At 37.6% G+C, this 72,089-nt stretch overlaps 3 protein-coding genes and 1 long non-coding RNA gene across 8 annotated transcripts; 1 reads left to right on the top strand and 3 right to left on the bottom strand.

Moving 5' to 3' along the window:
- The first annotated feature begins 12,569 nt into the window (after positions 1 to 12,569).
- On the top strand, positions 12,570 to 17,847 carry LOC140770232 (3-phosphoshikimate 1-carboxyvinyltransferase 2). The gene is made up of 8 exons (XM_073111306.1): positions 12,570 to 12,967; positions 13,249 to 13,493; positions 13,584 to 13,737; positions 16,198 to 16,412; positions 16,498 to 16,615; positions 16,711 to 16,921; positions 17,010 to 17,071; positions 17,159 to 17,847. Exons 1-8 carry the CDS (start codon positions 12,647 to 12,649, stop codon positions 17,375 to 17,377), a joined length of 1,545 nt encoding a protein of 514 aa, XP_072967407.1. The 5' UTR covers positions 12,570 to 12,646; the 3' UTR covers positions 17,378 to 17,847.
- Positions 17,848 to 19,327: 1,480 nt separating this feature from the next.
- On the bottom strand, positions 19,328 to 22,544 carry LOC140769593 (small ribosomal subunit protein uS15-like). Its single transcript, XM_073110346.1, has 5 exons — positions 22,455 to 22,544; positions 22,303 to 22,375; positions 22,052 to 22,190; positions 21,775 to 21,961; positions 19,328 to 19,602 (listed from the first exon to the last, which is right to left on the bottom strand). The coding sequence occupies exons 1-5, from the start codon at positions 22,475 to 22,477 to the stop codon at positions 19,569 to 19,571; spliced, it is 456 nt and encodes a 151-aa protein (XP_072966447.1). The 5' UTR covers positions 22,478 to 22,544; the 3' UTR covers positions 19,328 to 19,568.
- A 12,270-nt stretch (positions 22,545 to 34,814) lies between these two features.
- On the bottom strand, positions 34,815 to 40,196 carry LOC140769594 (probable calcium-binding protein CML7). 4 transcript variants are annotated; one of them, XM_073110349.1, is made up of 2 exons: positions 39,672 to 40,196; positions 34,815 to 34,967 (listed from the first exon to the last, which is right to left on the bottom strand). In XM_073110349.1, the coding sequence occupies exon 1, from the start codon at positions 40,115 to 40,117 to the stop codon at positions 39,674 to 39,676; it is 444 nt and encodes a 147-aa protein (XP_072966450.1). In that variant the 5' UTR covers positions 40,118 to 40,196; the 3' UTR covers positions 34,815 to 34,967; positions 39,672 to 39,673. The 4 variants fall into 4 exon arrangements, with proteins under 4 accessions (XP_072966450.1, XP_072966448.1, XP_072966449.1 ...); XM_073110347.1 differs by lacking the exon at positions 34,815 to 34,967 and adding an exon at positions 35,000 to 35,213 and having other exon boundaries at positions 39,672 to 40,195; XM_073110348.1 differs by lacking the exon at positions 34,815 to 34,967 and adding an exon at positions 35,220 to 36,284.
- A 16,272-nt stretch (positions 40,197 to 56,468) lies between these two features.
- Positions 56,469 to 63,375, bottom strand: LOC140771071 (uncharacterized). 2 transcript variants are annotated; one of them, XR_012106099.1, is made up of 5 exons: positions 63,059 to 63,375; positions 61,772 to 61,863; positions 56,822 to 56,917; positions 56,674 to 56,745; positions 56,469 to 56,581 (listed from the first exon to the last, which is right to left on the bottom strand). It is a non-coding gene; the product is annotated as an uncharacterized lncRNA (long non-coding RNA). The 2 variants fall into 2 exon arrangements; XR_012106098.1 differs by lacking the exon at positions 61,772 to 61,863.
- Between the last annotated feature and the right edge of the window lie 8,714 nt (positions 63,376 to 72,089).

Raw genomic sequence — 72,089 nt, 5'->3', positions numbered from 1 at the left:
CAGCACAACCAACCTGCACCACTAACACTGTCGGCCATGATGAATTCGCCATCCATGAGTTCACCACCTTCAATTCGGGAGGGAGGTAGAGAGGAGATCCAACCTACGACCAAAACTCCTCTAGCCGTGGTGGAGACTCCCCACTACTACAAACACAGACCGCCACCACTGCGATGCTGGGGCCAATGTCGTCTTCCCCAGCCTTAGTGGAAGCTAGGGCCCAAAACCTTAGTTTTCCACCAATGTCGATCCAAGCCACCTAGGCCCTAACCACCACCACATTTGGAGGGGCCCCAACCACCAAGGCTCGCGAGGATCGTTGGAGGGGCGCCGTGGTGGCCTATGCAGTCAGCCTAGCCCATGGAGAGTAATCTCCATCCATCGCTGCATGCCGATATTCCACCTTCACGAGGACTAGCTGAAGGTCGACTATCGATGACCCATGATTGAACCCAGCTGTTGTGGCCCCTGATGCAAATTATGGTGGTGCCCTTAGGCCGAAGTACAAATTTAGCCCTAAGGTTAGGATTAGGTTATTTGCATAGAGAGGATGAAGTGCATGAATCCCAAGGTAGGCCAAATTTTTGTGAATCGGTTCAACCAACTCATGCGAACCAACTTAAGGCTTTTGGGCATGACCTTGAGCTCAAGTACGAGCCTGAGGATGAATAGCGGAATGACCTGGTGAGCCTGCTTTAGTTGATTGAGTTGAAACTACATACAACCGAGGCACAACATGAGCCAAACTCGTGGGCCTATGACCTATATGACCAATTCTTTTATATACCACAAGGTCAGTTGGCACGCAATGATAGGCTACATTTTAGAATCCAAGCTCGGACTATCAAACTTGATATTTGGGAATTTTTAAGAGCCTTATTGGACTGATTTTACCTAGGGAAGCAATTTTTCAAGTATCGTGGCACCCTAGACCATTAGAAGGTCAGCTTGCATTAATTTATTTAGAGGGTGTGGCCATCAAGTGCTACCAATCGACAGAGTGGATTCGACCATTTGAGTATTGTCAAGACTTCGATAATGTGATTTGTGGTCGGTTCGGTCTGACCTAGTATGAGGACTTTGAGGCCATGTTGACTAAGCTAATCCAGTCAACAGTAGTTTGAGCTTATGAGGAGGAGTTTGAACGGATTTGTAATCGAGTCACTAACTAGTCGAATTTGACCCTAAAGAGTACATTTATTAGTGGGCTTAGGCCTAACATTTAAGCAGAGGTCAAGGCTCTAAAGGCCACTACCTTTGAGGAGGCTTTGTCATTGGCAATTTGATGGAGTCTAAATTGGATCAGCTAAACCAGATCCGCAAGGAGAGAAGAAAGATGACCCAAGCTCATGGTAAAATAGAGACTGCACTGTTATGAACCAGATCTGGATCAATTCGGATGTAAAAAAATTATAAAAATTTAGGTAGTGGTATTCTTGAAAGTTAGGGTTCTAGTGGTTTTTATTTTACGTAAATTAGAAGTCAGGATGAAAAATAGTAGAGGAAGGTTAAAACGGGACAGATTGATAAATATCCAATGTTTCGGTGGTCATCGGAGGGTGGTGGATGGCTAAGGGTGGTGATGGACGATAATGTAGTAGGATGGCTATTAGAGAAAGGTGGTAGAGAGGGTTTGGAACCTTTAAAGATTCTACGGCTATAATATACTCATAGAAAGATAAAGACGATCTAACAGCTATGATAAAATAAAAAATATAATAATAAAAAAATAATTAAACTCAATTAATTCTCAATGCTTAGATGCTTAGATGAATAAACAAAGAAGCCTAGCCCCTCTATATATAGAGGTCAGGTATAATGAGTTATACTCAGACCTAGTCCTAAATGCTTATATGAATCGAACTAGGACTTGCCTTAGCGGCTTACATGACTTAATTGAACTTGTCTTAGAGGCTTACATGACTTATACCTTAATGACTTACATGATATAACTAGACTTGTCTTAAGAGCTTACATAAGAGATAAATATAAATCAATTAAAAGTAAATAAACTCAATCTATCGAGTCCAATATCCTCATGATGTGATCCGATCTGACCTAGTTAGCATCATGCACCTACATTGGCCTAACCCACACTAATGGTCCAATAGAACAAATAGCAGATCATATGTCTATTTGTGCCAAATGACATAGAAGACTGTAGAAAGAAGGGCTTGTGCTTCTACTATGATGACCATTTAAGCCCTAGATACAAATACAAACGTCAATCGACTCGTGTCATATTTTTAAGTTGTCTTGAAGAAGAAGAACCTAACTCTTCTGAATGACGCGACAAACTCTATGAGTACAAGGACGTCAGACTAGTCACCTTGAGTATAAGGTATCGAAAGTATAGTGGAGTGTTATGATTCGACTACAAGGGTTGAGTCGAGTCTAGTTTAGTTAGCTTGTTTTTGCTTACTATCTTTAATTTTGAGTTAAAACGGATAATCCACATGTGGATCTAATTTGCTAGGACTCTACTCCTATAGATATGAGTTATCATTAGTCTTTTCCCATTTTTTTTGTCATAAATTGATAAGGATAAAAATAAACATGAACATGCAATAGTAATGAATATATAGAATTTCAAGATAAGCAAAATAAACAAGCATGGCAAAATAAACAAGCATGAATATAGTGGATTGTTATGATTCGACTACAAGGGTTGAGTCAAGTCTAGTTTAGTTAGCTTATTTTGCTTACTATCTTTAATTTTGAGTTAAAACGGATAATCTACATATAGATCTAATCTGCTAGGACTCTACTCCTATAAATATGAGTTATCATTGGTCTTTTCCCATTTCTTTGTCATAAATTGATAAGGATAAAAATAAACATGAACATGCAATAGTCATGAATATATAGAAGTTCAAGATAAGCAAAATAAACAAGCATGACAAAAAACTGCCCCCAAACCTAAATTATAAATGTCATGAATGGAAGTCCTAATTTAGGATAGAGGTGGAAAGTGCTGCTAATGTAAGTAAAACATCTTTGAGATTGTCCTATCTATCTAGTCATGCCTCTAAGCTAAATCGAAGCTCGGATCCCAGCAAAATGTTGAGTACGATCGATCACATGAACTAGACGTAGAAACTTCAGCAATAGGCCCATCATCATCTTCTTCTTCATTTTTGACTCTCTGTCTTGTCCTCCTTTGAAGCTAAGTTGAATCTTTCCTTATAGAAGTGGAGTCTATCAGTCTCAAACATACAGTCCAAACCGATCAACCGCAACTCTAAGCATGATGCAAACTCTAGAGATGAAGGCTCTAATGGCGACTCTATGGAAGATATGATCAAGACTACAGAAGCCAAATGGAAGTACATTTGTAGTGCCATGTCAATCATCAATCCGGCCTCAATGGCGTGCTAGAAATACGTCTTCTCGTGGTCTAGTGTACTCGTCTTTGTCCTTGGCCAAACATTGTAGAATATGCTCATGCTCAGCATCCGGTAGTAAGCTTTTAGATCTCCGTGAAGGATCATAGCTTGATGCACCATCAATATCACTGTATCCTCTAGTGAACTGTCTCAAATATTGGAATACATTTAGGTACATATAGGTACTGTGGCTTTGATATCCATAGTAGATACGAGATGCAAGAGAAAGTTGGTGGTGAGATCGACAATTCCATCCCGTGAACATTAGAGACAATCTTGTCCTCTTTAATAGTGGAGTTTGCATAAAATTCTCCAAGAATTTCTTCAAATGTATCACATTGGGGCTTCTAAATCCATTTCCATCCTGTATCATTGAATAATTTAGGCAAAAGAGACACCCCAAGGCTATGAATATCAAAGTTAACAATAATATACTCTAGACCATTATATAAATTGATTGGATTCACACAGGTCACAACAAATTATTAAGATACAACTAATATAACTAATACAAAATTATCTAGTCTGTATAATATTTCTAATTATACAACTCATAATGTAATATAGTGGGATACAAATATATACAATATTGATACAATTCAATTTCTATACAAGTTGTCTTCTATATCATCTCATGCCTATAGCTTACCTCATATTTGCTCTCAAATATCTTTTAAGATATCATAAGTCGTTATCTGAGGGAGTTTTGAAAAGAAAAATAAAGATAGTCATGAGCTAAAAGCTTAGTGAATAGATATTACTCTGAATTAGTGATGTTAAACAGATAGTAAATCATGTACTGGATAATATGAATTCAAAAGGAACATCATATCATAAATAAATATATAAATGTATTATCAATATTATATAAATATATGATAGATATCATATCATGACTGATCAAAATGTAATTTTCAACATATATAAATAAATCTCTAATCATATTATCATCATAACTCTCTCAAACATAACATATATGATGCATGCTCACCATGACCATGCTATAATGTTAAATACAACCACATATGATGCATGATACTCAATAATCATATATATATATATATATTATATTTATGCATATTAGATAATAATGGAGTCATATATATTTTTTGATATCTCAAACATCAATGTCATCTCGAAATAACATCATTGTACTAAACAACTATGCATAGTCAACATCTAGTACCTGGTCTCATAATCCAACTTGAAGACTTAGAGCATGCATATCCGCCAACCATTAAGAGTATCTTAATTATATAATCATACCCTGTCAACCGTTAAGAATATCTCAATCATATGATTATACCCTACCAATTGTGAAAGGTATCATCATCATCATCCATATTTGGGTACCCAACTAGTTAATAGAAATTCACATCAGGATAACTCGACACATATGATATGACAAATGATATTTGTTCGAATTTCTACTGTGCGTACAAACTACTGAACTCGGATGTAAGGTAAACGAATCGCAAATATATCGATCAATCAACTTTAGGCTACATGCATACTCATGCTGGAGATCATCTCGATATAAAAATCATACTAATATAGTCATCTCTAAATATCAATAATATATTAATAGCCAAGATCAGTCAAATCAAATGATTGGTAAGACATGCTTGACTTTAATCATCTCTATATAATATATATAATCATTTTGGAAGCCAAAGCAAAATATGTATACAGAATATATATAATATATGTGAAAGTTCTCTAGAAGGTAAAACTACTCACAATCTGATTAGAAAATACAAATGACGTATCGATCATGTCCATCAAACAAGTGTCAACTTATTGCTAGCAGCGTCCATAGGATCTCACAAAAAGGGTTTAGAATCTAAAAATATTTTAGTACGAAGTTAGTTGTTTATCCTATCATAATTCGTTTGTGTAAAATATAATAGTTTATTAGGTTTAAAATTAATTAGATTCATAGGATAAATTTAATTGTGATAATATTATAATGCTATTACCATAATTTATATTTATTTAATAAGAATCCTAGTTTACTAATTAAGAGTAAGCATATAATAATTTATCTCTATTTGTATGCAACCAAGGCCATATATATGATTTATAAAAATATAATTATAAATATAATATTATTAATAATTATTTTGTGATACTTACTCTTGTTTAATTAATCATTAATTATATGTAAAATAGTAAACTATCCTATTATACAAAAATAATATGCAGGCTTAGTATTTCATTTTATATAAAATAATAGGCAGTAATAAGATGCAAAAAATAATTATATAAATAATAAATGTAAATATAAGATTATTATCAATTAAACTATATGTATTAATCTAATAAATAATGGCTAAACCATAGATACATTTATATGCAAATATCTATCATTATAAATAATAAATTATTATACTAAAAATACTTAGCTAATAATTATACTAGTGAGTGTAAATTATCAAAATTATTAACTATCTAAAATAACTAATTTACTTTAACTTTAGAAAATAAATTATATAATTAACAAAAATTAAAAAGAGGGAGCAACCCTTTGTTATAGTTTTCGGCTCGACACAACACTATCTACTACGGTGCTAGGTTGATCCAAGCACTATTGTAGAAAGAGGAGGAGGAGGAACCGAAGAAGAAGAAGAAGAAGAAGAAGAAGAAGAAGAAGAAGAAGAAGAAGAAGAAGAAGAAGAAGAAAAAGGAAGGAGAATAAAAGAGCAGAGAAGAAAGAAAGAAAGAAGAAGAAGATAAGAGAAGAAGATGGATAAGGGAATGGAGTTGGGTAACCTGGTCGGTAGGGAGGGAGGGGACTTGGACGCTGCTGGCCAGCCGGGGGCTCAATTTCGATGAACTTGAGAGAAAGAGAGAGAAGAGAGAAGAGAGAAGAGAGAAAAAAGAAGAGAGAGACGGAGGCTCACCTCAGCAGCGATGACGGTGATGACGACGGTAGGTCGGCACCAACAAGAGGGGGAGAGAGTTTGAGAGAGAATATTTATGAGAGAGAAAGTAGAGAGAGAGAGACGTCGGTTGGGGGTCTATGGCGACTGTAGGGCCTACCACGCCCAGCACGTAGACATGATCAAATAGCCCAGCCTGCCCGTGCCCGGCCCGAGCCCGAACTACCCATGGGCGGCACGGGCCAGCTCTTTGCCTGCCCGACCCGGCCCGAAAGCTCGCCCGTTTGGCCCACAACTAGGCCCGCCCGTTATGCTACAGTGGCCCGCCCATTTGCTACAGTACTTTGCATTCTGCTATAGTAATTTACCACTACTACAGTAAACTTTTTTTGGTATTATACCGTTTTGCATTATTTTAAGCACACCTTTAAAAAAAATTTAATTTATTTTAATATTTTTTAGATGGAGGAATATAAATATTTTTTTAAAATGTGCTAATAATTAAAAAAATTTTAAAAATAGCTAAAATATGGGTTGGGCCGAGTGATTGGTGGGTCGGGCCAACCCGGCCCGATCGGCTAGCCCGATCTCTCACGGGCTGAGGGGCAATAACGGGCTAGACTATTCTAGTCCGGCCCGAACCCGACCCGGCCCGAACCCGGCCCGGCCCGAGTGATTGGTGGGTCGAGCCGTGAACAAATGCTTAAGCCCGGTTGGCCCGAAAAGCTCGACCCGAATTTGGCCCGGCCCGCCCGATGATCATGTCTACCAGCACGATTGGCCTAGCCTACCATTGGGGGTGTGTGGCATCCCCAGCGCCACTGCCTAGCTTGGCATGAGGCCGGCCAAACACCCCTTTCTTGGCTACCCTTCTCGTTTTCCTTACCTCTTGGTTGGCCAATGCCAAGTGATCACTAGAGTTCATCCCCTCTATTGGTTGTTGTGGCATGCTTGAGAGGGGATGAAGGGGGTGATTTCCCTTTTGGGTTGAGTTGACTCAAGCCAAAGTTTGGCTTGCTAGCGCTGGGCCCGAGTCAGGCAGGTTGGCTTGGTCGTAGTGCCTTGCAAGGCTTGGTCGTAGTGCCTTGCAAGCTGAACTAGCCCTTTGTAGGTTGGTCTAGCTGCCTTGTAGGTTGGTTTCTTGTCCTGGGCTTGGGCCTAAATGGTTTTGGCTTTGGGCTAGCCTTTTTTTCTTCCTACTCTTCATCTGGTAGAAAAGATTTCTAGTTGGATTGTTTACTTTCATTATAAGTTATGTATTTATTGATATCATAGCTAGTACAAATATCTCTCTAAAATTAGTGTAAACCCTAAATTTGATTGGGTTTAGAATGGAGCCTCTTCAACATTAGGAAATCTATTAGCAATTTCAAACAAGTGGATGTTCCCATGCTAATAAATAATGATATTAAATGGTGATATATTTATGTAAAAAATGACCTTATGTATAGTGTGGTTGAATTATTATATGATAGTACATGGTTGACATAACATAACATGACACTTATTTTTACATTTGATTGTCTAAATGACTTCATAGCTTTGGTAGCATGATTACTATACCTAATAGTTATTCTATAATGATGATGTCCCCCCTCCCCCCCACCCACTCCTTGCGTGGGTGGGTGTTAATTGCTTATATAGTTAATTGGTGGTTAAACTCTACTGCGGTGATGATAGGGAGGTTCTGCGAAAAAATAGATTGTTGCTAGAATAATAAAAAGTTTAACACCTCTTATTTGACTTTTCAAATATTTAAAAATATGAAAAAGATAAAAATTCAAAATGCAAAGGTCTACCTTATATGATAATGATGTCCTCTAATGTGGGTGTTCATTGTCATATCAATACTTTGCTTATATAGTATATTACAATACAATACTTAACACTACCTTTGAGGAGTGTGACTCATTCGTCTTAACAGTATCTGACACCTCCTCAACTAGAATAAAAGTCAACAGAATTATACTATAGTATTATATAGTAGGGCTTACGCTTAAGATTTTAGTCTATAGATCTCAAACAATCAATCTATCATTCGTCGGATGAGAGTAAAATCCCTTGGGATATTAAGGTGGTGATATGAGGGTGAGGTGTTGATGACCTAATAATACTTTATAGTGCAAGGTTAGAGCACCCTTGAGTGACGACTCATAATTCTCATAGAGGTGATGTAATGATGTTGAGCTGAGAGCTCATGTGAGTAGCATTGAGGTGCAATGCGATGCTAACTCATGGTGATGAGCTTATGACTGTTTACCAAGTGATGAGTAGGCAATTCTACCATGGGGTCTATCCTTTCTCTTGGGTTATTTAGGGCAAGTACAAATGTTGGCCAAGTGGGCCTAATGTTAGGTGTTGTGCAGATGCTGATCAATGGACCTAATGACAGATGAGTCATGTAGGCTGGTGAGCATACTAAAAGTTAGTATTGGCGGGAGTCAGACTATGCTAACTAATACAATTTAATGCTCGTCTTATATCATACTTAGAGATGATTAAGAAAAAATACATCATTCATACATTATGTGTTGCATGACCTCTAGTATGAGATTGCTTTACCATATATTATCCTCTAATTAATTATGTACTTGTCATATTGAGTGTAAATGCATAAACTTTGCTATGCTGTGAACTTTTTTATACATGATTATGTTAGATATAGTATTACTTGCTAAGATTCATATTTTACTTTTGATGTAGATTGACAATAGTCGCGCAGTGGAACCTTTTGTAGCAATTTGCTAAGCAAGAACTAGCTCTCTTTTATTATAGTTTTTATTTTGGAGCATGCTTTTCTCTTGTTATAGCTAATTCCACTATGTACTTTTGTATTCGACGCTACATGTACTTTTGTGCTATTGATGGACTTGTTGCGTCCTACACTTTATTTTGTTGTTTTCATTTGGTCTTATTTGCTAGTTCTTCTGCCCTCCATGAAAACTTCGTGTGAGGGCAACCTTATGTGGGAGGCACATGGTAAATTGAAAATGTTTCAAGTCTCCATGAGTCCTCATCAAAGAATAAATATATTAGCACTAACTCACTTAATCTTGGCGTGAGTAGATGAGTCAATTATAATCATTCTCGTCAAACTCAATAATAATTTATAGCCAATCTAAACAAAGTCAGAATATATGATTATATTAGAAAGGGTAAATAATTTTTCACCGATATTTTAGTTTGGTTCAATTTTAACTTACAATATGTGCTTTAAATTTAAGCACTTAATTTCTCCGTGATCCATTCTAGTTATAATTATTAATGGAATGTGATAACACTTAAATTACCGTGTAGAAATATAGTTTGATTTGAGGATAATGTGAATAATTTAGTTATTTAACAGCAGTTACTTATAGCAGAGAATATTGATGCCAATGAACCACGTCGATTCTAATACTTGACTAATTATTTTTGAACGAAATATTAAACGGCTACAATTTAGTGTGGACTACGGGAGTTAAATAGTTTAGTTTAAAATATTTTGGATTGGGAAGAGAGATTTTTGTCTTTAAAACTCAAGATTTGTTTCACCTTATACTTTCTCCCCATTTTATGTTTTCATTGCAAATTCTTCCCATTTCATTGTTCTTGACCGATTTGCCTTCTGTCTTATCTTTTAAAAGCTTTTAATAACTCTACTTTTTATTAAAGAAATGATAAAACATGTTTCCCATCCTCCCTTTCATTTTAAATTTATTTTATAGTGCAATTTTTGAAGCCTTCATTTATCTCTTTATTATGATAGTGTCTAGGATCTTTTCAATATAAACTCTTATCAACGTTACTTTACATTTGTCGAAAATATTTTTTAATTCTCTACAACTTCATCTTTAATCAGTATCTTCAAATTCAATTATTTATGAGGTTTCAAATTTAAATGTATCAATTAGATAATAAAATCATCTTTCATTAACTCCTTTTTTTATATCTTTTTCATAAAAGCTCTAAACGATATTATTTATATGCGTTAGAAAGTTTATTCAGTTCTCTATAATTTTATCCGTAATGAATTTCTTTAAATTTGATCATTTTAAAAGCTTAAAATTTATTTAAATATTAGAACTTTTAGAAAATAAAATAAAATTACATTGCTACCAACAAATTATTTGGTAGAAATATAAGAATAAATTTATTCTAGAATAAACCTCGTTCTCATGTTGTAACAAAACAACTTCTTACCTTATTCTTATCTTATTCCATACAACTTTTAAAAAATAATTTAATAAAATTTATAATTATTATTTTGCTCCTAGATTAGACAATATTTAATTACACATCATCTCAACTACAGTTGAGTTCTCTCTCTCCACTATCTCTTCTATTAAATATTGATTACAGTTTAGATTTTTCTCTCTCATCTCTCTTCTTTTGAATATTAGCTATCTCACCTATAGTTGAGAGTTTTTTTTGAACTAGTAAATTCTACAAAAATAAAACGAGAAAATATTAATCCCGCACATTTTCTTACAATGCGGGCTTATAACTTGCAATATACCGCAGTGTGAGTTTATAACCACTCATTACACCGTAGTGTGGGTTTCTAACCTTGCATTAACCCGTAGTGTCTATTTATTTCTTATAGTGTATAGTTATTTTACATTGAGTTTTGACTTATAACCTCGCATTATACAATAGTGTGGGCTTATAACCTTGTGTTACACCATAGTGCGAGTTTATAGCATTGTATTAACTCGTAATATCTCTAATGGTTATTTTATATAAAGAGTGAGAAGTTATTTTTTCGCAGTGCGAATTTATAACCCTAAATTACCCTGCAGTGTATAATTATTAGGTATATAGAATATTTTAAGTTCATAGTTTTAATAAAAAAATAATATTATTTTGAAAAAAAACTATTTACTATTACTATTTTAATATATACTTAATAGTATTTTCATCAATTAGTATAAAACATCACCACTTCTTAATACAAATTCATTATTCTTTAATGCTTTAATATTAATTTTATGTCATATGAAATGTAATTATTACTTCTTATACTAATATTGAACTAAACATTACAATAGCTTATACTAGTATTGGCCCTCTTCTTTTAGTATTAAAAATTAGAATACTGATGTTTATTCCACCCTTATTTTACAAGTGAATGGGGCTAAGTGAATAATCTTCACTATTTTCCTCATATTTTTTTTTTAGATAAACTTCGATTAATATTATTTTATATGTGTTGGAAAGTTTATTCATTCTTCTACTTTATATCTCATAAGTATCTTTAAATTCGATCATTTCAAAATTCTAAATTTATCAATTTGAATAATAATATTATCTTTTGTTCACTTCTTTCCATTGTAAAGACTTTACTTTACATAGAAATTTTATTTAATTATCTAAAACTTCATCTCTAATTAATATCTTTAATTTTGACTATTTAAATAATAAAATTAATTTTATTTCATGCTTTTATTTATATTTTTCTCGTAAGAACTCTAATCAATATTATTTTATATTCGTTGGAAAAATTATTCAATCATTTACAAGTTCATCCATAATGAGTATTTTTAAATTTAATTAGTTGAGAGACTTAAAATTTATTGAAACATAACAATTTAGAAAAAAAAATTAAAATTACGTTGTTTCTTTCTCATATCTTTTCTATATGAATTTTGGTCAACATTATTTTATGTCCGTTGGAAAACTTGTTCAATCCTTTATATTTTTATATCTTACGAGAATCTTCAAGTTCAATTATTTTGGATGTTTAAAATTTAAATTTATTAACTTGAATAATAAAACTATCTTTTGTTAACTACTTTTGTCATATCTTTCTAATAATATCTCTGATCTATGTTATTTTATATGCCTTGAAAAGCCCTAATAGATTCTTCAAATTCAATAATTTCAGAAACTTAAATTTTATTTAAATATTATAATATGACTATATTAAGTTGGTAGCAACCTATGTGAATTGCCTTCACTCTCGTTAATAAATTAATCCACCAGCAACGGCCCAATTGTTAGGCGTTGAAAGGAGACCGTGGACTCGCTTACCCGAGAGTTTAGTTAGTTGGACTCGGTAGGAAAAACTCGTGTTCAACGAACCACCTACCAAGAACTCCAAAGTCCAAACCCGATCACTGGAGCCCACCATCTCACCTACTCCCACTACCCCCAGCAACTACTTCATAAACCTTCCCCTATAACCAATTGCCACGTTATCTACTATCTGTCTCTTCGACAGATCCGAAGGGACAACGTACCCCGCTAACCGAAGGCCCCGTTGGTGGGGGGGAGGAACTGGGTGGGGGTTGGTGGGAGAACTCGACTATTTCTTTCGACCAAACTCCAAACATTCCAGCGAGAGAGGAGAGAGATACTCAGACCGAGAGAGAGAGAGAGAGAGAGACGAGACGAGAGATGGCGCAAGCAACCATGGCAAAGAGCTTGGAGGTGAAATCTACCCTCTTGGCGTCCCATTTCTCCGGAAATCGTGGGGCCCTTCCTCTCCCTTCTAATCTCCGCCTTCGATCCGGAGCCAAGCTCGGGAATTTTGGAACCCTAAGGATCTCGCGGAGGAAAACGATTAGGATTTCGGCCTCTTTGGCGGCGCCCCCCGAGAAGCCGTCGACCGTACCAGAGATCGTGCTGCAGCCGATCAAGGAGATCTCCGGGACCGTTGTGCTCCCTGGGTCCAAGTCCCTCTCTAATCGGATCCTTCTTCTCGCCGCCCTCTCGGAGGTGAGCTGGTTGATCTCTTCCTTGTGTGCGAATTTGGGTTTTTTGCTGTGGAAAATTGAATCTTTTTGGATTTTCCTGAGATTGGTCTCTGTTTTTTTTTTCCCGTAAATATTACGAATGATATGTAAATAATGTATCTTGTGTTTATAGTTAGAGGATTTCAAGATTTATATATGTTTTTTGGATATTAATTGGTTGGTATTATCTACACTATGATATTGTATATTTGGCCTGCTTTTCTATTTTAACTGATGGAATTGTCTTTTCTATATTTTGACCAGGGAACAACTGTAGTAGATAATTTGTTGAACAGTGATGATGTGCGTTACATGCTTGCTGCTTTGAAAACCCTTGGCCTCTCGGTAGTAGATGATAGTGCTGCAAAAAGAGCTACTGTAGTAGGTTGTGGTGGGCAGTTTCCTGTGGGGAAAGAGTCACAAGAAGAAGTGCAGCTCTTCTTAGGAAATGCAGGCACTGCAATGCGTCCACTGGCAGCGGCTGTAACTGCTGCTGGTGGAAATGCGAGGTCTTTCTATGTTTTCTTTTGGATTTGAGCATGTTCCTTTGTACAAATTCTGGTGCTTCTTAACTAAAAATGATTGCAATTGTATTTCAGTTATGTACTTGATGGGGTGCCCCGGATGAGGGAAAGGCCTATTGGGGACTTGGTTGCAGGATTAAAGCAGCTTGGTGCAGATGTAGATTGTTTTCTAGGCACTAACTGTCCCCCTGTTCGTGTCAAAGGATTCGGAGGACTTCCAGGTGGAAAGGTTTGTCTACGCTGACCTTGCATTGAGTCATGGCTTCTTTCTGGAAATGATTGCTAAGTTTTTTCTCCATTACGTCCTCACTCTCAAGAAAGCAATTTAATACTTGTACAAAATTTACTATGAACTGAATTTATTTTCCCTGTAATATATAACCATAAAGCATAACTCAATGTTTGTTAATACAATTATTTTATGATTTGTTCTTTAATGAAAGACTTCTTTGGAACTAATGATAAGTACTAATCCATCAAGTATTTTGCCACTGTTACAAATTTTAATTTGGATGTGCTTGCTTTCTATACCATTACATTTTTGGGTTCTTTCATACACTGGATTTATCCTGTTAAGTGCTGTTGTTTATTTTCACCCTTAAGTAGGTAGTGCATTATATGCTGGAATATCTATATGTTATCATGCTTATATCATCACTATCTTATTTGGTAAATCTTTCATGTTCATACCCTTTACATATTTTGTAACTTGTGATAGTGAATATATGGCAATTATATAAAGAAATACCATATGCAGCAGCCAAGGTTGAAGGATTGAATCCCTCTTACAATGATGTTAACTATAGTGAATCATTCAAGAATGGATTTATTTTGTATGTGTTGCTTGATGAAGAACTGTCGGATAAGTGGATAACTACACAAACTTACCATAAGACTGGGCATCGTTAAATTATACTTTTAATAGCTTATTTGAAGATACGTAATAATTGGACCATCTGAAAAATATTCATCATTGTGGATATTGGGTGTTCGTTGTCTTTTAAAGCTCATTTTTGTTTCCTACAAAGCTCGATATAGTGAATCATTCAAGAATGGATTTATTTTGCATGTGTTGCTTGATGAAGAACTGTCGGATAAGTGGATAACTAAACAAACTTACCGTAAGACTGGGCATTGTTAAATTATACTTTTAATAGCTTATTTGAAGATACATAATAATTGGACCATCTGAAAAATATTCATCACTGTGGATATTGGGTGTTGGTTGTCTTTTAAAGCTCAATTTTGTTTCGTACAAAGCTCGATAAAGAATTCCTAACACAGACCTGTGATCTTGATGTGAATTTATTGCTATCATTTTTTTCCTTGGTTTGATTGCTATTTCTTTTCTTTCTTTAGAAATACACCTTGGTTTCAACTTAGATACATTCCGCTCACTTCTCCTGGTTAAAATGCAGTCTCTTGGAAAATGCTGCCTTCCAAAAGGCATCATAATTTGAAGCAAAATGGGGTATACTTGTAGCATAATCATGTTGAGGATTTCTGCTTTGTAGTCCTGAATGTATAGATGATTCTGGTATTAGAAGACAAATTTAGATGTATAAAACTTTTATGATGAAAATCAAGTCGAAGAGAACTAGATAAGAGCTAAATCTGAGGAATTAGAATGTCAAATCCTACTTTAGGAAATAGAATTTACCTGAGATGTTGCACTGTTGTTTCAGAGGGAACACTGAGATTTTACTTTAAGTTGCCTTTTGCATTGTCCTCTGCTCCCCAAAGGAGAGTATTGTTTTGCAACCTCCTAACTTCAATTTTGTACTAGAAGAGGTGGTGATCAAACATACTGTTTTTCCTGGGACTATATTAGCCCATGAGGTAGTAAGTTTTTTCTTCCTGATGAGCTCACCTTGGCTCACACATTTTAACCAGTGCAAGCTACTTGTAGTCTGAAAAAATGATTCATCGAAATAATGAGTCACCCTCTCGCTTGATCCTTTCCTTTCCATAATTGAGTCTTCCATCCAACTTCTTCCTGACTGAGGATTTGAGGAGTAGGAGGAGAAAAAAGATGCCGAAAAAAGTTATCCCTATCCAATCTCTGAAAAAGTCTCAATTGTTTCGGACTTTCGATTTTTGGAGCTAGGTTCAACAATTCTTGTTCTTTACATTCTTCTTGGTGCGCATAGAGGGGGAGGTCATAAGCATCTACACCATAAAATTGATTTTCAACGGAATCAAAAAGAGTTCAATCCTGGCTCACGATTAATGCTAAGTTTCCATTTCTTAGTACCATGACCATATGATATCATATGTTTGTGAATTATACATACTATTAATCATACAACACTAGTCTGTAATCTTACTGCTAGCACCTGAAAGGTGTCAGATGTTCTGTTCACTTGTGAATGGTAAAACTCAAAGTTGAGAATACATGTGTTGAAAGATTGGGCTAATTTCTCTGAGCAATTGCTAGCTAAAATGGGGCCAGAAGATCTATGTCAAGCATAAAGCTAAGCAGGAGAGGGACTCTGCATAGAACAAATAACTATAAGGCTTTCTATGACTGCTCAAGCTGTTAATCTTACCAGAAACCTACAAATACCTATATAGCAAATTTTACAGGATCTTTTGCAGGGCATTTATATTACTTTCTAGATTTAGCTGTTGGATGTTTAGTTCATTATTAGATTGCTATCTGATTTGGATTCTTGCACCACTTCCTCAGGTTAAACTCTCTGGATCCATAAGCAGTCAATACTTGACTGCTTTGCTAATGGCCGCTCCCTTGGCTCTAGGAGATGTGGAGATTGAGATCGTTGATAAATTAATCTCTATTCCATATGTTGAAATGACTTTGAAGTTGATGGAGCGGTTCGGTGTCTCTGTGGAGCATTCTGATAGTTGGGACAGATTCTTGGTAAAGGGCGGCCAGAAGTACAAGTGAGTTTGTGAATTAGAATACAATCATTCGGTTAGATCATTGGCAACATATATCAATTCTTTTTTGTTGTTTCACCTGTAACAGGTCCCCAGGACATGCTTATGTTGAAGGTGATGCATCAAGTGCTAGTTATTTCTTAGCTGGTGCTGCAGTAACTGGGGGCACTGTTACTGTGGAAGGTTGTGGTACAACAAGCTTGCAGGTAATAATGTTTTCCTCTATCTGCGGTTCTTGAAGTTTGATGATATTTATTGACATTGCTAATTCTTCTCTCTACTGCTTATGAAAATAATACAGGGTGACGTGAAATTTGCCGAAGTTCTTGAGAAGATGGGAGCAAAGGTTACATGGACTGAGAACAGTGTTACTGTTACTGGCCCGTCACGAGATTCTTTCAGCAAGAAACACTTGAAAGCTATCGATGTCAACATGAACAAGATGCCTGATGTCGCCATGACTCTTGCTGTGGTCGCACTGTTTGCTGACGGTCCAACTGCCATTAGAGATGGTAAAACATAATTTACAGAGTTTGTTTCATAGCTTATGCAGATAATCCTGTATGTCTGACAGATTCTTTCTCTGCTTCTTTTATCTAGTGGCCTCGTGGAGAGTCAAGGAAACTGAGAGGATGATAGCCATTTGTACAGAGCTTAGAAAGGTATGAAAAACGTAGCTTTTATATTTGCTCTCTCTCTCTCTCTCTCTCTCTCTCTCAATTTAATTTGGTATGTTTATGTTGAACTAGTTGGGAGCTACCGTTGAAGAAGGACCTGATTACTGTATCATCACCCCACCAGAGAAGTTAAACGTGACGTCAATAGACACATACGATGACCACAGAATGGCAATGGCATTCTCCCTTGCTGCCTGTGCCGATATCCCCATCACCATCAATGATCCGGGTTGCACAAGGAAGACCTTTCCGGATTACTTTGATGTGCTCCAAAGGTTTACAAAGCACTGAACAAATCTCTAGCAGAGGAAGGAATTCGGCATCCAGTTAGCAAGCAGCCATGAATACAACATGGATAGCATGAGTCAGCATCGTCTTATGTTGTACGGTAAGACAAATGATTTTGCCAACACAGACCATTGTTTCGAACACTATGTTATTCCATCATCAATAAAGCCCTTATGGAGTAGTGTCTGTTAATCCGAAAGGTGATGCAGCTTGTTGTTTAGAAGTTAGAACTTGATTGATCTTTTATTCTGTTGTTAAGGTGTGGAAAACGGTTCATGTATTGTTGAAATTGTAGTTTTATGTTGATCTAGTTTGTTTCTGCACCTGTGCCGTGGATTAGATTGGGAGCTATTTTGATGGAAATGCTGAAATTTTCTCATTAGAGCTCCCTCAGAATCCACCAAGGCTAAGATGTAGCAAAAGACCAATAAGTATAACATATCCTCATCCAGTGAGGCAATCTTTCCAGTTAACAGCTTCCTACTGTAATAATGCAAAGTAAACAGTTGAGATACCCTAAATACTAATATTATTTGGTGGAAAATCTGGCGTGCTCACATTCACCATCATGAGAACATATGATTTTTCTATGGAAAAATCTTTCTCGTAAGAAAAAAAATATTTACAGATTTGATCAACCAGATCAATATATTGCAAAATTTCACTTACAACTGTCACCATACACATGCTGGGTGCTAGACACCATTAGAGGTGATCTCGGACAGGACGCGTTGAGTTTAGGAAGGGAGTTTTCAGGCAGACAGAACTTAAGCCTTTTGACTACAAGCCAACCCATCAATCACTTAGGTTGGATCGGGCTAGAATATTATAAACTTGTTACTATCCACTATGCTATGAGATATTGGGCTCGAGCCAAGTTTAATAAGCTAGGCATAACAGGCCTAGTACAATGGGATGGGTTATCAAGAATATTATAATATAACGGCCGTCCGTAAAAATATTTTAGTTTACTTTCATAAAAAAGGATACTTATAATATTATAATATATAGCGGTCTCTAATGAACCAAACTTTTGATGTATGACTTAAAAACCATAGGAATGAGTGGGAGTAGGGTTGGGTTGTGGGTTGGCGTAGTTGAGCTTTTGGGACGAGCCGGACGGACTAAGGCTTAACTTGTGCCACCCATTTCTATTTCGGGCTCGAGCTAGGTTGGGTCCAACCTAAGCTTGATTAGGCTTACTTCCTAAGCTTGATTAGGCTTACTTGGTTAAAATCCAAGGGATTCTAGTGGGTTGGGTGTGATGATTATGTCTAGATATCACAACAATAAATTGAAGTCCATCACTTACCCACTAGACACACAGTGAACTCCTTTTCAATGCCAATAGATGGCATTCCGCTTAGATTGGTGCCTTGCAAGGCTCCCTTGAAGGGTGGTAAGTTTCGATGTGCTTCAAAGATTTACAAAGCACTGACCAAATCTCTAGCAAAGGAAGAAATTTAGCATCCAGCTAGCAGCCATGAATACATCATACATGGATAGCGTGATCAGGATTTTCATGTGTTGTAAGATAACATAATTGATTTGGCCAAATTTAATTCAAGTTTGGTTTGGAATTAATTTGAAGCCCATTTCGACCTCAAACCTATTTCGACTCTTCAAATCAATCCTAAATTAAGCTCGAACCAAGCATAAATCCAACTTGAATTAAATCTTGGGTGGTCTACAATTTATAAAATCAAATTGAATTATATATTATATATATATATATTATAATTAATAATTAATTATTATTATTATTATTATTATTATTATTTATTATTTATGTATACTTATATATCAGCTGATTTGTGCTTTAAGCTCAGCTTGAATCAAGCATGGGCTCGTTACAAATGACCCTATCAAGCTCATCAAGCCGGAGCACGAACAGGCTTGATTATTTTGACAGCCCTACCTACACGAATCACAAAATACTATAACACTCAAGACTATTCAGCAAAATAGAAACAGAAGATATAACTAAAAACTACAGCAAGTATAAGGTCAATGAATGTGGTTTAGAACATCCATAGGTCCTCTCTGTAGGGAAAAACCAAACAACGAAAATTTCTTGTTCAAGGGAACCCTCTTGTTCTCTAACAAGGGAACTCTCTTGGGATACATCACTTAGAATATAGCAAAATTCAGCCATCATCGTTGCAGAGAAAGAAGTGGCATAATAGATAGAAACCTAAGCCACAAGAGTGCTAGCGGTGGTGGATTCACTGCACAAAGCAAAGAAGCAGGCCTTAGTACGACAAATCCACTAAACTCATAGTAAGAAAATCTACATATCAGATCTAACTTTAATATGGATAAAAGACATAGTTAACCAAGTACAAGAGAAGCATCTAATGCCTTTAGAAATTTTTGCCTGAGGAAGAGGTAACCAGAGTAATGCATGCTTTTTCATACTTGGTAATCTAAGAATTTGCTTTTCCGTATTTGGTAATCCAAGAATTTAGGTTTGTACAAGGGTCATCAGTTTGACATGTTATATAAAGGTTAGAGGATCAAACTAAACGGCAAATGAAGATTGGCAAGTAATAAGCCACACTGAGAATAGGGGCCAGCTAGATACATACATACATACATACATACATACATTTATATGTAGATCGGAAGTGTTGCTTCACACACACACACACACACACACACACACACATATATATATATATATATATATATATATAGAAGCAAATTTTGAACAATTATAGCAGCAGTATATGATGAGATATATCTTTCACTTAGTTTTGACAAGAAAATAATGTTTATAATGCAGCTGATCTACCTATCTATTGGACATGCCTAAACTTCTAACAGAATGAAACATTCCAAGTCTTACCAAACCTAATAGCAACAAACAACAAGAAAATACTTTCCACAAAATCCTAGCTAAAGATAATTTTTGTTGTCTGGACAAATATCTAATAAGATACATTTAGGTGCATATATTATATACACAAATTTACCAAGTTTTACACTACAGCTTAAAGAATTGAGTTGAATATCCTAATGTCACAATGGCTACTTTGAAAAGGTTACTTGACTTTTGAACAACTTTTCACCTCAATTACCTAAACAAATAATATCCAACTATAAAATAAGATGGTTTAATTTATACACAAATAAATGAGCAAGTATTTAGCAGGATAAAAGTTGAAGCAAATCCTATAACAAAGTCATCCACTCATCCAATCCGTAATTTATAAAATTTGCACAATTCAGTAACATCACATAACAAGTCACTAATGGACCCACCACATGCATACAAGCCTTACGCATCATCAGGACAATTCCCAAAATCAATATTAATAGGAGAGAAGCAAAAATATTAAAAAAAAATCATAGATCAAATCACCAATAATTTTGATCAAGTTACTAAAATTCACTGCCATGATTTAAAGGTAAAATTTTAAGAGAGTTCTCCATTAAATTAAGTATAATATACTATAACATATCAATGAATCAGAGCCACAATACAACATGGCAGAAAAGGTAAATAAAACTTTAACAGAACTCTTTATACTTGAGAAAGGAAGCTCATTGATGAGAGGCAAACTACCCACAACTTATCCCCTATCTCAATGCTCTATATATTCGGGATTAATACAAGACATAAGATAAGGCCAAAATGAATACATTTTGTTTCATATTCAAAACCATGAAAATCATTAGTGCAACAGGAGTGAAAATTAGCACTAATACTATATATATAGATAATGCACAAACAGCATGAAAAATGAAAATGGACTGCTAAAAGCAACATGAGGCATTTTAATAAACCAAGCACCAATGTTACGTGATTTAAAAAGATTTTCAAGTCACAACTTAAGAGTAATCATCCATTAGAGATCTACATCAAGCAACCTTTGATAAGAAAGTTGCTGTTTTCGCACTAACACTCTTTATTTGAGAAACAATAATTGGCGTCTAAAGCAACTTCATCATGCATGCTCATCTTTCACCTGTTATTATTTGCACTGTAGATAACCTGGTGAAGATCCTTAGAAGCGCCATCTTATTATTCCTCAACTTCATTATTCACATTATCAATAGTTTCATATTTGCATTGATCAGCCCTCTACTTCATTATTCACATTAAATAGTTTCATATTAGTATTGATCAGCCCTCTACTTCATTATTCACATTATCAATAATTTCATATTTGCATTGATCAGCCCTCTACATTATTCATATTGAATCCATTAAAGCAGTAGACCACTAACTATCATATCTTCCATGCTTGAAGTACTTGAAACTATGGATAATTTATAATGCACAGGTATCCTAAGACTTTCCCAACTCCCCGTGTGTCCCAATCGATGATACAACTATAATAGATTATCTATCTCAAGAAAAATAACGAAAAATTAAATCTGACGAGAAACTCAACTATTTCCAGACAGGGGGCAGCTTCTTAGTCCTCTTGTAGTAGCGGGCCAAGCGGTGAATCCTGCTCTCCACGAGGATGAGCCTAAACTTGGAGTCCTTATCCTTCCTGTTCCTCTCCAAGTGCTTCCTAATCGCAACGGCCGTCTTTATCAAGTGGTACAAGTCCTCTGGAATCTCCGGCGCAAGCCCTGCAAATTAAAGAAAAGAAGCTCCAAAATCAAAATCCCAACGCAAGGATCATACCAAAAACACTCATTTAAATCTAAATTTCAACATACCATGAGCCTTGAGAATCCTAAGGATCTTGCTCCCAGTAACACTCTTAACTTGGGCAATGCCATGAGAGTCTCGAAGGATGACACCAATCTGCGACGGCGTCAGCCCCTTCTTCGCGTTCTTGCAGATGTTATCCTCCACCTGCAAGAGATCGAAAACGTCCAAAATAAAAAACCCAATAAAAAACATAGAAAAAAGAGAACCCAAATGGGATTCTAATCCAGGATCGAGTTGGAAAGAGAGAAAGGATTACCTCGGGAGCGGAGATCTTAAGCCAGCTCGGAGGAGTCCTCTTGTACGGCAAAGCGGAAGAGGAGATACCCTTTCTGTGGAAGAATTGAGAACATTACAGACATCAATGGAGAGAGAGAGAGTAAGTAATGGCAGGAGGGGAGAAGGAGATACCCGCGACTGTGCATGCGACCCATGGCGGAGGCGGGGGTGACGGTGACGCAACGGCGGCGAGAAGTTTTGGAGAGGAGAAGCGAAGAGATGGGGTGACTTAGGGTTTTGGATATATATATATATATATGCTAGGGGTACGTAGGGGAGATTACGGCAGTGCCCTTGAGAAGTGCCAACGTTTTTCTTTTTCTCTTTTTTTTTTCTTTTTTTTTTCTCTTTTCTACCACATAGCTGAAGAAATATCTCAATAAGTATTAAATCTTTATACAGTTTTTCTAAGAGAAAGCGTTAATTCATTAACTCCAGGAGTTCAATACAATGTGATACATAGAAAAAAGAAAATAGAGCAACGGTCGTTTGACACAAGTCCCACACTAGTCTATAATAAACAGCCTAATAATTTAAAATAGAGCATTAGGCTTGGAACATAATATAAAATTAAAATGAAGAACAGCCCAAGAAATTTTCACGAGTGAAGAGCCTCGAGTCAATTGTAGGTTTTTTCAATCTAGTAGTCCAAGACATGGCCATAAAAATTCTCAAATGTAGGAGGATCAAAGATCACTCACCAAGAACAACAAGATAAAGAAAAAAAAAAGACACATAACACCCGAAATCAGCAGCAAGGCAAAACAAAATAGCACTGATATGGACCCCCAAAAAGTATAACATTTACAACCAAACAAAGATAGTTAGGAACACAAACTTTGACGAGCACAGGTTGCTACTGTGAACGGATCCTAAACCCTATCCCCGTCCAGAGTAGCCTCACCCACTCGAGCATGGCAGTGATGCTCATAGGCAGATGAGCACTAATAAGCAAAAGAGTTTAGTGGCGGGGGTGTTATGAACCAGATTTAGAATTATCGGTTCATAACTTGGTATTAGAGTTGACATTCCTCGGAGGATGATTAACACGTGATCCAAGACAAACGAGGATGGAAAGATCATGAAGGATTAGAAACTTACCTCTATAGGTGAAGACATTTTTTAAAAAATTTTTGGCCGAATCGAAAGAGAACTCTCCTAGCCTTGACGTCAGCTATCCTAGTTTGTTACGGCCACCAGCACCACGGGACACAACAGAATCCAACCAACTGTAGCTAGAAAACTCCACCCGTGAGGGAGGTGGAGGGAAGCCCCAAACTACAAGAACTATGACTCCTACGACCATGGAGGTGAACCTGGCCACACCATTGCAGACCTAGGCTGCCACCACAACGACGTCCGAGCAACCAACAAAGACAGCCTCCGAGTTATTTTCCCACCCATGTTGGGAGCTAGGGCCGCAAACCCTACCTTCCCACTAGTGGCGATCTAGCCCCCACCAGCCTAAGTGGCCATGTCTGATCCCTTCCATAGGACCCTGCACCTGAGCTAGGCTAACAGCAGCCGCAATAGAAGGCTAGAAGAGCGTTGTCGACGGCTCTTATTGCTGCAACAAAACTATGGCTCGTGGCTGTTGGTCTAGTGTACTGGCCACCACTGATGTCCAAGGTCGACCTCTTCAGGCCAATTGCCATCCAATGTGGCCACTGTAGCCATCGAAGACCATCGCATGGTTGAACTTGATAGCCACGCTCACAGCGTTATTGCCCGAGTAAGACCACGTCGGGGTGGCTTCCGCAGGCCTCATCGTCGCCTCGGCTCCATGGCAGTGGGACTACTGCCACCAATTGTAGCCGTCGAGGGTCGTGGAACCCACAGGAGATGCTCCTTGGACGCCATTACTTCAATTCGAGCCCAAGCTCGATAATGGGCTTCCACCGCTGCTCGCCACTACAAGGACCACCTAGAGGTCAACTGCTGGCAGACCACAACCTTGCCTAGCCACCATCGGTGCCCATGCAACCCATAGCGGCATCCCTAGGCCGAAAAATAATTTCAACCCTAGGGTTAAGGTTGGCAATCCTATGGGAGAGATGAAATGCACATATCTCGAAACATGCTAAAATTTTGCAATCTAGCTCGACTACCTCTCGTGAACCAGTTTGAGACTTATGTGCATGACCCTGAACCTGGCTACAAACCCAAGGATGACTAGTGGAACAATCCAATAGATCTACATCAGCTAACTAAGCCAAACTTACATGCAGACCCGTGGCTTACAAGGACGACATGAGCGAGAAGTTCCAGCTCACGTACTAGTCACTTTGAGGACTAGGTGTCGAAAGCGTGGTGAGTCGAGTCGAGTCAACTAGAGTTAATCGAGTCGGTTGAGTCGAGTCCGATCAACTTGAGTTAGTTAGTTAGCTTTATCTTATTATTTTGAATTTCAAATATATCAAATAATTCACATGTGGGTTCGGTTCACTAGGATTTTTACTTATGTAAATAGGAGTGGACATGTATTGATAATAATAATTAAATGAATTTGAGTTTAATCAAATTATTATTTTCATTTTTATCTTTTACTGTGGCTGTTAGATCGCATTTATTTTTGTAGTAGTAAATTAAAACCATACAAGTATTCCGATCTTTCAAATAATATCTACCTTCCTCCACCAGTAGCCACCCTACTTTACAACCATCCACCACTACCATTAGCCGTCTGTCACCCTCAGACGACCACTGCAACATCGGATATTTATCATTCTACCTCATTCTAACCTTACTCCACTATTTTAACCATAACATTCCATCTGGATCTCCAATTAACTTTATTCCAAAGCCATTAGATCCGAGATTTCTATAGTAATCCATCAAAATCATCCTATGGATTATTCCAAATATGGTAGAAGAGGAAAGCAAAAAATGGGGAAGAGATGTGAAACAAAGAGATGCAGCAACTAATCTGCCTCCTCTGAAAGGGAAGGAGGTGGAAGGGCGGCATGGCCATATCAGATGAGGGAGTAGTGAGGACCAAGTGCAGCAGACTCAGATCCAGCAAGGGTGGGGAGAAGATCTCGAAGGAGAGTGACAACGTAGAAGGAGACGACGACGACAGCAATATCAAAGGGATTTCATGCGGGGGTGAGGAGCAATTGTGGGAAGCAACAATGGTAGGCACGGTGAGGAGCGGCGGTGGGCGTGACGGGGAGCAACAGCGACATGTTGATAGAGAAAGACTCCTTAAAGGGGAAGAGAGAAAGGAGGATTCTCCCCTCCCCTAGCTTGTCGACTAGGGGAGGGGAGTGAAAAAGACTTGCCGGCGGCAACAGCGAGGGAAGAAATCCCTTCTAGAGAGAGGAAAGACATGTGCCAAACCCTAGCAGAGCTAGGGCCGACATAGTGTCTAGTGTGGCAAAATTTTGACCTTTATACCGGTTTGAAATCCCCAAATCTGTTAAACTCAATTGTTGAAATTCTTCTATTGTTATTTGGAACCATTGATTTGAATGGATTTAAATGGGTATCACCATATATAATCAAATCTAATTATCCAATTTGATTAATCGTTAACATATAGTGTCACTAGGAGGAAATTTGTGATTGACAAGGTTGACATTAATTCGTTTGTAAATATTTTTTTTAGTTTTATCTTATATACATGAATGACATGCAAATATTACAATTCTTAATCCGATATATCAACCCTCGCCAACTTCTTTCGTGTTTATTACAACCACTGAGTAATTGAAACAAAATTTTAGTTAACAATAGGAGCTGGATTTTTCTAAACTGAAATACATAATCATATATATTAGTAATCATAACATTAACATATAAAAATGTAACTAATCATGATAATTAGATAATAATTTTAATATATATATATATATATATAATATATATATATATATATATAATGATATGAAACATTCAACTAATTACATACTTTGATATTGACATGGCTCTATTTTGGAGGCTTTGATAATAATTATATTTGGTTTTTTTATTTAGCATATAAAACTGAATGTATATATTTTTTATATTCAATGCACATTTTATTATAATAAAGTGCACATAATTTATACATAATACACACTAAAATCTAATATTATAAAAAATATATATATAATTAAATTACAAAAGTGCTCCCTATTCTTAGGGCGGTCAAAATAAACTCAACTCGATATAACTAGATCAAGTTTGGCTAGAGATAATCATTGAGCCTAGTTCGCCCAAGTTCAAATCAAACTCACCCAGTTTTAACTAAACTAAACTTGGCTCGAGATTGATTTGGCCCAGCCCAACTCGAGTCCGAGATGGTAGTGGGCAGCATCGACTAAGCCTTTGCCCGCCCATCTATGGCCTGGCGCATTATGCATATCTATTCCCATAGTTTTTAAGTATCACATCAGATATTTAGTAAATTAGTTTTCAATATATAAGTATGTTCATATGAAATATTACAAAAATATCTTAATAGAGGCTCATTATGCTTGGCCTGATGAGATATAATATTTTTAAAATTCAACATGTTATATTCAAACATGATATCCAATGGACTAGCGAGTAATAATAGACTATTTTATTCTTGCCTAACCCAAACCCAGCCCGACCCAAGTGATTTGTGGTCTAGTCATGAATAAACATTTAAGCCTAGTAAGCCCAAAAAGATTGTCCTAAACTCGGCCCAACTCGCCGTGATCACCTCTAAGCTCGGCTTGAAGATAAGCTAAGCCAAACTTAATCTTTAAAATGTGCTCAAACATAATTTCAAGTCAAGCTTGATCATTAACCAACTTGACCAAGTTAGCTTGATAAGGCTCAAAATAAATGATATAATATATGATATTATATATGTATCTAATATACATGAGTAATATGAGTCGTTAGATCAAAGATCGAAAGGCTCAATTTCTTACTCTCCTTGGGTTTTAGAAATTAGAAGTAAAAGATCAAAGATTAACTCTTCAGCTTCCCAAACTAGCCTAACTTCTCCATAATTCTAGTCACTTTTGTCATCGTTCCATCAACTTTTTCAACTCCCACTGTCATGCTCATGGATCTCCTTCAACAGTCGACGCTGGCCTTTGTTCTCATGGATCCTTCATTGTTTTCAAGTAGATTTGCATGTTTCTTGATAGGTATGTAAGCATGCCTATCGTGACCAAGGGAAATCATTAGCACTACTTCAAGAAGTGGAAGATGAAGGCTTTACAAATAAACCCTACATCAATAGTGCAGGGGCTATTTTCTTTCAATTTAGTCCTGTATCAATGGGGTTCTCCTTAAGAAGCCCTTAGTTGTATCGTGCTCTACACGTGCTGTCAATTAGGATAGATGGAACTCCAAGTCCAAGTGGTTAGGGGGAGAGAGAAAGGGGATCTGAGATTAAAATCAAAAACCCTTCATCGATTGTAATCACTTGTTATCCAAGATATTGAAATAGCTCTGTCCTCAGCTAGAGGAGTTGGGAGGTAAAACCCTTATTCTCTTAGCTAATTGCAAGAATTGTAGGAGGTTCCTAGCTATTAGAGGACTGTCGTTGCTGCTTATAGGTTTAAATCCTGACATTTGGTATCAGAGTAGGACTGCTAACCACACCTAGCTGGGTGGTGAAGAAGACGTAGTTCAAAAATGGCAGAAGCTACATGATTGGGTACGCTTGCGGAGCTTTCATATAGCAATGAACAAAAGATTGAGGAGCTGACCCACCAATTGTAGATTAATGCTGAAATCATGAACGAATCACGGGATAGCTTTCAATCCCATATTTGTTCTCAGATGGAAGCCTTCTTTAGAGGTGTGAACAAGCTACACCAATAAGGAGAAGAGTATGGACGATGATGGTTCACCTCAATTCCAGACTTTGACCACTCCACGGGACCCTCGAGTGCAGCAATAGCTAAAGGAAGAACCTCTAGATCTGAAGGGGCGATGTCGATTAGATTGGGACATGGAGGAATTGGAGATGCTATTCAAGTCCCTAGCGTTGAACTCCCTCGGTTTGATGGGAGTAATCCGAGGGCCTAGCGTTGCTGTAGATGTTTTTTTTCCAAATTACAACCATTCCTGACAACCAAAAGTTATTATACGCTTTTCTTTATTTTGAAGGTAGGGCTGACGCTTGGTTTCATGACTACCAGGAAGCTAAGGACACCTTAACCTAGGAGGAATTTGAGGAGTATGTCTGTCTTCGTTTCAACGACTTAGGCTATGACAACATCATAAGTAAATTTAATAAACTAAAATAGGAGAGCACGATAACAGCTTACTAGGAATGCTTTGAGGAGCTGAAATCATTAATGTTGGTCAAAAACAAATACTTCACCAAGGACTACTTCATTCAAAATTTCATTACTAGGCTGTATGAGGACATTCGTCATGTTCGATCCCCAAATTTCCAGCAAACTATTCCACTAGCAAGGCCGAACGGATGCCTGGTTGGAGTTCCACTTATGTTAGGCCTCATGTGCCATCACCCCATCAGTCTGCAAATGCTTATATTCCCACCTCAGTTGGTTACGCAGATGCTAAAGGACCCTCGGCTTCCTTCCAACCATAATTTACGGCAACAAATTTAGTGATGGCCAAAACTCCACCTGGAGTGCAACCGAGGGCAACAACCTCTTATCTGCCTATACATAAATTGTCCCCAGTTGAGATGAAGGCCAGACGGGATAAGGGCTTGTGTTACAACTGTGATGAAGTCTATAAGAAAGGGCACCATTGTATTAGGCAACAACTTTTCATGATTAATCTAGAAGAGGAAGAACCTAAGGAAGAGGTTGATGCTAAAATTCCAAAACCTAAAATCCAAGCCTATGCGAACCCAGAGATTGGTATCTCTCTACATGAATTAGAAAGACTCTCTTCATCTAACATCGTCTGAATTCGAGGATTCCTTAACAAAAGAGAGTTATGTATATTGGTGGATAGTAGTAGTATGCATAGTTTTATTGACCCAAGTGTTCTACATGAAGGACACGGCATTTCAGAGCCTACAACTCCCTTGTATGTCAGTGCAACAAATTGACACCAATTAGCTCTTCGAAGTGCACCCAACTCCGATGGACCATGCAAGGCCATCATTTTCAAGTCGAAGTGAGAATTTTTCAGTTAGGGGGTTGTGATATGGTTCTAGGGGTGGATTGGATGAAGTACAACCCTATAATCTTTGACTTTGATAAGCTCAAGCTATCATTCCATATGGATGGATCGGAGGTTATATTAATAGGGAGTAATTCAGAACATTATTGTCATCTTGTATCTGAATCAGCCATTCACAAGCTTATTCAAAAGGGTGTGATGTTTGTCAACGGCACAAGGGTTGGGCCAGCCCAAGCGCTAGCTAGGTCCAGCCTACGGCCAGCGCTTGGGCTCGAGCTGGCCAGGTCCAACCCACAGCCCAACGCATGCGCACCTGGGCTAGCCCAACCCAGCTCGTGGCAGTACAACATGCTTGGGTTAGCACCAACCCGAGGCAGCTTAACGCGCTCGGGCCAGCCGAGCTAGCCTAAGGCGAGTGCAACCGAGCTGGTCACAGCCAGCCCAAAACAACCGCGCCCGAGCTGGCCCAGCCTAGACCGAGGTGGGTTCGACGTGCCCGGGTTGGTTGAGCCAGCTCGAAGCGAGCGCGAACGAGCTGGTTGTGCCTAGCCCGAGGTAGGCGTGCTCAAGCACACCTGCCTTGCGTGGGCTCGACCTGCCCCAGCCTGAGCCAGGCACGCTTGAGCTAGTGGAAGATGCTCGAGGCAGGCACACCTTGGGCGTGCCTGCCCCACTCGAACTAGGTCATTCCCAGCCTGAGCCAAGAGGGGGGTACCACCTCCCCTCCCCTCCCCTCTCAAGTCACCACCCCCATCGTGGGGTGGGGCACCAAGGCCGGCGGTCCACCACCACCACTTTACTGAGGAAGGAGGGGCAGTGCCAACGTGCAGCCCGAAGCGTCGCGTCGTCACCGAAAAGGAAAAAAATACGAGGAGGAAGGGGGGAGACTTTCCGACGATGACGAGGACTACACCGGCCCAACAACAATGGCGACGATCACGGTGATACTCAGAAAAGGAGAGAAGAAGGGTGGAAGGAAGGGGGTGACGCCGAGCTCTTCTCGAGAGAGGGGAGAACAAATAGGGAGGGAGGGAAGGAGAGAGAGAGAGAGAGAGAGAGGGGGGAAGGGGGGAAGGAGGGAAGAGGCGGCGTTCCTCGGCCCGAGGTCGCCCATCGACGTGCGCGGGGGAGGGGGGAGGCCATCGGCGTGCACGTGCACAGGGGGGAAGGGGGAGGGCTAGGCCTGCCCACGTCCCCTCACCTTAGCCTGATAAAGGAGGGGACGTGAGGGTGGGCACGTGTCCCATTTAATGTTTTTTTTTGTATGTTACAATTATGCTAGAATATGCATTAGTTTATAGAAATATTTTTAAATAGTATGCAACCAGATATGCAAAGTTATAATTCTTTCTAGAAAGAGTTGGAATAGCCAAAATTGTGTATGAGCTTTTTGAAATATTTTATGATGTTATATTTTTTTGAAAATTTATATCCTACGAATATTTTTTTTATCTAAAGTGTGAAAGATAAATGAGTCACTTAATATATACCTAATGAGAGAATTAAATGGTAGCTGTGTATTATTTAGATTAAAGGCACAATGAAGAAGTAGAATAGAGGAAACTAATGTGACTTTATTTTTTAAATACCAAGATTACCCTTTCACTTAGAAATCGGGGTCCCTCCCTGTTTGAAGGAGCGTCACGAAATATCTATAAGTATTAAATGTAGAGAGATTTCATAATTTTTAGGGAGTTACAATATAAAAGATGACAAATAGTATCTAAAAAATTAAAAAAGTAAACGAATGTATTCTAGGAAATAATTTTTTTTGCATCCTCATTCCTTTTTATCTTACCGTCGGTCTTTTCTTTTAACCCTAGCATCCTTCACTATTTTTACCTCTCTCTTAAATTTTTCTCTTCCTTCTCTTGCCTCAATAATCTCCTTCGCCCTAATAGTCTTCTTTTTGATCTAACTGTATGTTCCCTTCTTTCACCCCTGTTAAACCTAGAATGTGAGAGAAATATTTCCTACTCTTTTCTCTATTCGGTGAACTCGCATTTCTCAGTACCATGTCTTATCTTGGACCAAATCCCCAAGCTCTATTATTTCCTTCATCGGTAGCTAAATCTAAGTGTTATAATAGATGTGATTCACTTTTTATTTTATTTATTTGCTAGCTTAGCAATGGACTTATTAATTTCTCTATTTAATTGTGACCTATAAAATTATGTATATTTTACTAATTTGAAATATAAAATTATACAGGTTTTTGTTAATTTATATATAGATTCTGTTAGTTTATCTATGTAATTAGAATATTTATAATATTGTTAATTTTTTTTAGTTTATTTATATAGATTTTACTGATTTATTCATGTACTTGTGATTAATTTATCTATGGAATCATGTGCTATTATCTTTAGAATTCGATGTTAGTATTTTCGGATTCCACTGTTAGTATTTGTGAAATCCGAAATAAGATATTAATTTATAGATAACATCTTAGCCAGATTATTTATTGTGCAGATATTTTATTGTTTTTATGGGTCTCATTCATAAATAAAACTAACTTGAGGACTCAAAGAAAGGAAGAATACAAAGTTTTATAATTTAATAGTCTGTTATAAATCAGATCTGGAACAATCTGTTCGTAGGATGATCATAAGATTTTGATGGGTAGTAATCTCAAAAATCTTAGATCTAATAGCTCTAGAATAAAGTCAATCGGAGACTCGGATGGATAATTATGGTTATCTTATATCCTCTCTATTTTTTTGCTTATCTTATTTATATTTTCATAGCAAACTTCTCATAAGAATAATATTTATCACCCTCATTCTCAATTTGTATGGTCTTAAACTTTTTATTATCATTATAATTTGTGCATACATTTACATACTTAGTTATCTTTATATTTAGTTTGTAAATCCAATTCAACTCCCGTCCTCTTGAGTTGCCTAATCGAACGAACACTTTCTATTGCAGTTAATATTGTCTTATTCAAATTTACTTTTGACACCGGAGAAAAGGTTCTTAATGACTCTTGTAGTTCCTTAGAGTTCTGATGCAATAGAGATATCATTTTACGGAGAAAGTTGAATTCAAGAAGTAGAAGAAGAAAGATATTGAGTAGCTCACTGAACTAGATCCAAAAGTCAGAAGAAGATTCATCTCTCCATGGGAGTATTAGAAAAGTAGTAGTCCAGGGCAAAAAGATCTCTATCAAATGTAGGAGAAGAAAGATATTAAGTAGCTCACTGAACTAGATTCAAAAGTCAGGAGAAGATTCATCTCTCCACGGAAGTACTAGAAAAGAAGTGGTCGATGGCAAAAAGATCTTTACTAAAAGACTAAGGAAGAGCCTAGCCAAACCTCTCTTCTTTTTGTGTGGTCAATTTCATTTTCAAATGCTACAAGAAAGATGTCGTTACTAATCTCAATAAATTTGAAGGGGCTTGAGAGTTTCCAGAGGAAAGATTTCAGACCAACCTTATTAATTCTTTTGTTTGAGAAAGATCTGTACTACGATAAGAGATAATTTTCTCCTTTTCTGGAGGGATACACTCCTCCAAATATATCAATTCAAACAATAAAAACAGCATGATATTTAAAATATAAAATAAAAAACAAATGCACCATTTTTTAATTAAAAAATAATTTTATAAATCATACCTTATAATTTTTTTTCTATTTTTTATTACAACCCCATATTTTAAGATTTTGTAATCCGACTATTTATTTTCTCTATACTTTTTATATAACACCTTAATTAGAAAATGATTAGATTTAGATGGATTTTAGTTTTGGAGAAGATGACTTAGATTTGGGTAGTGTGGATTAAATTATAACTTTTCAAGAATATTTTAATAATTTGATCCGTAAAGTTGCATAAACCATATAATAGGATTAACTTCAATTAGTCAAAGTAATGTTAGAGTATTGTATCAGTAGTATTATAGGCAAAAAGAAGAGCAGTATTATAGGAAAAAAGAAGAGCGGTCCGATTACAAAATTCTTTACAAAGAGTGTTAATAAAAAAAAGTAGAAAAAAATTATAGGATATGATTTGTATATTTGCAGTAAAAAAAATTAATGCACTACTTATAAAGTGAATGCAACGAATGAAGCCAAAGTACCGTGGCATAACTTCGTTTTGGCCATGTAACCTTAGTTTTGCCAAATCATTCCTATATACGACGATGTATTTTTGAACACAAGTTGGGTAATCCATTTCAATTCAACTCACAATTGGAAGTGGAATAAATGGGGATCATCGTATTAGACTCTACAACCACTCCAACATTAAAAACCAACATCTCAAAAGTTAAATATACGTCGGATTCTAGTACATATTGGATCTTAAGATTTGCCAATTCGTTTTAATGGCTCACGAGGTTAATGCACTGAGCCCCTATTCACTTGTAGAATAAAGATCTAATAAATATAATTATTTTAATTTTTTAATATTAGAAGAAAAGAACTGATACTAGTATAAATTATTCTAATGTTTAGTTCAATACTAGTATAAGATGTAATAACTATATTTAACACAATATAAAATTGATATTAAAATATTAAAGAATAATAAATTGTATTGAGAACCGGTAATGTTTTAAACCAAATAATAAAAATATTCTTAAGTATATGTTAAATAGCATTTTTTTATAAATTTTCTCACATTATACTAATATGCGAGGTTATAACTCCACATTACGCGAGTAATATGGAAAGATATAGAGTTTGCACTGGGTTATAACTCACACTATGTGGCTATTTAAGATTATAAACTCGCACTTAGTTGTGCGAGATAATATTTCGCACTGCCCAGATACATGGAGTTATAACACACTCGGGTGTGCGAGTATTACCCGGCACAATATGGAGTACTTTTGGAGAAGATAGAGAGAGAGAGAGGTGAGATAGCAACTCTATCAAATATGACATGTGACATCTCTAAGTTATTAATAAATAATTTTAAAAAAATTAAGCAAAATAAAGTGAAAGAGAATGCAGATGCTTATTCTAAAATAAATCAATTCCTATTCCAACAAGGGCTAACTAGGTATTTTATAGGGATGTACTTTTTTTTCTCTTCAGAAGAAGAGCTAGTAGAAATTAATAGCATCTTAATTAAACCAAATATATACTTTAAGAGTGTCCAACTACCAACCACTTAGAACGAAAGAAGCATTATTACGTTAAACAGGTTATCCCATTTTCTCAAAAGAAAAAAAAAATCAATCTATAAAACTTAGAACTAAAATATCTATAGAGTGAGACTTCAAACCTTTAAATACATATATATATATATATATATATATATATGTCATTTCATGCTTAGCCGGCTACGGTGTCTTGCCCATAATTTTCAGAAAGGCTAAATTTTCCCGTGGTTTCTGATATCAACAAATATAGCAATACGAGAAGTGTTCAAATGGCTAGTATTGAATTAGTTCGGTCAGTCCTGGAGAAGATAAATTGCCCCTGTTCTCTGATATCAACAAACATAGCAAAGAGGGTAAGTGTTTAAATGGGTGGTATGGATTTTATTTTTGCCAGTCCTGGGGAAAGATTGTCTGGACTGCTCAGTGTGCAAATATTACCAGCTACGATGAGTAATACAACAACCTAGAAGATAAAAGATACTGGCGTTTAGTTAGAAAATAAGAAAGCAATTGCACCAAATTAAAGATAAACTAGTTACAGCCACTAGTCAAAGAATCCACAAAGCGAATAACACAAATACTTGTAAGCAAACAGATTCATTTTAGATACTAATTTTTCACTCAGAAACAGCCACCTAGCCTATTGTTTAGGAACCATGACTGCCTCAACTAAGCTTCTTTGCATCACCTCCCTTCTTCTCTTTGTAGGCTGTTCACGTGCAAAAGAAAAATACAGTAGGAAGAAAGAGATTGAAGAAAACCAGCTCACTTGTTCTACAGTTAGATGTTGCAACCATTATCATTAAAGCATATGATAACAGGAACCTTACCAAAATTCTAAAGTATAGGTAAATTTAGAGTTAACAAGCACATCATAAACTTGACCTTTGTATATGGACATATAATGTACTAAGAGCCCAGGATGGAATTGCCCGGTGAATAAGGATCTACATAGTAATGTATCCAACTAGCCACACACCAAAAAAGAGTTGTGTCTCATGTATTAAACTATCATTTGTGACTTCTTGTGATATATATCGCTATTTAAAGTGTTTATGCTTCATATGAATAATAATTGAAATTTCACCCCCAAAAAAAAAAAAAATAGTTCTCACAAAAATTTTATCCAAAAATAAGGCTGAAACTTATTATTCAAGTTTGAATCAGTAAGGTTGATGGCTTTGACATTGATCTCGTACTGCTATTAGCCAGAACTGATCCATTCCACAGCGAATAATTTGCTTTCTCATATTCTTTTTCCTGTTGTATATTTTTCTTTAAGGGCATCTATAACTCCTCATAAAATTATAGGGCTAACTATCTGCTAGTCTGCTGCTGAAATATAAGTTTGCACTATTTACTTAACAAAAGAAAGGTTAATAACATCCACGAAGCCAATGTGGTTCAGGTTAACCAAGAGTACAAGTTACTTCTTTAAAAGCGGAAGAAAAGGCCACTTAAGTATCTCACAAAGCTTTGCTCAACCTTAATACATAAACAAAAGGACAATATATTATGTACAATTTCAAGAAAAGTTTCTTTGACATAAACTTCACACTCTTTTTTGTCTAGGCAGAATAGCAAATTAAATAGTTCACTAAACCAAAACACTGCTAGAAGTTAGTTGTCTCTAGGTATCGCACAATCCAGAATTTAAATGTTCAAACAATGAACCTAAATAGCAAATTTAATAATACTTTATTTGACAGACCTTTAAACCCCTCCCTCTCTGATGCTTTCTGCTTGACTTTTTTTTCTTGAGAAAATGCTTTCTACTTGACTGCAAAGAGAATGATGTTTCAGTAAATAATATTAATTATGCATTACTTGCATAATATGATTGCTGCCTTTCAGAATATACTCCTACAAAGTAAGGATTTCTATGGACTCCAACACCCTGAGACCTAAGCTTGTTCCTATTTCTCATGTGCAAAATTTGCTCTATGTTTTTCCAAAGTCCAAAGGAAATGGAAATGACTGGTCAGAAGCTCATAAAACAAAGTTGTCGTATGGAAGATAGTGAATTAATTCTATGTCGGCATGTTTAACCAGTATCCCAAAAGGTAGCTCTATTTGCAGGCCATGTTAAAATAACATATACAGATGCATATGCAATTTTCCTCAATTGTCAGAAAATTCAATATATAAAGATGAGGATTACTCCACCAAACATTAAGTTGGATAATAATAATGATTAGATAACATTAGACATAGTTCTGTTTATGAACTAATTCAAGTAAAACACCTTTTTTTCTTGTACTTGACCTACAAGAGCTCTGTCTTTGACAATACTGTACTTCTCAGAGGTTACCAATGTTACTAATCTGTGGAATTTGTCTTAGTGTGCAACTGTTAAGAAAATCCTCCTGGAAGAACCTCTTTAACACCTTGTTTGGATGGAGAGAATAGGAAAGAACTAGAAGAGAAAGTTAGGAAACAATATGATTTTCTGTGGTTTGTAATTGATTTAATTAGTAAGGAGAGAAGGGAGGAGAAAGCAAGAGAAAAGAAGATGAAAATTATAAAGCATAGGATGTGAATTTTCACAAAGTTTACCTAAAGATATTCAGCTATTAGCTTCTAGATAATCAGTCAATAATAAAAGCAATCACACTCTACACAAATAAACTTTTTTACGTAGAAAAACCTCTATGAACCAAAGGTAAAAAGTTACTTATACTCTTCCATGACCAAATCAGACACTAGATTAATTGGTAGCAATTACAAGATAAATTTACAGGCCACCAATTGTTACCCTACAAATTGATGTGTGATCTCTTTGCTCAACTCGCTATCGATCCACTAGCTCCGGAGTTTGATTTCCAGCCTCAATGACCTTTCAAGCCCTCAAGACAAATATTGTTACTCTGAATCAGTCCTTACAAGGATCTTTGGTATTCTTTAAATTTGTAGCCTTGGATCACTATCTCCCACTTTTTGCTTCTCGACATCATTAGGGAAAAAACCTAGAAAACTATCAAGAGAGGATAAGATAGTGATCCAAGGTTGAACATTCGAATAGTGATCCAAGGTTGAAGATTCGAAAGAAAGAACACCAAAGTGCCTTAGTGGATTAACTACTTCTGGCTGAGGATAATCTATCCTAGTTCCTCAATTCGTATCTAGATATGTTAATACTTCCATCCTAAATTTGATATTTACTTGAAGGACCTGCTATGGAAGCCTATTTTCTTAAACCATTGTTTCAACTCTGAGGTGGGTGAGGCAAAAGCAGTAATGGAGGGCTTAAAACTAGCTAGCAAGCTTATAAATACTAGATTGGGATGGGTGTTTAGTGACTGCCAAAGGGTAGTGACGGCCAGATGGACAACAATGGCAAGCCTTTGTACAAGGTGAATTGAGGACCATGCTAATCTAAGAGTTGTGTACACTAGTAGAACAAACAACCATATGGCAAATACGTTTGCTCATTTCACCTTGTAGGCAAAAACCCCTAATGAGTGAGTCATCCACATTTGCTTGTGCAGAACTTTATAGAATGGCACTTTGAGTGTAAGGACCTGTATTCACAAGCAAAACTACAGGAGCTTTTTGTTCCAAAACTGGCACTTCGAAATTCTAAAGGAAAGTCAGAGAGCTCTTCTAACCTAACTTGATTAAGTCAAATAATCACCTTAGTGACATAATCTTGACTTAAATTCCTCCAGATACACACATGTGGTCTGTGATGTCTCCCCTTTTCTAAGAGAATGGTCTATCTCAACCACACTGTTCTAATAGTATCTAGATATCCTCATATATCAGCAAATATGCTTTAGTAGGCACATGGGCTACTCCATACAGGGTATACGCAGCATAAATGCAGTTATATCAGGTCACTTGATCACAAGCCTCAATAGCTAGGTGCTTGCATCAGTAAAAGCAAAAGATTGCATAGAAGAAAAATGCATATACTAAAAGGTTCATGAAAGAAATTTATGCTAGCAGCTTCAAGTAATATATCTATAGTTGTTAGATAAGACATAATCCGAAAGAGGATTAAAATATACAAATCTTCGTTTCTAGTTGTTAAATTCCACCAGCATTTTGCAATGGAACTGCTTCTAGATCTCTATTATGAGATATACTTAAGAGCAAACGTGATCGTTGCAACATTAGCCATCATAGTTATAAGCAGAATAGAAAGATTGCCACATGATATTGGAGAAATAGATGTTTCTGAGGTTCTGGAGCTTTGATTGTTCAAGGTAATCTTCATTAAGCATAGTACATCGTAGTACTAGGGTTAGTACCAAAAGGATGTCTTAGTTGGTCAGCAATGTGAGCTTTACAAAGCTAGGTGTATGTATACAACCTAATCGTTCCATGATGCAAACTCAGTTGAATCGTAGAAGACTATGGACATGCAAACAAGGAACAAAGCAAGGGACAATAAGAAGTGGTACTGAAATAAATATTGGAGGATCTAGGAAAAGGATACAAGAACTGAAGTCAAAACAAATACAAGAGGCATCTAAGGATTTTGCACATATTCCAAATATATGTGCAGTCTGAGCAAAAAACATTCTGAATCATATGCAAAGATTGGGCATAACTGGAATAATACTCAAAAAGAAATCATATTGTTGAAGAGTTTCAATTCTCATAACACTGATGTGGTAATTTACAATTCAAGCAAGCAAGGTTCTACATACCGCGAGTATAACCAAAGTGTTAAGGAATTAAGGAAAACTTCTCAAAATCTACCCAGGCATAAGAAGAATTGAACTGTGAATCATTTTCCCCTAACCAAGTCGCCTTAAATCCTCTTCCCATAAAGGAAAAGCATCGCCGCTTCCTTTTCCATAGATATTGCAAATTTCAGTAATTCAATATGCAAAACTCTTGGTCAAAAACCTATCAGGCCATCATCGTACAAAACCTAAGGAAAATCGAGCGGGAAACACAAAGAACCAAGAATATTAGTTATGGTTTGAGTAAACCATTCAGATCCTTCACAGACAAAGATTTCAGATACTTTAATCATGCTTTTTCCTAATGCAACTGCTAGAACCTTAAGAAATAAGATAGATAATTATCACTAACAGTCATGAGGAAAGAGATCCAGTTGAACAACTAACGCAAACATCAATAACTAACCCTAATTCAGATAATTCCACCAGAAAACACCAGATCCAGTAGATAAAAGAAACCCTAAAGACCGTACCATCACTTGGCGACCATTCGCTGGATGAATTCCTCGTATCTTATGGTCCCATCGGAGGAAACGTCGACCTCGCGGATCCACTCGTCGAACTCGGCGGGGTCGAGCTTCTCGCCGATGGAGGTGAGGACGTGGCGGAGGTCGGCGACGGCGACGACGCCGGTGCCGTCCTTGTCGAGGACGCGGAAGGCGTCGCGGAGGGGGCGGTCGAAGGGCTCCGGGCGGAGGTGGGAGCGCATGAGGTCGAGGAAGCGGGGGAAGTCGAAGGGGGCGGTGAGGTTCTCTGCGGCGGCGATCTCCTTCAGCTGCGCCTGGGTCGGGTTACCGCCCAAGGAGCGCATCAGGATGCCGAGCTCTGAGGGGGCGATGCGTCCGTCGCCGTCGGTGTCGAAGAGGGAGAAGGCCTCCCGCATCGACGCTACCTGCTCGTCCGTCAGATCTTTACCCATTTGGTAGCAACAATCGCTCTCACCTCGCTCGCTCGCTCTCTTTAATATTGAACAGCAAAAGGCTGATCTGCGGTTTAATTGGGTCTAGCAAATGTCTCTCTTTTGGGTATATAACAAATCATCATTGGTTGAGCGTCATATATTTATCGTGAGAAAATTATATTTTACCAATTATGTGGTATGTACTAAATTACTTTACCCCTTATAATTTTATTTTTCAAATTTAAAAGCACTCATTAATACAGAGTTGTAAAGGATTTCTTTTTTATCAACAAGTTGTGGTGTAGTTAAGCTTTTCAATACTAAAATAATAACAACTTTTATATTGAAAAAAAAAATAAATCCCTAGACACACGTATGTATCTAATCTTTAGGCAATGATATTTCTCGTTCGTTTAAGTAAAAGTCAGAAGAAATATTAAAAACGAAAGTAGAGATGAACGCCAAGATTTTAACGTGGAAAAACCCAAAACGGGAAAAAAACCACGGATCCAAACTCGGATCAAAACCAATCACTATAATAGTAGCAGTTACAAGACTGACTCACAAAACACCCCGTCGATCCAAACGACTTTGTTTCTCTCAGTCTTGATCGCTAGAACCCACGATTCACTGCTTCTTGTGATTGAAGTCCAATCTCAGTAACCCTCGAGATTGATCTTTCGTCTAGATCACCCTTAAGACGAAAGATTAAATTCTTGTAGATGAGTGGAACCTTGTTGGTAGAAGAACCGATGTAGCTTCAAGAAGTCACCCTCAATAATGTTTCTTCCACTACCCTAGAGTTAGGGTTTCATAATCCTTATATATGATATTCAAGATAGAGCCAAATCCGAGTCTTATCCGTACTCATGATCTTCAAGATAGAGCCAACTCCGAGTCTTATCCGTACTCATGTTTTTCAAGATAGAGCCAAATCCGAATCTTATCCGTACTCATGAAAGTCCAATATTTTTAAATTTTGTTGGTGCGTTCGAACGGGCTCGAGTGCATTCGAACGCGACAGCTTGAATTCTTCAGGTTGCGTTCGAACGCGTTTGTGAACGCGGCTCTCTGTCTGTGTGAATGCAGATTTCGCGTTCGAACTCGTTTGTGAACGCAGCTCTCTGTCTGTGTGAACGGAGATTTCGCGTTCGAACTCGTTTGTGAACGCACCGCTCATTGGTTCATGTTATCTATGCTCATCTTGCATATGCGTATCGTTATGATCAATCAAGATTAATTTAATTTTGAGTGATGCATTAGAATTGATTATAATATGCTTTTGATATCTTGATTGATCTGTGTATGACTTATTTCATTTGATTGTCATATTCTATGTCTTGAATGTATTTTGAATTTCTAGAAGTGCATCTCCAAAGTCTATTGATCTTGATTGATTTTGTGTAGTTTCAAGTTTTGATCACGTTAAAGTTAATATCTTGATGTTTTTTGTGCGATTAAACGTGATAACTTGCATTTTTAAGTGGAAGATGGATTTCACTTAGGGTCTTCATGGTTTCTAGAATTTTTGGATTTTTTTTTGTATTCTTTGGGCATATGTTGAATCTTGCGACTTTTTTCCTTCTCTAGAATGCCTAAAAAAGCTACAGTTACCAAGAAACCAAGGCCGCCTTCTTCACCTACCTCGACTCTGTGTTGACGATTCTTCATCGTCAGTTTCCTCCGAGTTCCTAGTCTTTGGCATTTGTGTCAAAAAGGGGGAGAGTGTCTTAGTGTCTAGGTTAGTGTCTAGGTGTCTAGGTGTGTAGGGGGAGTATGTGCATAGGGGGAGTTTATGAGAGTCTTAAGTACTTTTGAACTTTGCTTGAAGTAACTATGAACTTTGTCTGCTTAAGTACTTTTGAATTTATGCTACATTGATAACTTGTGTTTAGATTGTTTATTCATTTCAAGTTATTTTCACTTGATCTTGGATTGGTATATGTTTATTTGCAGGGCTTGATGTGCAAAATATTCTAGACTTGTTGATTGCTCAATTTGAAGTCTTTGTAATATCTTGTAACCTAGGTGTTTTGTCACAAATTGCCAAAGGGGGAGATTGTTAGGTTTTTATTTGTTGGCAATTGTATACAAAATATTCTAAGTGTATTTTTTACATGTATATGAGCTTTACACAAGTCTAGAATATCTCTGGTCTGAAGAATTGCAAGGTTATTGGAGAAAAGCTGTTGAGTTCACACGTGAACTCAACAGCTTTTCTCCAATAACCTTGCAATTCTTCAGACCAGAGATATTCTAGACTTGTGTAAAGCTCATATACATGTAAAAAATACACTTAGAATATTTTGTATACAATTGCCAACAAATAAAAACCTAACATATATTTTTATATATACCGGTCATCATTTTAACCTTTTTTTTGTTGTTAATAAAGGCAATTGTATTACCTCAAAAGAGGGCGTAAAAGTACATTAGGTATCCAATGAAATATCCTCTACATCCTTATACAGAAGACTATGAAGAGAACTAGGAGCTGTTATGTAACGCCCCCGCCCGGCACGGGCACGTGCACGCACACGCGCCCACACGGCACGCGACAGGTCGGGCGGGGCCCGTCACGCACGGATACACTCCTGTGCACATACGTTCATGACATCATCAAATAACACCTGCTAACATATCCATGATCACATAATCCATCACCAAATAAATCATACTCTTAACCAAATAAACCTGTTAACATATGAATATCAAAGTCCACAATAATATACACTAGACCGCTATATAATCTGGCAGGACCCACACAGGCCACAACAAACCATCAAGATACAACTAAAATAACTAATACAAGGGTACACTATGATTCGACCTGTATTATACAAATCATTGTCTAATACAAAAGAGTACAAATATCAAATATTGGTACAACTCGATTTCTATATAAACTATCATCTATACCATCTCGTATCTATAGCTCACCTCATCATCGCTCTAAAATATCTTCTCAAGTCGCTATCACGTACCACATATCTGAGGGGGTTAGAAAAGAAATAAAGAGAGTCATGAGCAAAAGGCTCAGTGAATAGACCTTACCCCGAATCAGTGATGCCAAACAGAGAGTAAATCATGTACTGGATAATATGAATCAGAAAGAGTATCATGTCATGAATGAGTATATGAATGTATCCTCAATAATATATAAATGAAAAGTAGATAACACGTCATAACTGATAAAAGTATATAATCCTCGACCATGAGTAAACAAATCTCCATGTCATCTATCATCATAACTCTCTATCAAATATGACACATGATGCATGCCGACTATGACAATGCTATGATATCAGATACAATCATATATGATGTATATTGACCACTCAATAATCATGTATGTCAGCTAATAATGACATCATATGCATTTCTTAACATCACGATCATCACCGACATCTCGGTATAATACCATCATACTAGACCACTGTGCACAGTCAACACCCGGTACCCGGTCTCAACATCATGTCCGAAGGCTCAGAGCATACTCTGCCATCCGCAAGGAGTATCTCAAATATAACCATACCCTGCCATCCGCTAGGGTATCAACATCCATCCAGACCGGGCACCCTTCTAGCTGATAGAAATCTCGTGAGGATAATTCGCCACATATGCCCTGGCGAACGGCATGTGTCCGAATGTCTACTGCGCACACAGACTAACGACCTCGGACGTAAGGCCAACAGGATCACGACCATGTCGAGCGATCAATCATCCACCAAGCGCGTCCTAACCCTCGCGCCCACTCGGGTATCCTCACGCTTTCTATCAACTATCCTATCAATCACATTTCATGCTTTCCTTCTAAATGACAGATCATATGCATATATCCAGTACAATAACAAATCAATGCATAACAGGAATTTAGGTGGAATAGGAATCAAGAGCAAAATGATGTAATGCAACTCCAACCATGTATCTAACACATGCATACTCATGCTAATCTATCACATGCATACTCATGCTAATCTATCACATTCATACTCATGATAGAAATCATCCCGACATAAAACCATAATAGCATAATCATCTCCAATCATCTCTATATATCACCAATGTACTCATATCCCAGATCAGTCTAATCAAGTGCATGATAAAATATGCTCGACTGAAATCATCTTTATATAAAGTCATATAATCATGCTGGAGGCCAAAACATGCATGTACATAATATATAATATAACCTAATTTGAGAAAGGGATCTAGGGGATAAGACTACTCACAGTCTGATCAGAAGATACAAACCACGCATCTCTCACGTCCGTCAGGTAACCGAGTGACACTCATCGCTAGCAAGGTCCACGGGGTCTCAAATAAGGGGTTCGGGATCGTCTGAAAATGTTTAAGTAACATAAAGTTAGTTGTTTATCCCATTATAATCCGTTCGAGTAAAATATGATGATTTATTAGATTTTAGAATTTCTACTTATTTTTATAATTGGCTAGATTTTTATTATAAATAAAATATAAATATAGATAAAAACCTAATTATAATTAAATTATATCTTGATTAATTAGGGACTATGTAGCCATTATCTTCTTTGTTACAAAATAATAATGTATAATAAATTAATAGAATTACTTAAAAAATGTATATCATAAGAATATTAGAATATAAATCTAATAATTATAATTTACAAATTTATCTATTAATCTAATATACATATAAGTAAGTAAATAAATAAATATAAGTATTACCTATATTTATGCCTAATTAATCATTAATTATAAAAATTATCATTAATAAAATTACATTGAAGGATATATAATATTATTAAAATAGTTAATGTCTAAATAATCTATTTGCATTAATTAAGAAGCAAAATACTTAAATAAATAACATAAATAAACTAATTAATTAATAATTTAATTACAACTGCCATTAGTGCTGGGCTCGGCCCAGCACTGTCTGCTACAGTGCTGGGCCGAGCCCAACACTGTGCAGAAAGAGAAAAGAGGAGCTGAGGAAGAAGGAGAAAAAGAAAGAAAGAAAGAAAGAAAGAAGAAAGAAGAAGAAGAAGAAGAAGAAGAAGAGAAGAGGAAGAGAAGAAAGAGAGGAGGTGAGGGAGGAGGTTGCGGACCCGGGCCGGCGGGGAGGGCACCGGCCGCTGCTGGCCAGCCAGCGGCCGGCCTCTCGCCGGTGGCTCGGCTCCGACGAGCCCACCCTCGGGCAAGAAAGAGAGAGAGAGAGAGAGAGAGAGGGAGAGAGAGAGAGAGGAGCTCACCGGCGCTCGAGGAGGTGGCGACGACGACGACCGGCCTCGGAGAGAGAGAGAGAGAGAGAGAGAGAGATTTAAAGAGAGAGAGGGAAGGCGGTGGGAGGTGGCTGCGGCGGTGCTGGGGCCCACCGCTGCCAGATGGCCGCAGCCGGTTGGCTACGGCGACGCGAGGGGGGGGGGTGCGTGGCACCTCCCCCACGCAGCCCCACTGCATGGGCACGAGGCCGATCACACTGTGGCCGGCCACGTCGTGCCCATGAAAAATTAATTTTTTTTTTTTTTTGGTTGGGTTGTTACATGTTAGCCCAGTAAGACAAAAAAAAAAACCATGTTCTCTGCCCAGATTAGCTAACCAGTCCACGACCTAGTTAGCCTCTCTAAGACAATAAAGATTTATAAAATTATGAAAAGATAACAGTAGTTACTTGATATCAAGGAGGAGGTGCTTGAGTCTCCAAGGAAAGCGCAACGCATTGGCGAGGGATACGGAGTCAACCTCAGCGGATATTTGTTTGAGTCCATGGTTACTAGCTTTTTGAAGTGCTAGTTTAATGGCGAGGGCTTCAGCTTTAAAGGGGTCTGATGCATGTATGTTGATCACAATCAGGATCAGTGGCTGGCCTGCCCTATCCCTCGCAATAAAATTAGCCCTGGCCTTTAGGTCGGTAGTTGTGAAAGAACCATCCGTGTTGATCTTGATGGTTTCTTCCACTGGAGGCACCTAATGGACAGCCCGTCTAGCTGGCTTTGGGACACGAGGAGTTCTTTGAAAGTGTTCCAATGTCTTCAGTGCCAAAGCCATAGTCCTATGAACGATTTGGTTCACCTTGTTTGTTTTCTACTAGAATATCAGCTCATCTCGGGTCTTCTAAATTTGCCAGAGTCCTTGGCCAATAATACACCTAGTGAGGGTAACCGCTTCTTTGTCATTGTCAAGTCCTTCCTTCATCTAGCCTCCAATTGGCCACTCTGCCTAATACTGAAATCTGAAACCAAGATAATGTTCTATGGCCTTCCAAAGCTCTTTCGCCTAAGCACGCATGAATAGGAGGTGACCGACTGATTCAGCCTCTATCTTACACATGGGGCATAAGGCTGAGGTTGCCAAGGAAAGGCTAAGCAACCAATCATTAGTAGGGAGTTGATTCCAAATCACCTTCCATAGAAAAATTTTAATTTTTGGAGCAATAGGCAACTTCTACAATAAAGGCCATCCAACCCAGGCATTGGCCCTCTCAGTCCAACTCTCACAAGGTAGCAAGAAATGGAGGTCACAGTTGACTTCCCGATCGGACTCGGGGACCACACTCAAACATCATCATAAGGGAACTAGAGTAAGGGGCGAGCACAAATAATGTCCCCTAAAATCGAGCAGAACCAAAACTTAATATGATGGAAGTTCAACGATTGGTTAGAAATAAACCACTCTAGCTTTTGGTGCGCCATTTGAGCAAAAACCCTAATAAAGGTAGGGGCACTAGAAAGGGGGGTAGAGGAGAGTCAAAAGTCAAACAAAATGCTCGTCGAGCAACCATTACCCACCGACTAAAGCAATCCCGAGCGCAAGGTGGCTAGGGAGTCAACCATGTGTTTAAAAGTGATGGACTTTTTCGACCTACACCTAACCGGCTGCCAAGGGTCGACTATACTGTACTTAGCCTGCATAAACTAGACCCACAACTTGTTAGAATTGTCAAGGAGCTCCATGGCTTTTTCGCCAATCATGCTCACACGAGCTTTACGCAAGTTGCGTAAGCCCAAACCACCACAAGCACTAGGCAGGCAATAGCTCTCTCAGTTGATCAGGTGCAGCTCGATAAGCTTCTCACCTTTGCCCTGGAGAAAGGCATGCACAATTTTATCCATCTTATCCAATGCCGATAAGGGGATAGTTGAGCACCCTGGACTGTAAGTAGGAAGAGCATAGATGATGGACTTAATGAATGTAGCTTGCTCGACTTGGGAAAGGGTCGTGCGTTGCCACCCATCAAGCTTCAACTTGACGCCCTCGACCAGCCCGAACCTAAGTAAGTAAAGAGCTAGGCCCCCTACCTAATATTAAGACACTTGCCTAGGGCAACACCTAGGGTCGGATGAACTCGGGTTGGGAAATAAATCACCAATTTGCTCTGGTTAATCCTTTGATTTATAAGTAATTGATATTTTGATAAAACTGAATTAAGAGCATCACAATTAAAAGAATCGATCTTAGTGACAATCAAAATGTCATCAGCATACATAAGATGACAAATCTTAGTGTTTCTATTTAGAGTAAAACCGTCAATCATGCCCTAGTGCATTTATACATTTAGTAAAGAAGTTAGAATTTGCAAGCAAAAGATAAATAAAAAGGGGGACAGCGAATCTCCTTGCCTTAGGTCGCAAGAACCACGAACTGAATGGGAGGCAGACCCATTAATTTGGAAAGCAAAAGACGGGGACTCAAAGCAAGCCCACATCCACCCCACCCATTTATCCAGGAAATCATAGCTTTCAAAACTTTAATGATAGCCTCCCAACTTAGCCTATCATAGGCTTTTTTCATATCGATTTTGATGATCATATGAGAGTTGTTTCGATCACCCTACTGGATTGAATGAACAATCTCTTTGAGCCAAAATTGAATTATCTATTATTGATCTACCAGCCACGAAGACTGATTGCTCAGCACTCACTAACTTAGGCAACAAAGTCTTCATTCGATTAACAAAAACTTTTGCCAAAAGACGATAAGGCACATTACAAAGCGAAATCGGTTTAAAATCACCAACCACAGACGGATTAAAAACTTTTGGAATAAGAGCGATATGCATACGACCCCGCTCAGAGGCAAATAACCACAATCTTGAAACCTATTAAAGCATCGACAATTGGCGTATTAATAATAGACTAGTAGAACCGATAAAACTCTATGTAAAAGTCGACAAGCCCAGGTCTTACCAGAAGGCATAGATCACAAGGTGGCCCTGATTTTCTCAAGGAAAGTTTGCTTAGTGAGATCATTATAGCAGGTTGGCTCAAGCGCAAGTAAGCAAGGCAGATTAATACTACTACTACCAAACTTCTCAGTAGTCCAATATTAACATAGAACTTAATAAAGCAATTAATAATATCCTATCTATTTTCAAGCCGAACACCATTATCATCAATCAAACAATAGATAGCATTCTTCCTTCTCCTAATTAAAGTAGCAATTTGAAAATAGGCAGTGTTTCTATTAGCATTATTAATCCAGTTCATACGGGCCTCAGATCTCCACTTGTGGTCGATCTAGCAAAGATAGCAGAATGCTTCCTATAGGCCATCAACAGTGCAGTAGCCTCACTAGATTGTGACCCCATGGAACTATCAGCCGCCTCAAGGGCAGCCATGTGGGCTTGGGCCGTAGTGGCCCGGTTTTCCAATCTACCAAGGCTATGCTTGTTCCATAACAAAATTTTACCCCTATTATTATTCAAGTTAAAAATCATATTATTCATTGGGTTTCTAGTATTAGTATTAGCATCCTAGTTTTGGTTAATTATATTGTGAACATCCTCATAATCATACCAAAACACCTCAAAGTAGAAAGGTCTTTGCACCCGAGGAAATAGGGGCGCAAGCTTCAGAAGAAGTGGGGCATGGTCGGACCCAGTGTGCTCAAGATGAGTAATGGAACTATAAGGGAAGGCATGCATCCAAGACTCAGAGGCCAAGCCTCGGTCAAGTCTGTCCCAAACCCTATCCTGCCCCATCCTATTGTTACACTAGGTAAAGGGTGGGCTAGAATAGCCTATGTCCAAAAGCTCATTTTGGACACAAAAGGTATCAAACTCACAAACCTTGGTAGAGCAACTAAAAGGCTTGCCCCCTTCTTCTCCTCAACACAACGAATAATATTAAAATCCCCGATAAACAAGCAAGGGGCTTTAATCGAAGCAATTTTGGATAAATAAAACCAAAGATTTCTATGAGCCACACTATTAGTGCTAGCATAAACACTTAATAAGATCCAAGCATACAGACCTTTAATGGAGATAGTGGCATGCATCACTTGTGAGTGTGAGGTGAAGGTAGAAGTTCTGACCTCAGCCTCCCGCCAACACATGACAATACCTCCTAACAATCTACGGCTTGCCAATGCCTCCACCTTCCACTGCCTCCCCTACCTACTAACAAAGGAACAAGCTTTAGTAGCATCTATTCTAGTTTCCAATAGAATGAACATAATAGGGTTGTATATTCTACTTAACTCTCTACACCTGATTAGAGAGTCCTATGCTAGACCCTGGCAATTCCAGACGACTATGGACATACTTAGAGGTTGAGGCTTTACGGTTTCTCTACAGCAATGTCTTTGGAGCCGTGTTTGGCCTTCAAGTATGGCTCGGGGCTTTTCTTTTTAGCTCTCTTCCTTATGACTCTGTGGATGGCAGATCTCATCAAGAAGGCAATAACAGAGCTATGATTAGTAGCATTTTTCTCATTGGTTACTTCCTACCATTCATCACCAGACACCTTCAACAAGCCAGTGTCGATGTCAAGAGCCTCAGGACATGAGGGGACATGAGGTCTCTAAGAGCGCTTGCATGGCCTTTTTGGTTAACAAGGTGTGATCATCGACCCTTTGACCTTATGGTGGCTCAAGCTCCATTGGTCCTAGTAGAGATCTAGAAGGCTTTGGTCCCTCCCTCTACCCGGTAGAAGCTTCCCCTTTGTCCACTACCATTGGACCAAGCAGAAAGATCGTACCTCCTAACCCGAAGCTTAGAGGTGGAGGCAATATTCCCAGGACTCGGTAATGCCTCCTTGCCTTTGCAAATCAAATCATGATGTCTAGAAATCATATCGTTGAGCGAAGGGGCCATGTCCATATAGGATGGAGGCACCACCCTTAGTTCGTCCTTGGAACCCTTATAACTGCCTCACCATCAAGAGCCATGGCGTCCTCTCTATCCAAGATGATATCAATTGCCCCGAGATAAGGCACCTGTCTATTCTCATCAATAACCATCTCATCCACTTAGTCCAAATCGATGCTGGTCATAGGGATCGCACTGCTTGAGGTAGTGTCCCTATGCTTGCATTGGGCCACGTGGCCAAGACTACCCTTTGTAGCCGAACTGTCAACCATGCCTAGTCCTTTCGTATGCATGAGGGGGACTAGACCATCCCTCGAACCAGAGGCCAAAGTCGCCTTGGGCCTCGAGACACCCCCGTGAGGGACTAAAGCCACACCATCCCGAGAGCACGCAGGCACGTGATTTTGGCTCACGGGTTTCTCACGTGATTCGTTAGTGGCCCTACAACGAACCACAGTCATAAGGGCGGTCGTCGCGGCCCCTACCAGCGGCATCACCACCTCGACCTAAGTTGGCCTTCCCCCGACCACCTTGACGATTATTATTCTTATATGGTTTAGTTAAAGTATTAGTATATTAGGATTTTAATTAATTAGCTAAATTTAGCTTGTGCAGTTTTGAAAAAATATTCGCAAAATATTTTACAGATATTCGAATAATATCAAACTAGTTGGATAAGATTGTCAACCTCCAGATGTACAACTTCGGTATTCACGACTTCTCTAGATTCGAAATATATCTGTGACAAAATGAAGGTTTAATCCTAGAAGATAAGGAAGACCGGTTTAGTTAAATTTGTTTTAGACTTTTTGATTTAATCTCTATAAATAGGGTCGTATGGCTTGTATCTTAGGCATGCTTGGAATGAAAGATTAACTAGCTTTTGCCTTGGCATCTCTCTCAACTAGGTCGTTGGCCTCTACATATCCCTCCTCCCTCTTCACCAACCAGTGCCACCTCTTCCGTTAGCATGGTCTCATCTAGCATTTAATCACTCTTTGTTGTCGATTCCCCTACTCCCATAGGACAGGCATGCTTTTCCCCCTTCGTCTCTCTATCTTAACCGTATGTATCTCCCGTACAATTTTTACCATAGTTGTAGACCAATCATAGCCTTCAACCATCTATCGAATCCACAAACCATCACCACCACCATCTATTGCGGAGCCACCTCCATCAACTACTCGACCTCCACTCTATCATCACCTCCATCATATACCTAGGAATCCGTGCCTTCACCCACAGATCCTAAATCCCATGTAGAACCGCTACGAATCGGATCAAGCCGGTTCGTAACAATTGGTTCAGAGAATGTCTTCCTTGGACCAAATGCTGACTACAAAAAAGACAATACCAAAACATCGTGAAGGCAATTTCGAGGATACTAAAGAGACGTCTTTTCATAGACGGGGACTATTTCTCACCTTGAGGACAAGGTGAACGGAAGCGTTGTGGAATGATATGATTCAGACTAGATTGTATCACCTCGAAAGATATTGAGTTTGATAGATCAAGTCTAGTTATCTTATTTATTATTCTTATGTGGTTTAGTCAAAATCTTAGTATGTTAGGATTTTATTTAATTAGCTAAATTCAACTCTGCGCAGTTTCAGAAAAATATTTACAGAATATTCTATAGATATCCGAATAATACCAAACTAGTTAGATAAGATTATCAACCTCCAGATGTACAATTATGTACAACTTTATTATTCACAACTTCTTCAAATTTGAAATATATCTGTGACAAAATTAAGGTTTAATCTGAGAAGATAAGGAAGACTGGTTTAGTTAAATTTGTTTTAGACCTTTTGATTTAATCTCTACAAATAGAGTCTTATGGCTTGTATCTTAGGCATGCTTAGAATAAAAGATTAATTGACTTTTGCCCTGGCATCTCTCTCAACTAGGGCATTAGCCTCTACATCTCTCTCCTCCCTCTTCACCAATCAGTGCCACCTCTTTTGTTGGCACGGTCTCATCTAACTTCTAATCTCCCTCTGCCACTAATCCCTCTAGTCCTGTAAGGTCTACTTCTCCCCCTTCGTCTCTCTATCTTAATCGTCTCTATCTCTTGTACTATTTTTACCACAGTTGTAGGCATTGCCTTCAACCATCTACCGCATCCGCATTCGCAAACCACCACCACTATCATCTATTGCCGAGCCATCTCGATCAACTACTTGACCTCCACCCCATCGTCACCTCCATCCTATACCTAGAAATTCATGCCTCCACCCACAGATCCCAAATCCCATGCAAAACTACTACAAATCAGATCAAGCCAGTTCATAACAAGGGAACATGCATTCGCAAGCACCGTCCCTTCCGAGCTATCCCCTTTTGACTTCTCCTTTGGTGCTTTTTGTTTGGGCTAGTCAGGACAGTTTGCAAGGTCATGATCTATCTTGCCACAAGCAAAACAAAACACTAGCAAATCCTCATAGGTGAACTTAACATTTACCTTCCTATGCCCTATACCAACCAGCATGGCTTGTCTTAGTGACTTGGACAGGTCCAACTTGATGCACATTCTAGCATAACGACTGCAGACTCTAGACATCGTGGTGTCGTCCACTCAGAGGCTTACCAAGCTTGGCGTCAATGTTGGTTAGGATCTCTAGCTTCCAGTATTTCAGTGGCAAGTTAACAAACCGGACCCAAATTGGGGCCGATTTGATGACCTCCTTAGCTTGGAAATCCGGCTTCAATGAAATTAAGTTCAGGATCTGACCTCTTATAGTCCATAGTCTTTTAGTAGGAACCCTTATCATATCATCCTCCGACGCAAGGCAAAAGAGGTAGAATCCTGCCTACATATCCAAAGTAAGAAAAGGAGCCGAGACCGGCCAAATCTTCGCTAGAATATTCCTAAGAATGCCAATAGGGACCGACTTACCTAGAAACTTACCATAAAGCCCATATCTCCATTCGTCCCTACTACTCTCAAGCAACTCAAGGTCAATTTCGACACAATCATTAGAGTCCGCTGTGATTAGGGGTGGCAAAACTTGACCCGACCCGATAACCCGACACGATAACCCGACTGTTAATCGGGTTTGGGTTTAGATTAATCGGGTTCGGGTCATAAACGGGTCAACCCGCCTAACCCAATTATTAATTGGGTCGTGTTCGGGTTTATGCCTTTGACCTGCTTGACCCGTTTAACCCGTTTAAGTAAACGGGTCGGGCGGGTCGGGTGGGTCAGGTGACCCGTTTAACCCGTTTAGTTTTAATATTGTATGAATTATTAGGATTGTATTTGTGTAATACACCATTTATATATAATAAATCAGTAAATATTAAATTTTATATATAATTTGTATTAAACGGGTTAGACGGGTCGTGTTAGCGTGTCGTGTTAACTTGACCCGTTTATTAAACGGGTTAGGCGGGTCGCGTCGTGTTACCCGTTTATCAATCGGGTCGTGTTCGTGTTTACTAAATGCAACCCGTTTATTAATTGGGTCGTGTTCGTGTCAAGGTAATGTTGACCCGACCCGAATCTGACCCGACCCGATTGCCACCCCTAGCTGTGATGAGGTTGAGGATATGGCTCGGTATTGTTTGAGGACATAGTTTCTAGTGCAGATTTGCTAGGCTATTGCCTTTCGCCACCTGCGCCCAGGAACCCGGAACAAGCACGGGTTATGGGGCTATCATTTGGCCATTAGCTACCTTGCCTCCACCATTGTCAAAGCTTCCATTAGAATTTCCAAGGGTTGGGCCAGGAGAACTAGGCAACCTAGAAGTAGACTCAAGAGGTCTCGGCAACCCATGTATAGGAGCAGGCGAGTTTATCCCTAAGGGGGTAGAAGGGGTACGCAAAACCAAAGCATCTCCCATCAGAGTAGAAGGGGTAGGAGAAGTCGAAGCTTCCCCCATGGGAGCAGAAGGGGCACACTACCACTGGCAAAGCCAAAGTTCCAGCACTTTCTTTCAGGAGGACTCTCCCTTTTCCGAAAGATGTATCCCTTTTAGAAAAATAGGGTGGAGTTTCATATTATCCTTGAAAAAATATCACTTATCTTTAATGAATTATTTTAGTCACTCTTGTTTTTTTTTTCATTTTTCTTTCTCCGCATCCATCCATTATGAAAGTATTTTAGTAGTTTGTATTATTATATTGGCTGATTCATGTCAGAAGATAATGGTAATAGTCACGGTTGGAGATGCTCTTCTTAGTTAGGATGGTTTGCCGTGGCCTCCGTAGATTATTTAAATTATAATATAATTTATATATGGGATAAATTATTTTGAGTACTTATTTAATGCTCTGACTGAATCGCCGATCTCGCCACGTGTATCATGCTTGCCATATGGGCGGGGACATTAGTTGGTAGGCGAGGGCTTTACAGCTCTTATATTATTACGAATATTCCTTCCCAAAATAAAAGCTTACTGCTCCAAACTAATCAAAATACCTATGGCTTCTCTGAATCAACTTGCAAGTACTTTCATCACAATCTTGTATTTAACATTGTACAAACTTACTGGACAAAACTCTTAAACTATGGATCGACACACTTTGAAATTAAAGAGATAAAGCTTTCAGTCCAAGAAGAGGGTGATGAGCCTAATTCAAAGAAAATGCTAGGCCACCTGAATCAGATCAGCATCAACTTTGTCCCAATGAGACAAATAAAATTCAATAGGAATACCATTTAGACCAGAGCACTTATTTCTCCTCATTGGCTACATCACCTTTTTAACTCCAATAGTTATTATCAGCAACATAAGAAGATCAAGTTCACCTTCAGTTGCCCAAAGTTTCTTATAGTGATCTCCAAAGACAAGCAAAATTTCCTTGGAAGAAGCGATAATTCTGCTATATGACTAAACAATCTCTATGATGGGAGATTAATGACCTAGAGAGGGCAGCAAATTGATGAAATAAGGAAGAGTTTCTATGACCATCTAAAATCTTAGAGAGCCATCGACGTCGACATAAGTAAGCATCTTGCTATCACAATAAAGTCATATATTATTGTTCAAGACTACTTTCTGCACTAAAAGAAAGCTATCCGCTCTCTTAGTATAAAAAAGAGCCAACCCTCCTGGTACACATGACATAAAACGCACTAAATTACCATCATCTTTCCTACTCCAAAGTTTGACATTATTTTAAACATCATACAATGAATCATTTGCTGAAATTTATGATATGAACTAAATTTAAAATGATCCAAATGTAATAAAATTGTGAAAATCTAGATGGTGGTAGTCTCGTGAGTTAGGATTCTAATGATTCTGGTTTCACCTAAATCGAAGGTCTAGATGAAAAGATATAAATAAAATAGTGAAGCAATGTCAGAACGGGATAAAACAGTAAATATCCGACGCTACGTCGGTCATCGGAGGGTGGCGATTAGCCAAGGGTGATGGTGGAAAGCTGTATAGTAAGATAGCTGCTGGAGAAGATAGTGGCTATGAGTTTGAGGTAGAATTATGATTTTTAACTTAGATCTATTCTTATGAAAATAAAGACGATCTACTGGTGGGGGTGAAAACGGATCGGATACGGCTCGGATAGTGCTCAACCCATATCCGGATCCATATTTTTTATCCGGATATGGATTCGGATACAGATATTTGACGGATAGCAAAAATTAAAACCATATCCTAAGAAAACGGATACGAATAAATTTCGGATACGGATCGGATAGTTTTCGAATACGGATCGGATAGTTTCGGATACGGATCGGATAGTGTTCGGATAAATTTTCGGATCTTAAACAAATACGTATCAAATTTTAAACAAATTAATATGAACTTACTACGAATATTAATCAAGTCTAAAACCATTCAAATACAATTTGAACAAAACACAAAGTATTTGAGAACTGATTCATCGGCAAAAAGATAGTAACGGTGCAAAAAAAAAAAAAACAAAAGAAATTATAGACTTTAAACAAACATAATGTGCATAAACTAATGATCTAAACCTTGATCAAAAAATTACAACAACAACAGTAATGAGATTCTAACTTTGTCAACCATAAAAGCAAATAAAATATTTTTGCACAAGTTCATATTATCAACCATAAAAGCAAATATAACATTGTTGCACAAATTCACATTGTCAACCATAAAAGCAAATATAATATCCTGGTACAAGTTCACATTGTCAACCATAAAAGTAAATAAATTATCCTAACACAAATTCACATTGTCAACCATAAAAGTAAATAAATTATCCTAACATAAGTTCACATTGTCAACCATAAAAGTAAATAAATTATCCTAACACAAGTTCACATTATCAACCACAAAAGCAATTAAAATATCCATCAAAATAAAGTTTAGAGTTGATACAAGTTTACATGAACTTCAAAATTATCAACATCCCAAAGTTAGAGGAACAAAACATCAAAACATCCAACCATTCAAACAACCCTCCTCTTCGAGTGCATCTACAAAATAAATGAAACTAAATTAACCAACTTAAAAGTAATATAAAGAAACTAGATTAATCAACTTAAAATATAAAGTGAAAAATACTTACAATATGATTACTCCCCATTTAAATCAATATCTTCAGATTGTTCAACATCATGAATAATTGATGCTATTTGTCCTAATAAGAAAAAAGTATATGAACATTAGTAAACAATACTATTTTATAAAATACTATCGAATATTATAATCATTACCTTTTCTTGTAGATCTTATCCAATCTTGACTGCATACTAAAGCTTCCACTGATTCGGGATCCAACTTGCTACGATAAGCATCAACTACTCGGCCACCTGTATTAAATGCAGATTCAGATGCAACTGTGGCGACTGGAATTGCTAATACATCACGGGCAACTCGTGATAATATATGATACTTTCCACTACCTTCTGTCTTCCACCAAAATAATAAATCAAATTTACTGTCATTACGTTGCCATAAAAGTGAGGCATCCTCAATATATTGATCCAAATCTGCCTTAATAGATTGTTGTTGACATTCCTCACTTAAAAATTGCTCTAAATCTTCATCAACATCAAAATCAACTCTACCACCCTGCAACACTTGGCTATTATTTATATTCACATCCGGATCAGACGTGGAAGAAAATTTGGATGCATATTCATTATACAAATTCCTTATGACTTCACGAACTTTCTCAAGTTCCTTAATACCACCAAGAGGATAAATTTTAGAAAAGTAATACATCATAAGTTTCATTTTGTACCGAGGATCCAAAAATGAAGCCACTGCTAGTATAAGATTGCATTGCTTCTAATATTTATCAAATTTGTCTTGCATTGATGTTGCCATAGAAAGAACAAGTTCATCAAAACTTTTGCACCATTCTTTAATTTGCAACTAAATAGCACAAAATTCTTTGAAAAATAAGTTAGCTGTCGGATATGAAGTTCCTGAAAGCAATTCAGTAATTGTATGGAATGTTTTCAAACATTTGCATAACACTGCTGCTTTATCCCATTGCTCATTTGTTAGACATGCAGCAAATTTAATTGGATCAGCACAATAAAGTCTCCTAAATGCATTGCTATAATATATAGCATCTTTAAGCATCAAATATGTAAAATTCCATCTTGTAGATACATCAATTGAAAGAGACTTATTAGTATCTAAATTGAATTTTCTTGCTCTTTTGAGAAACTCCTCCCATTGCAAAGGTGAATTTTTGAGAATTATAATAATATGACGAATATTCTCCACTGCATCTTTTATTTTCTTCAAACCATCTTGCACAACTAAATTAATAATATGTGTGGCGCATCTAACATGAAAAAATATGCCATCACAAACAAGAGCTTGTTGTCCATTCAGCCGAGTAACCATATCTCTAACACAAACATCATTAGCTCGATCATTATCTAAAGTTAATGAAAAGAGCTTCATGTCAATATTCCAATCAATCATATTCTTTAGAAATGCTTGTGTAACGCCCCCGCCCGGCACGGGCACGTGCACGCACACGCGCCCACACGGCACTCGCGGCGCACGCGATAGGTCGGGCGGGGCCCGTCACGCACAGATACACTCCTGTGCACATACGTTCATGACATCATCAAATAACACCTGCTAACATATCCATGATCACATAATCCATCACCAAATAAATCATACTCTTAACCAAATAAACATGTTAACATATGAATATCAAAGTCCACAATAATATACACTAGATCGCTACATAATCTGGCAGGACCCACACAGGCCACAACAAACCATCAAGATACAACTAAAATAACTAATACAAGGGTACACTATGATTCGACCTGTATTATACAAATCATTGTCTAATACAAAAGAGTACAAATATCAAATATTGGTACAACTCGATTTCTATATAAACTATCATCTATACCATCTCGTATCTATAGCTCACCTCATCATCGCCCTAAAATATCTTCTCAAGTCGCTATCACGTACCACATATCTGAGGGGGTTAGAAAAGAAATAAAGAGAGTCATGAGCAAAAGGCTCAGTGAATAGACCTTACCCCGAATCAGTGATGCCAAACAGAGAGTAAATCATGTACTGGATAATATGAATCAGAAAGAGTATCATGTCATGAATGAGTATATGAATGTATCCTCAATAATATATAAATGAAAAGTAGATAACACGTCATAACTGATAAAAGTATATAATCCTCGACCATGAGTAAACAAATCTCCATGTCATCTATCATCATAACCCTCTCTCAAATATGACACATGATGCATGCCGATCATGACTATGCTATGATATCAAATGCAACCATATATGATGCATATTGACCACTCGATAATCAGGTAACCGAATGATAATGAAATCATATGCATTTCTCAACATCACGATCATCACCGACATCTCGGTATAATATCATCATACTAGACCACTGTGCACAGTCAACACCCGGTACCCGGTCTCAACATCATGCCCAAAGGCTCCGAGCATACTCTGCCATCCGCAAGGAGTATCTCAAATATAACCATACCCTGCCATCCGCTAAGGGTATCAACATCCATCCAGACCGGGCACCCCACATAGTTGATAGAAACCTCGTGAGGATAACTCGCCACATATGCCCTGGCGAACGGCATGTGTCCGATTGTCTGTGCGCACAGACTCAACTGACCTCGGACATGGGCCACGAGATATCGCATATCAGCGACCATAATCATCAATCCAGGCACCCCTAACCCTGGCGCCTACTCGGGTATCCCCACGCTTTCTATCAACTATCCTATCAATCATATTTCATGCTTTCTTTTTAAATGACAGATCATATGCATATATCCAGTACAATAACGAGTCAATGCATAATAGGAATTTAGGTGGAACAGGAATCAAGAGAAAAATGCTGCAATGTAGTCTCCAACCATGTATTTAACACATGCATACTCTCGCTAGTCTATCACATGCACACTCATACTAGAAATCATCTCGACATAAAACCATAACAGTATAATCATCTCCAACCATCCTTATTTATCATTATCATACTTATATCAAAGATCAGCCTAATTACATGCATGATAAAAATATGCTCGACGGTAATCATCTCTAGATAAAGTTATATAATCATGCTGGAGGCCAAAACATGCATGTACATAATATATAATATAACCTAATTTGAGAAAGGGATCTAGGGGATAAGACTACTCACAGTCTGATCAGAAGATACAAACCACGCATCTCTCACGTCCGTCAGGTAACCGAGTGACACTCATCGCTAGCAAGGTCCACGGGGTCTCAAATAAGGGGTTCGGGATCGTCTGAAAATGGTTAAGTAACATAAAGTTAGTTGTTTATCCCATTATAATCCGTTCGAGTAAAATATGATGATTTATTAGATTTTAGAATTTCTACTTATTTTTATAATTGGCTAGATTTTTATTATAAATAAAATATAAATGTAGAGAAAAACCTAAGTATAATTAAATTATATCTTGATTAATTAGGGACTATGTAGCCATTATCTTCTTTGTTACAAAATAATAATGTAAGTAAATAAATAAATATAAGTATTACCTATATTTATGCCTAATTAATCATTAATTATAAAAATTATCATTAATAAAATTACATTGAAGGATATATAATATTATTAAAATAGTTAATGTCTAAATAATCTATTTGCATTAATTAAGAAGCAAAATACTTAAATAAATAACATAAATAAACTAATTAATTAATAATTTAATTACAACTGCCATCAGTGCTGGGCTCGGCCCAACACTGTGCAGAAAGAGAAAAGAGGAGCTGAGGAAGAAGGAGAAAAAGAAAGAAAGAAAGAAAGAAAGAAAGAAGAAAGAAGAAGAAGAAGAAGAAGAAGAGAAGAGAAAGAGAAGAAAGAGAGGAGGTGAGGGAGGAGGTTGCGGACCCGGGCCGGCGGGGAGGGCACCGGCCGCTGCTGGCCAGCCAGCGGCCGGCCTCTCGCCGGTGGCTCGGCTTCGACGAGCCCACCCTCGGGCAAGAAAGAGAGAGAGAGAGAGAGAGAGAGAGAGAGAGAGAGAGAGAGAGAGAGAGAGGAGCTCACCGGCGCTCGAGGAGGTGGCGACGGCGACGACCGGCCTCGGCGAGAGAGAGAGAGAGAGAGATAGAGAGAGAGCATCCAGAGAGAGAGAGAGAGAGAGAGAGATTTAAAGAGAGAGAGGGAAGGCGGTGGGAGGTTGGCGGTGGCTGCGGCGGCGCTGGGGCCCGCCGCTGCCAGATGGCCGCAGCCGGTTGGCTGCGGCGACGCGAGGGGGGGGGGGTGCGTGGCACCTCCCCCACGCAGCCCCACTGCATGGGCACGAGGCCGATCACACTATGGCCGGCCACGTCGTGCCCATGCATTTTTTTTTTTTTTTGGTTGGGTTGTTACAGCTTGACAGAGATTCAACCCTGTATGTCTTCCTTCTAAATGCATAAAATTTATGATTCTTTTCTGAATACTCCATTCATCATCAATGAAATGTATTGTAACACACAAATATCCTTTATTTTGTCTAGAAGTCCAGAGATCCATGGTAGCACTCATACGGCATGAAAGTGAAGTAAATATATCATACAAAATCTTCTTTTGCTCAACATATAGTTCCAAGATCTATTTTTTGATAGTAATCCGTGACTTTGTTGGAAAAGCAGGCCGTAGAGATTTTATAAAATCAATAAAATACTCATGTTCTACAATAGAGAAAGGATATTCATGCATTACTATTGCCATGATAAGTTTTCTTTAACTTGTTTCTTCATTATATTTGTATGACTCTAACATTCCATCTTCTCCAACTTTTGTGAGATTGAGTACCATTTGCCCTCTATCTCTATTATGCTTGTTCTTATAATGGTTCCTCAAGTGTGATGTTCCCATAGAACTTTCTCCACTAAATTACTTTCGACAATATTTACATATTGCCTTGTACTTGCGAATTATTTTTCCATCAATTACTTCTGTCTTTTCAATTTTCTCAAAATTATTCCAGACATCCGATGTCAACTTCTTCTTCTTTGTTCTATCATCATTAAAAACACTACTTGAGGTGTCACCTTGAACTGATGCACTTATAGATGCCATTGACTCCTAAACATGGATATTAAAACTAATTACGGCTAAAACATTAAAGATCAAAGCATAAAAGAGAGAATACATTAAATACAAATATTCTTACCAGTCTAATAATTTTTGAAAACTAATTATTCTTCCAAATAATTTGGACCAAATTGTAAAAATATCAGACTAGAGAGGAGAGAAAATAACTAGCTGCAAAATATGCAAACAGAAGCAATTTAGTCAAGTATGTAAAACATAAATGCCATGCATATAAAACATATGTCATTATTAATGTAATACTTCTACTATAAGAGAATATGTCTTCAAGGAATTAGACTACAAATTCTATGATAAAACTATGAAAAAAGTTGCAACACTTTTTAGCAAAATTAATGCAACTACTATGAACGATGGACCCAGGATGCAAGACATGGATAAGACATGATACAAATGCATTGATAAGGTAAATCTTCAAGTTTGATGTGTAACAATCTTCAATTATACATGTGAGACAAATGGTTGTAGGGTTTACAAAGATTTTTAAATCTATTTTCTCTTGAACAAATCTTGTCCCTTTGATTTCCTTAAAATGAAATATTGATAGGCAGAAAGTCTATTGTTCTTCCATTCTGAAAGAGTTCTCTTAGATTGAAAAGCTCAATTGAAATCAACAATGCCCTGTTTTTTGCTTAGGTTACCTAGAGACTAGATAAAAGTTAAATATACTAGTTTGTTATGAACTCAGACATGCTAATAGTAGGTCTACTTAGATAAGTAACAGGAATAGTCTTGTCAGGAGAGGTATATTAACCTTTATTTTTTGCAATAATTTAAGTAAAAATTAAATAATGAAGTAATATGTTTCGTGGATTACTTGTCTAGTACTTCATATTAAGAAATTAAATGGTAGTCTCACTTGTTTGCATCATTATCATATATGGATGATCTGAGTGAATGATACAGTGAAACTTCGAGAAGAGATCAGTTTTAGTTGTTTCATTATTGACTAGTGGATAGGAAGAAATCAAAGTATGACCATCGATATGTAACAAATATTGACCCGTAACTACTCTCGATGGGTTATAGATTGAAATTATTTTTGAAAATGGATCAACATCAACATCAGCATCCAAAAAACGACCAACTTCAAAGTGATCTTCCACATCAAAGTTGTTTGTAAGAAACTCATACAGGCTATCGTCCATGCTTTACATCTTTACGCTACTGGCAAAGATTTGTTTACTCAGCCTTCTTTTCTTGATATTGAAACAACCAACATCAGCATTATTCAATCTATTCTTTGGCCTTCCACTTGAAGTTAGTCTCTGAATCTTCAATTGTGCTAGTAACAGCAAGAGTCTCAAGAGACTAGAAGCATGAGTACATAAAAGCATGAGTACCTCACCTTAGATGGAGGCGGCGCCGTGGCTAGCAGTGAGGTTGTGAGGGCGATGGAGATTTGGGGGAGATGGTGAGTAGATGGAGGCAGTGATGGCGATGAGGGTGGTGGGCTAATTTTAGATGGAGGCGACGGGATCGAGGACCCGTGGTCCGTGGAGTGAGGCCGGTGGAGGAGCGCCGAGGTCGACGAGGGATGGCCGGTGGAGGAGAGCCGAGGTCGATGAGGAAGGGCCGGAGGAGGGAGGCGGTGAAAATGGGTGAGCCGGTGAGGCCGTGAGGGCTAGCAGTGAGGACGGCGCCGCGGGTAGCAGTGCGGTCGATGGAGATCTGGGGGAGGAGATGGTGAGTAGATGAGAGATAGAGGTAGGGTTTAACTTTAGTTGGGTATTTATTAAGCGGGTAAACGGATATTCGTTATCCGAATCCGTATCCGATAAAATCAACTAAACCCGTATCCGTATCCGGATCCGGATTTTTTTCTAAAAGGCTATCCGTATCCGGATCCGGATCCGGATATTTTTGGAAATAGCTATCCGTATTTGTATCCGAATCCGGATCGAATAGGATTTTCCTATCCGTATCCGATCCGATCTGGATCGGATAGCGAGTCGGGTCGGACTTAATCCGACCCGTTTTCACCCCTATCTACTGGCTATAATAAAAACGGTAAATGCGAGAATAAAAAAAATAATTAAACTCAATTAATTCTCAATGCTCGGACATTTAAAGCTCAGCCCCTCTTCGACTCAGAATTAGTCTTAAAGGCTTATACGACTTATACGACTTGCACTGGGACCTGCCTTAGAGGCTTATATAATTTAACTGAACTTATCTTAGAAACTTACATGATTTAATTGAATTTATTTTACTAACTTACTTTAACTAACTTAACTAGACTTACTTTAAAGACTTATATAAAAGATAAATATGATACAATTAAAAAATAAATAGATTCAATCTATTGAACCTAATACCCTTATTATTCGATCTTGATTAGACTCGGATAAAAGTCAAAACTTTCAAACATATTTGGAATAAACTAATGGGTTATCACCGTTCTTCTTCGACAGCAAAGTAATCATCATATTAAAGTCATCTATAACCAAATGATAGAGCACGAGAAGCAACCTCCCATAGTTCAGTCCGCTACCTAGCTTTACACGCTGCATACACCACCGTCAGACTATTGAAATATTTAGATAGTAAGTTTCTATACCATGCAAAGCTTGATCAGAGGAATAAGTTTAAATATATATATATATATATATATATATATATGATCTATTTACTTCAGCCAAATAGTCACAACCCTCCTGGACGACCTTATCCTGGAATAATAGCAAGCCAATAGTGTGTTTCAGAGTATCCAAATTGCTTCCCACAACAAGTACAAATTATACTAGCTACAAAACTTAGAGCAAAAGGATGATAACTTTGTATGGCCAATACACCTATAATTCCAAACAATCAGCACCATAGAATTAAGATGAAAGAGGTATCAAAACTAAAGGCTCATCATCTCCTCTCCCCCCTTCCTCGGCGGATCCGCTTTGGAGAAGGCCATGGAAAGCTTGAAGTGCAAAATCAAGTCCACTTCTCCTCATTGTAGAAAAGAGGTAGCAGTAGTTTTACTAGAACTAACCACGCCATGGTAGGATCATCCTTCCTTCTGCATAGTTCAGCACTATCAGCTTCAATAGATGGTTCTTCTCTAAGAGCATGAGCTAGGAATGCTAATTGATCAAGTGAGAGGCTTAGCCCGGTTGAATAAAATTGGACTCGGGCGTGCGTAGACAAGACTTGGCCTAGTCCATTGCTAGACTAGTATTGGACTGCGTTTGGGTTCAAATCAGATTTAAGTATTCAAACCCAGTCAAGGCCATGCCCATGTTATTAGACGAGCCAAGCGTACAATTTAGGGCCATTCATTATGTCTAATTGAAAAGAGAAAAAAAGAGTAATATTTAGAATTTGAAATCTAAATATTTGGAAAGAAGTTTTTATATGGCTGAGAATTACAAGACTCTTAACCGTTGGTACCTTCACTAAGAAAAATATTACATCAAATTATCCAAATCCTATTTTAGATTTTTCTAAATGTTACATTTAAATTTCTAAGTTAGCTTTCAGAATTTTCTAAAACTATTATTAAATTACTAAGAATATAATAATAATAAAAATTATAGGATGTTGAGTTACATTATAATTAAGTAGCATTTCAATATAATAGGCACATCCCAACTAAGTTTGCCCATGTATCTATCATTTACAAATTCTATCTAAAAACAAAATTAAAAATAAGAAATCCTCTAAAATTTTATATTAGTTAAATTATTTGTCTACTTCAAATTTAGGCATAGGCGGAACTAGCTATGAGTTTGATCCTAAGTTCAGCTAGGTATAAATTTTGTAAGCACATAAGGGCTTCGATAGTAAAAGGATCTAAGCAATTTTTTTATTCATCAACAACAAGTTTACCTGTGCTAAATGATGACTTAGAAACTACAGGAGACATATGAATAATTAAAATATCATAAGCCATGGTAGAAAGAATAGGAAATTTTGTAATATTATCTTTCTACCATTCTAAAATAATATAAATGCAACTTAAATATTGGAGGATCAAAATACGATGATGATGAAGAACCTGTGCCCATAAGTCTCCGTAAAGATGACTTAGTGCTATCATTCTTATTATTAGTGACAATTAAAAAAAAAATTAGTAGAAAAAGAGCTTAAATATTTCTTAAAATATTTTTCAAAACTATATTTAGCATTTATATAATTTTTCAAAACAAGATCTTCATCTTCTTCATATATAGCATTAAAACATTCCTTGACACCATTTTCTTTAAGAGGAGGATCCAATATAATTCCAAAACAAATAATTAGTGAATGGTTACCAATATTTTAAAAAATTTGCTTGCATTTTTCTCAAAATATCATAAAAACATGGGTCATATTGAAAAATAATAAAAATTTGAATAATATTTAAAATATGAATTAGAGATACTGTAACAGTAGGAGAGTATGTAGTAAAAAAATTATTGCTGCATTAGCAAAAGTTTCCAGAATTTTTTTTATTTTTTTTAGCATTTTCCCATTCTATAGGGCATTTCGAGTCAAGTTTAAATATATGTCCACGGCTAGACCCATCAATCTTTTGGGCCTGGCTAAGTTCGGGCAAGGCTAGAATACTTTAACCCATTACTGTTCACTAGCCTATTACATATTGTGGTTGGGTTGGGCATAATGGGTTTAACATAATGAGTTATTATATCTCATTGAGCCGAGTTTAATGGGCCTATATGATGACATTTTAGTTATCTTTTACGTGAATATACCTATATATTAATAAAGGACTAAAAATTGATTTACTAAATATTCGATATTAGACTAAAAAAAACTATAAGAATAGGTATGCATTATGGGTTGGGCTATAGATAGACATAGTGGATCAGGTTTTTGGGCCGGGCCAGGCGGGCAAAAGCTTAGCCCATGCCACCTACTATCATCTGCGGCTCGGGTCAGGCGAAGCTTAGCCCTGTTAAAACTAGGTGGGTTCAAGCCTAGTTTGGACAAGTTGAGCCTAATGATCTTCTCTAATATTTGGTATGAAATTAACATACAAGAATAGAAGTCCAGACTCCATGCCATATCCCCAAAAAGAGGGATATAGCATCTCACTTAGAGAGTGGAATGATATATCCCAAGGGATAAGGACATTATTACTATATTGCCCTTATATAGGAAATAATAAATTTAGATATATAAATAACAAAACTAATCATCTTATTTACTCAAATTTTATTTTTATTTTTTTATATTAGTATTTGTACTTTACATTTATGTAAAGTATTGCTATTAAAAAATTAATATATTTATTATTAGACATTTTAATATAACTTATTCTATTATTTTGTATTACTTTTGATTTTAATTATGATTATTTTGAATTGAATGTGATATTAATTTTTATAATTAATATAATATAATTTAGTGATATTTAATGATATAATTTAAGTTTGAGGTAATTAATAATAGTTTAAAATAGTAATTGGGGTTACTATTTTTTGGTTGAGGATAATAATATAATTTTATTTAGTTATCCCTTATATATTCTTATATAAGCTAAACAGTAGATTAAAATTATAATATAAAATTAGTAATTCTAGATGAAATGTTATCCTTGGAATTAGTCTAAGGGGAAGATAAGGCTATATATCTAACTCAAAGGGATGGAGTTTGTGGATAGCAAAGTGAATTCTTCATCTGTATAATTTATTTAATCATCACTACCTCACTAGATACCAAGCTATGGTTCTGTTTAATTGTTCATTCTATCAGCCATGTGAATGAGCATACAAGGAGATAGGTAAGGTCCATTCATTAAGTCAGTCATTTTAATTATTTTTATAAGGTTTGTGACCTTTGGTTGGTTGTGGGAATCTCATTTTACTTGATATAACAAGCAAGAAGAGCTAAATTAGATTTGGATGAGGCTTTTATTGCCCTTTTTCTAATCTGGCTAGTTCTCCCTCTTTCCAATAGTAAAACTCACTGATCTCGATCAAAACGCACTCGGCCATACACTTCTTTTAATCTCTCTAAATCGGCTATTTAGGTGAGTGAAGTAAATTTTTGGATTTGAATATTTATATTTGAAATTTAAAAATTCATTGATCAAATTTGTATCGGTAATGCTCATGGGAACCTTTTTTTTTTCATATATATAGATTTAATTGACTATGTTGCTAGAGTTACAAAATTTTTGGGTCTTTGGGCAAGTGGAATAGACATTGGTTAGAAAAATTGAAAGAAATGTTGAAAGTGTTAAAAAAAAAAAAGACATATTATTGATATTGAGTGTTCATATCAAAAAGAGGGCTTCTAGGATGGCGAGGCTTAGACATAGCGTTTGTATAATCTATGCATAACTCTAAATCGTCGATCTGTTTTTTTGCATCAAAGATTTAGATTTAGATAGGTACATAACAACTATTTGAGAGAGAGAATGGCCGTAATTAGCAATTTCATTTCAACATCAAGAATGTGCTTGCGGCACGAGAATTATATCAACGTGTGAACTCTAGATGATAGGGAATCACAGGCCAAGTTATGAGCAGAAACATTATTTGCTCAATAAGTAAAACAAATCAGTAAAAATGAGCATCGTATAGCAAACCGTTTTGACTCACGAATCCAGGGTCAAATGATCCATGGTATATCATTCGAGGGGAAGGAATTGAAGGAGTTTGCAATGGCTTTGCAATCTGTAAAAAGATAAGTAGAGCCCGCATGTGCATGATCCAAAATAAACTGTAAGCTAGTAAGGAGAGCTTGGGCTTCACTTGGCCTCAATCGTGGAATCACAAATCGGTATATATTTCTTCAGCTTTATAATCTACGACCTAGCTTTTAAGAGAACACTAGTACCAGCATCCGAACCAAGCTTCCAGCTAGCGTCAACCCAGCACAAAGTTGCATTCTCCATATCTGATGGATTAGGAATCATAGAAGAGATGGGAGAAGGCTTTAACATCATTTATTAGGTTTTATCAAAACCTTTGGATTGCAAATATCAGGGATTTGGGTTTACCTAGTGAATGGCCTAAGATGTCTCAAATTGACCCATGTCGTTGCTCATATCATTTACTATTTGTCCAATGAGTAAATCAGAAGAGCCCTTTGGGCTACATAGGCCATCGAGGTTAGGGGTGTAAACAAGCTAAGCTTGAGTAAGCTCGGCCAAGTTCGGCTCAGCTCAAACTCGAGCTCAATTTGAGCTTTAAAGTTGAGCTCGACTCAGCTCACCTCCAGCTCGATGAGGCTTGAGCTTGGCTCGATAGCTCGACCCACTAAGAAGGATTTGGGGCCGAGCATCAATGAGGTGGCAAAGTAGGGAGAGGGCTTCGGCATCATCTCCGTAGCCTCGTTAGAAGAAGTCCTCGTCGGTGGGCAGGAGAGATTGCACTACAGCCCCGCAAATGCTTTTGTCGTGGCCATAGCAGAGCCCTCACACCACCATCCTTGACCACATCGATCACTCCTCGCTGCGGCTCCAATGAGGATGCTCGGTGTAGCTTCGGTGAGAACGCTTGAGCGGTGGAGGTGGGTTTTCGACGATGAGTGTTGACCGGTGAGGCGATGAAGAGGGTTTGGGGTTTTGAGATTTCAATGGAGAGGGTTTGGGGAGATGGAGTTCGATTAGGATTTTTTTTATTTATAGAGATCATACCAATTATTGGATCTTAGATCCAACTGTTGGTATATATATATATATATATATATATATATATATATATTATTCGAGCCTAATCGAGTTGAGCCTGAGCGAGCCAGTGCTGGCTCAGCTTGGCTCAATAATATTTTCGAGTTTGAAATCCTAGCTCGGCTCGGCTCATTTAAAGCTCAACTCAGGCTCTTATCGAGCCGAGCCCGAGCTTTTTTGACAACTCTAATCAAGGCATCCAATCTTGATAGGTCTCATGCTTAGGTGTATTGAAATTCTTAGGATATTATTAGGCCTATTAACTACGTTTCTATTATTGACATTTTAAAACATGCTTCCCTCCGAACCCAATGGGGCCATATTTTTATTACTTTCATTTAAAATAATCGAATGCATGCTAAGAATTTTTGTTCTATTGCTTTGTTTAACTTTTCCTATAAGACTATTATAAGTCAAGTGGTTGCACATATTCTTCCTTCCCTCGTAAGCAAAGAGGTGATCACCTCTGTGGTTGCTATGAATATAGTGATAATAATTTTGGTACCCAAGAGCCGGCACAATCTATGTTTAGATAGAGTAAGAACTTTATAGTAGGACAAGTTAGCTGGCTATTCTGTACACCCTTCGAACCATGAGTTTTCAAAGAAGGTGGTATAATTAACTTTGAGCTTGTATATAGTTCCCTATACTTTTTTTATTGATCAAACGGTAATCTTTATAAGCGGATTATTCGTACATGTGGAATTCACCAAGGTAATCATTTTTTAGTATGAACCTAATCAAGATCGATTCAGACGTAAGAAAATTATAAAAATTTAGGTGATGATAACCTTGTGAGTTAGGATTCTAATGGCTTTGGTTTCACCTAAATCGAAGGTTTAGATAAAAAAAATATAAATAAAATAGTAGAGTAATGTTAAAATATGGTAAAATGGTAAATATCCAACATTGTGATGGTCATCAAAGAGTGGCAAATAGCTAAAGGCTGGTGGTGAACAGCCATAAGGTACGGTGGCTTGTGGAGGTGATGGTGGCTATGGGTTGGATGTAGAATTAGGGTTTCTAACTTAGATCTACTCCTAAAAAAATAAATGGTTATAATTAACTTACTTCTACTCCTAGATTATCTTACTCTTACTCCTAAAATAAACTCAAAACTAAAATAATTTCTCAATGCCTAGATGCTTGGATGAATAAACAAAAAAGTCGAACTCCTCTATATATAGAGGTCAGGTACAATGAGTCCTATTTAAACTTAGCTTTAAATGTTTATATGACTCAAACTATGAGATGCCTTAGAGGCTTATATGACTTAACAAAACTTGCCTTAAGGGCTTATATAAAAAATAAATATGAATTAATTAAAAGATAAATAGACTTAATACATAAAGTCCAATATTCTCATAATGTGATCCGACATTGATCTGATTCGTGTCAATCCACCATGATTTCAACCACCTTGTCCTCAAAGTGACTAGTAAGTCGGATTACAAAAATTCAACACGCCTTGAGATACATGCACTTTATCTCTTTTACTAACCCTAAAGCTAAAAATATGTTTTAGCCTAAGGGCGTCGCTATGGGCTATATGGGCACCAATGATGGCTAGGCAAGGTTGCTGGCCAGTGGCAGTCGACGCCCGGTGGGTCCATGCGGCGGCAAGCAGTGGAGGAAGCCCATTATTGAGCTTGAGCTCAAGTTGCTACTAAGGTGATTGCATGTCGCCGGTGGGTCCCTCGGCGGTTATAGTTGGTGGTCGTAATCCCACTACCCACTACCATAGAGCCTTGGCTAAGTCATCTCAATGTAGCTTCGCTCGGGCATTATCGCCGCAAGCATGGTGGTCAGGTTAGGCCATGTAGTAATCTGTGGTAGTTGTGGTGGCCACCATAGGGTTGCAGTTGGCCAGTGGAAGCTGGCCGTGGCCGCTGGTGGTTGTTGGAACACTAGACTTGCGACCATGAGGTGTGATTTTTGCCGCAGCTTGAAGGGCTGTCGATGGTGGCTTTTTGGTTGATTCTAGTAGCTATAGTCGGCATGGATCGGGTGAGGAGGTCCCATGAAAGGGACTAGGCATGGTAGCGAGCGCCGAGAGAGGCTTGATGGCCGTAGGTAGAAAGCTAGATTTTTTGGCCTTAGCCTCCACCGCAGGTGGGCAAGACGACGTTGGGGTCATCATCACCGGTTGTTTTGACATCGCTACAACGGTGTTCTAGGTCTATAGTGGGGCCTCCACCATGGCCGAAGGAGGGGTTGAGACTGTGGTTTGGGCCGACTTGTCCCCTCCCCCACGGCTTAGATTGTTCACGCCGTGGGGGCCAATTTCTGTCGTAGCCAATGCTGTTGGTGGTATAGGGTGTTGGTAACGAGCTTGGATAAGGAGGGCTGCTGCTAAGGCTTGATTTCTCTTGGTGTTCTTTGTGTAGGATATAGGGATCTCCTTAGAAAATTCTTTCGCCCATGTAGTCAGTTCATCACCGGCAGTTGCTAGTGGTGGCGGTGGCACCGGATAAGACCTAGTCAGTATGGATAGTTCTCCATGGTAATGATTTTCCTCGAATTTGTCTTGGATCACGTATTCACCAACGATCGAGAAATGGTGGCTTTGATACCAATATTACGAACAAGATTTGGATGTAAAAAAATTATGAAAATTTAAATGAGTAGCCTCGTGAGTTAGAATTTTAATGGCTCTAGTTTTATCTAAATCGAAGATCAGAATGAAAAAAATATAAATAAAAGAGTGGAGTAAGATCAAAACGGGATGAAACAATATATATTCGATGTTGTGACGATCATCGGA

The sequence above is a fragment of the Typha angustifolia genome, chromosome 11, assembly GCF_048772165.1.
Source record: "Typha angustifolia cultivar Huaian chromosome 11, ASM4877216v1, whole genome shotgun sequence".
Lineage (NCBI taxonomy): Eukaryota > Viridiplantae > Streptophyta > Magnoliopsida > Poales > Typhaceae > Typha > Typha angustifolia.
The sequence above is the reverse complement of the archived record's forward strand: the minus strand, read 5'-3'. Positions and strand labels throughout refer to the sequence as shown.

Excerpts from the sequence above, each read along its gene's own strand:
- LOC140770232 (XM_073111306.1), top strand. The coding sequence starts at position 12,647 with ATGGCGCAAGCAACCATGGCAAAGAGCTTGGAGGTGAAATCTACCCTC. Across the intron at positions 13,494-13,583 it reads GCTGCTGGTGGAAATGCGAG|TTATGTACTTGATGGGGTGC; the intron begins GTCTTTCTATGT and ends ATTGTATTTCAG. Across the intron at positions 17,072-17,158 it reads TTTGTACAGAGCTTAGAAAG|TTGGGAGCTACCGTTGAAGA; the intron begins GTATGAAAAACG and ends ATGTTGAACTAG.
- LOC140769593 (XM_073110346.1), bottom strand. The coding sequence starts at position 22,477 with ATGGGTCGCATGCACAGTCGCGG. Across the intron at positions 22,191-22,302 it reads TTAAGATCTCCGCTCCCGAG|GTGGAGGATAACATCTGCAA; the intron begins GTAATCCTTTCT and ends GATCTCTTGCAG. Across the intron at positions 19,603-21,774 it reads CTGCCCCCTGTCTGGAAATA|TGAATCCACCACCGCTAGCA; the intron begins GTTGAGTTTCTC and ends TGCTTTGTGCAG.
- LOC140769594 (XM_073110349.1), bottom strand. The coding sequence starts at position 40,117 with ATGGGTAAAGATCTGACGGACGAGCAGGTAGCGTCGATGCGGGAGGCC.